Source organism: Zingiber officinale, chromosome 2A (genome assembly GCF_018446385.1).
Source record: "Zingiber officinale cultivar Zhangliang chromosome 2A, Zo_v1.1, whole genome shotgun sequence".
Lineage (NCBI taxonomy): Eukaryota > Viridiplantae > Streptophyta > Magnoliopsida > Zingiberales > Zingiberaceae > Zingiber > Zingiber officinale.
Genome location: NC_055988.1, coordinates 17,374,874 through 17,446,962, shown reverse-complemented (window position 1 = coordinate 17,446,962; position 72,089 = coordinate 17,374,874). Strand labels below are relative to the sequence as shown.

Sequence of the window (72,089 nt, the reverse complement as noted above, 5' to 3'; positions counted from 1 at the left end):
CAGCAGATGGAACTCTGCTTTGTCATTTGCCATGAAGTCGGCTTGCTCCTGCTTCATCCATTGATATTCTTCTTTGTCTTTCGGGATTACAAAATCATATTTTATAATGATTAATAATTCAAAATTTATTTTAAAAAATACCTCCATCTTTTTCTTCCAGCTCGCGAATTCCCCCTCTAACTTTGGTGGATTAATGCACGGTCTGGCCATCTCATGTGCTTCGTTCGACGGTTCCTTTTGAAGCAAATTTGTCTCTGATACCATTTGTTGGTCCCTTTAGCGGCTGGTTAGAGAGGGGTGAATAACCCTACAAAGAAATATGAACCTTCCTCGTGCTTTAAAGCTTAATAATAATCAACACTTGAATAAAATAAATAAGAGACTTAAATAATGAAAGGAAGAGGCACAAACGATTTATTTGGTTACAACCGGGGAGGTTGTTAATCCAAGGAAGTTGAACGTTCACTAAACTCTCCTTCAGGCGAAGAAGACTCTTTACAACAATTAAAACACTAGATTATATAATAGAACTGAATAGGAATCAATCACAAGTGTTGTCCTGATTTCTTGGGACCAGGATTGTATTTATAGCCCTGGTCAGGGTGCCTGAAAGGGTTCCAGGTGCGTTTAGCGGATAAAACTTTATCCCTATTGTAACACCACATGCCACGTTGTGTTTGGCTAAATTTTTGAATCCGAGCGCTCGGAGTTCGGGCGCCTGGACTAAGTCGGGGCTCCTGGACCAAGTCCGAGCGCCCCGGACAAGTCCGAGTGCCCCGGACAAGTCCGAGTGCCCCGGACAAGTCCGAGCGCCCAGATAGGTCTGGGCACCCCGGACAAGTCTAGGCGCCCCGGACTTGGTTGGGGAACCCAGACCGAAAAATTAACTTTTTGTTAATTTTCGATCTCAGTTTTCTGCTCCGTTTCCACTCACATTGGTCCGGATCTTTTACTTTGGCTCCACTCGCTTAGGTGATCTTGGCCATTCGGAATAGGGCTCACCCGAACCCAACCTTCGAACAATCTTCCACTCCGACTTCTCGTCCCTCAGAAATGTCGCGTATCTCCTTCTCGTCCGCCCACATATTCTTCCACAACACCTCATCCCTCGGACGCACCGAGCCCGTTGGCTCTCTCTCTTGTGCTGTCTTTCTCGTTGGCTATGTCTTTCACCCGAGTTCCTGTGCTCCTAAGTCCTTGCACACTTAGACATAGGGGTTAAATACCAACAGGACCTAACTTGACTTGGTTGATCACATCAAAACTACCTTGAGGTACTTACAATTCTGGCCTATGTTAATCTATTGGTGTGAGCTGCCAATCGATTACTGCATTTGCCAACAGATTAGCAATAGTGCCTAATCAATTAGTGAGTCTAAAATTTTAGATTTAATTTCAGACTAAATTCAAAAAATCATAAATAATTCTGTGTTATTTGAAAAATCACGAAACTTCATGTAGACATTACTTATGTCACAATATACTATCATGGAAACATATTTTTCTATGATAATATATCTCATTTTTAAAGAATAATATAAAATTAAAAACCATTCAAAATTTTAATGTTTCACTCTAACTTTGTATCAAACTAATAAATGTAATTCCTATCAGCAAATAGATTTCATCAAGGTTTTCCAAATAATTTTTAAGATAATTTTCAAAACAAATTTCTATCCACGATTTTTGGGCTAACTGTACATGAGTTACACATTTGCTTTCCCCATGATTGGATTTTACAAAATTCATATTTTCATGAAACTAAAACTTAAATAGATGCACTAAATTAATCAACATCTTAAGTTTTGTTCATCCTCCTAACATCTCATTTGTGTCTAATTTGTCTCAACACACATGCAAGTCATCTTATGATCTTGTGAGATGTAAAGTTAGGTTTTTCATAACCAAAGGATCATGTATCTCTATCTAGGTATTTTAATTTTGATCATCCTACCTAGGATATCAATTAATGTCATTGTCTTTAATTACAAAGAATTAAAACAATGCATGCTAATGAATATGTCATATATCAAATGCATAAATTTTCAAAAGAAAATTCATCATATTTAAATGATGTATGACATGACATATGTCAAAATACTAACACTATAATATTATGTCCAAATTAATGAATAATATGATGTCATGCCATGTGATAAAACACACAAAATATGACAATTTTGGCACAAAAAATACCTAGATTTGCTATCTAAGTTTCAATAACTAATCACTATGCCAAAAATATGATTTGACATAGATGACTCTATTTCCCTCAAATGTGTCAAAATCCCAACTCGACGCATATTTAAATTTTATCCTATTTGTGCCAATTTGATTAATCTCATTACCTTAAATATTATTGGCACATATTAAACTCTTAAAGAGTAAAAATTGAATTTCCATTTTCAAGATATCATAATGCTTTGAAAATGTCCTAAAGTGCCAACTTTACTATGACTGGGTTAACTACCATTCCATTTATAATTGACACACTCTAATTCCATTTAGTGTAAAGAGATCACACTCTTAAGAACCAATACCTATTGGTGCTTCTTGGGTGTACTACGTACTCACTAGGGATAACTTCCCTAGATACCTTTCTAATGACTTTTCTAAGCTTTTTAGAAACCTTAGTCATACTAGTCTTCCCAAGGTCAACTCTAAGGATAATCTCCCTTGTAACTTTGACTTGAATCTTAGACCTAGAATTAGTTCCATAGCTATAAGGAACTCTATGATATGATGACACATTCTCCTTGGTTTTAGGTTTGTAACTCAAACCTTTCTTTCCCTTAAATGATTCTTGTCTATATTGACCTAGAACTTTTTTCTTGGACCCTTTTTCTTCATTTTTTATTTTTCCAAAGGTCTTTTCTAATTTATCTAGTCTTGATCTCAAGATTTTTTTTTATCATTAAATCCTCAAACTTAGATTTTTTTATGATTGCCTTGAGCATTTTTTTTAGACATATATCTAACTTCGTTGAATTTTTGCCTAAATTATTTTCTACCTTCCTATCCTTAGGTAAAGTTATTCTAGCATAATATGATTTATAATTGTCCTTAGAAGTATCATGCTTCCTATTTTCATGATAGTAAGCACTAAAATGATAAAATCTATTTCTAGCATGCTTGTTGTCATGATATAAAGAGATATCAATAACTAATGGTATCTTGGATTTTCTCTTAGAAGCTCCTCATTGGTTTGAGCTTTCTTCCTTGTTCTTACTTGAAGACCTCCTCCTTTGTGATTGCATAGGAAGCACACAATGTGCTCCTTGCCCTTTTGTATCAAGGTTCTAATCTCTTTAGATTTCTCCTTTGCTATTGGTGCCATTTGAATATTCTTCTTGATCAATTCAGAACACTTGCTCTTATAATGTTCATTTCCCCTACACTCAAAGCATATGATATGATTTTCATCTTTATTTATTGGAATTGATATATATACCTTCACGATTTATGCTTCATTGACATGTAGAGGTGGAACATTCCTTGTCTTCATTAGCTCTAGAAGTTAAGACTTCTTCTCGTTCCAGTATCAATGAGTACTCTGATCCCCCTCAATCCTTGAGGTGGATGCTTCTTCAATTTCCTCCTCGGATATTGAATGTCTCTCAACCTTTGAATCCTCATATACTTGAAATAAAGAGTTTCCCTTATTGTCTTTTTTGTTACTTTGCATTAAGGGTGTATATTCCTTCATAGAGCTTGGCCAATTTACTCAATAACTCCTTGGCATCTTTGTATTCACCTATTTTATACAAAATATTATTAGGAAAAATATTAGCCAGTAATATAGTTATATTATCATGAGCCTCGGATTTTTAAACTTGCTCCTCGATCTATTTCTTTCTCTTGAGGAGTTTTACTTTACTATTCATTGGAATTTCAAATCCCTTCATTACAGCAAATCATTACTCTATCAACAAATATGACTTTCCGCAGTGCATCATCAATAGTGCATATTTTTAGCACGCTGTTAATATTAGTTTTTGTAGCGCGCCAAATAAAGCATGTTGTAGATACTATTATATTTTTTATAAATAACAACATATAAAAATAATATGTTGTTAAATATAATTTTAACAGTGCTCAATGCACGTTATTAATATTAATAATAGAGCATTTGCAGCGTCAGGATACGCTGTTAAAAATACTTTTTACAGTGCATTCGCAGCTTACTACGGATGCACTGTTAAATATCTGATTTCATTCTCTGTCTAAAAAATTCCCCTGTTTTTCACTTAAAAAATTATTTTTTCCTCTTACTGTAAGCCGCCACTCGTCCTCTGCCTCGACTCAGGGTTTTCGATCCTCAACCCTAGAGATTTCTTGACCAACGCAACCACCCATCGCCACCTCCTTGTTGCCGCCCCTTCCCCTTTCCCTCCCTTTTAGAACTCTTGATACCCCCTCCAGCTATTCGAACCTTCCCTCCCTCTTCTTTCAGTGCTGGCCCCACCCCTATCAGCCTCTCTGAATTGCCGCACTCCCTTTCCCTCCCTCTTCTATCAGCGCCGCCCCTGGCTCTCTCTACCTCTTCGAACCACCACACAACCTTTCCCTCCCTCTTTTGTCGCCCCTCCCTCTTTAAGCTATAATAGCGAATCAACTCTTCCCCAACCCCTCCCTCTTTGAGCAACTCTGTGCCACCCACTCTCTTCGAACTTTGTCAGTGGAAGAGGCATAGCACTCCCATCCCTCTTCGAACTCCTTCAATGGAAGAGGCACAACACTCCGTCCCTTTTCAAGCTCCTTCAGCGATAGAGGCACAACCCCAAATCAATGGCAAAGGTGCTCCAAATCTGATTTTCTAGTAAGATTTGTAATACACAACTGATGAAATATTTGGCACATTCATTTTGTCAGATCAAGATTTAGTCTTAATAAAATGTTTAGCTCATTCATTTTACTTCGATGGTCTGCAATGGAAGTTGATGAAAATTTCTGATCCATCAACATTTATTTTAAACTATAGTTAATGATAGATAACAACCAATCTTCATTTTGCTTCCATGGTTCATTTAACAGATAGTAGATATTGTAGATGAGACTATAGAGGTCAGTTCACAAATATTGTTAGAAGTTATGTTTTTCTATTTCCTTATATGCAAATGATATTGTAGATGAAACTTTTTCTTATAATGATTGCTTAGGTTGATTAACTTGATTTATGTATCTATTATGCAGTTGATGCAAACTTTCTGAATTTTTTGGCATGTTGCACATGGTAGTCAATATAACTGATGAAGTTTTTTAAAGGCTGCATTTACACCTATGCATGTCTGCATGCACCATAAGTGTTAAGCAATAGTCAACTATATATCACTTGCTTACAATCTTTAAAACTAGATTTGCTAATACCTAAGTTCCAAAAAATCAATGGTTTATCTCTTCATTATGCTTGACCACTTTCTCACTGAAGGCATTTGATAATTATTCTAAAGAAGTAACACTATATTGTATCAAAGAAAGGAAAATAAATTTCAACTGCTTTATTTTCATTAATTTGATCAATTTCTATGATACAATCAATCAAAGTTTATAAAATGGTTTGCAAATGCAACCACTGTAGCTAAAATAATCATAAAATTGTTTCTCATTAATTGAATGTTGTTGATCTTGAATAAAAGAATGTTAAAAGCAAGGAGTGAGGGAGAAAAAACCTATCGGTTAAAACTAATTAAAAATATAAGACAAATTAATTAATCGAATCAAGAGAAAAGGACAACATTCATTTTGCTAGCATGAACTATACATCTGTTAAAAGAAAGATCTATTTACTAATATTAGAATTCTCCACAAAGTTGAACTTGATTATAAAAGAGGTAAACATTATTAGTAGCCAAAAGTTTGATTAAACATACAACAAATAAAATAAAGATCAAAGAAACATAAGACAAATCACGGATTTGATATGATCATGATATACCTTTTAACTACTACAATTATGAATTATAACCACTTTATTTTTGTTATTTTCCAAGATGGCTTTGTTTAACTAATAATGGTGATTAAGAGGACTCTATTTTTCTCCTTTTCATTTTCAGTGTTTATATTGGATAAAATTTGGTGATTTTATCAAATTGGATATTTAATTATTATATAATACATATGAACATATAATTAAATAAGAAGATATCAGCTTATGAAGCCCTTGATATATACCAATTTGACACCTCCTTTCAAACATGGGGTGCAATTCTTGATACACAATGTCATTTATATATATACATCATTCACCTTTGGTACATTGGTTTTAGCATTGTAACTTCTATTTTATGTATTTTAGCAATGGATTGTAATTTATATTTTAGGGTTTTGATCATTTACGAAATGGATAAGAAGTGGATGCATTTACCTTCAAGACTTGTACCAAAGTACGAAGAAGGGGTTTAAAAATTTCTTGCACAAGCTAGAAACAATGCTAAAACTTATAAAGTAATCTTATGTCCTTGCAAGCATTGTCAAAATAAGAAGTATATAAAATTTGATCAAGTGTATGAGCACTTAATTATGAAGGGGATTGATCCTTCTTACACTATTTGAGTCTTCCATGGTGAAAGTTATACCTCACAATTTCAAAGTGAAGGTTGTTCAAGAAGAGATCTTAAAGACAAGGATGACAATAGAGAGGCATATCACTTATATAGAGATGGTTTATGGCAAAAGAAAAGGTTGGACATACTATGACTGAGACAAGAGACTATGAGTTTGTTAATTTATTAGAAGATGCAAAAACTTCTCTCTTCCCTAGTTTTACAACTTATACAAAGTTGTCAGCAGTCGTCACATTGTACAATTATAAGTCTACTAATGGTCACACCGACACTAGCTTCAATGAGCTTCTGACAATCTTAGGTGACATTCTTCCAGAAAAAAAACACACTTCTAAAAATTGTTTACTTAATGAGGAAGCTGTTGAAATCATTTGATTTAGGATATGAGAAGATCCATGCTTGCCCGAACGATTGTCATCTATTTAGAAAAGAGCTTAAAGATTTAGACTCATGCCCAAAGTGTGGTACCTCAAGATGGAAGGTGGATAAAATCAGTACTAAAGTTCGTAAAAGGGTCGTAGAAAAGGTGCTACAGTATTTTGATTGAAAAGGATGTTTAAGTTAGAAGAAAAGACTGAAGACTTGATTTGACACTCTAACTATAAAAATCAAGATCATATGATGCGTTATCCAGTTAATTCAGTAGCTTGGGATACAATAAATCATAAGTGACCAACTTTTGCATTGGATCCTAGAAATCTACGGCTTGGTCTTGCAACAGATGGATTCAATCCTTTTAGTGATGTTAGTTCCAAATATAATTGTTGGATGATTATTTTGGTTAATTACAACCTTCCTCCATTAATGTGCATGGCGAAAGAAAATCTTATGCTGACATTACTGATTCCAAGCGCAAAGCAACCAAGAAATGATATAGATGTATACTTGGAACCCCTTGTGGAGGAATTGAAGGAGTTATGGTACACAGGTGTGGAGGCATATGATGCATTTAGTAACTTAATATTCAATCTAAAGGCTATTTTGATGTGGGAAATTAATGATTTTCTAGCTTACGAAAACCTAGCTAGATGTGTCACAAAAGGTAAATTTGGTTGTCCGATATGTGGTGAAGACATATGTTCTATGTGTTGGACCCCGTGGTTGTTTTGATGTGATCAACCAAGTTAGTTAGGTCCTGCTTTGTGTTTGATCCCTGTGTCTGAGTGTGTAGGAGCTTAAGCGCCCAGGAAGTCGAGCAGAAGATGCAGCTAGCGAGAAGGACGGCACGGGAAGGGAGTCGACGGGCTCGGTGCGTCTGAAGGACGAGAGAGCTACGGAAGAGTACACCGGTGAGCGAGAAGAACGTGTGCGACATTCAAGGGATGTAAAGCCAGGACGGAAGACTGCTCGAGGAGAAGGCCGGAAATTGAGTTTGGGTGATCCCTATTTCGGTTGGCCGGAATCACCCAAAAGAACGGAACTTCGGAAGTCGAAGCAAAGAAGCAAACTGGAAAAGCTGCCAGCTTGGAGGCGCCTCCATCAGGCATTGGAGGCACCTCCAGCTTGAAGGCGCCTTCAGTCCTTGTTGAAGGCGCCTTCAACCAGGTCAAACTGACCGTTTACATTCGGATAGAGTTCTATCCGATCACTCACTTGGAGGCGCCTTGGACCTCTGTTGGAGGCGTCTTGGACCTTCGGGATAGACTTTCCAGGGGCTATAAAAGGACTCCTGGACCTAGGAATTATTTATCAATTGTTCTTTCAACTCTGTAGTCATTCCTAGCAACTTGTCTGAGCTTTCCATTGTGTAAAAGACTTCTCTGCCTTCAAAGAAGGAGATCTTTTCAGAGCGCTTTTCTTCTGCCTTGGATTAACAACCGTCTTGGTTGACCAAGTAAATTGCTGAGTTCTTTTTCTTTATTTCTGTTAAGTTTAATTTTTAATTATTGCTATCTTTTTGAGTTGAAAGACGAGGAGGGTATACTTTATTTTTTCAGGCAATTCACCCCCCTCTTGCCGGCCTCCGCTGCACCTACACTATGTGGCTTAAATATAGTAGAGAGTTTGCATACTTGGGTCATAGGAGATTCCTTGCTCCTGATCATCCATATCGTTAAAAAAAGAAGTGGTTTAATGGGAAAAAAAGAGAGAAAAGGAAAACCTAGACCTTTGAATGAGTTAGAAATTCTCAATGTAGTTAAAGATGTTGAAAATGACTGGGGTAAAAAACAAAGGGTGAGACTATCAAGACTACAAAGAAAAAGAGGAAGGAGCAAGATAGTTCAAAAAAGGTACAACCAGATGAAATATGGAAGAAAAAGTCAATCTTTTTCGAATTGCTATACTGGAGTGTAAGTTATTTAGCTTTATATTATTTATCTTTTAATGAATTTGTTATATTAATGAACTAATACTTTAAAATATATTGATGGTTACTTGTAGGGGCTCTTATTATGCCATAACTTAGATGTGATGCATGTTGAAAAAAATATGTGAGAATCTCAGAGGTACATTGTTAATTGTGAAGAGAGAAACCAAAGATGGTCTCAATGCCCGCAAAGATTTGATGCATTTAAAAATTAGAGAAGAATTGCATCCTCAACAAAAATGAGAAAACATGTATCACCTAACTATTGCACCTTACACATTATCTAAAAAAGAAATAAATGTATTTTTCTTGAGGTTGAAGAAGATAAAGTTACCATATGGCTATAGTTCAAATATTGGCAATGTATATCTTTAGAAGAGTGTAAGTTTATTGGACTGAAATCTCATGATTATCATGTTCGAATGCAACAATTGCTATTAGTTGCATTGAGATGTCTTTTGCTTAAAGGTCCATGGAATGCTTTATTTATGCTATGTGCATTTTACAATAAATTATGTCAAGAGTGTTAGATATGAACCGTTTAGAACAAAACAAAGAGAATATTGCTGAAACTCTTTGCATGTGTTAGAAAGGTATTTTCCACCTTCTTTTTTTTTTACCATTTCAGTTCATTTGACAATTCATTTAGCAAGAGAGGCTTGCTTGTGTGGACCATCCCACTGTTGGAATGTATACTAAAAGCCTAGCTTTTTGTATAAACATTTACTTAGAAATAAGAATCATATTGGTCAGATATCTACATTTATAAGTTAAGTGTAGTTGTTTGATTAATTAATATTGTAGATAACATGGTGTGTGGTGTCACACACAGAAGATCATGTTATCAATTCCTTATAAATTATAAATAGTAGCTCACGACTGAGATGGAAAGGAACAAACCATTGGAATAGTCGTAGTGTAATTAGGTATTAGTTTATCTTGACTGATAAATTACACTAGTACACTCTGAGTGTATTGAGCAGGACCATTTAAGGTAAGTTCTTTTTATACTGACTTAATAAAAGAACAAGACCTTAGTTATTATGGAAGTGTGTGCTCTTAATCCTAATATAATAACAAGCACATATATTTAGTATTTATTTCTTTGACTTATCAAAGGGTAAGATTTAGCTCGATAAATCAATAGGCCCGATAAGTTGAGAAATGATATTACTTATAGTGTGTGTTGTTGATTATAGAAGGAAATTGTGTCTTAGTAATCTAGGTTGATAATGTCCCCAAGGGGAGCTCATAAGATTTGTCATGTTAAACCCTGCAGGCGGACTTAGTCCGACATGACGATAAGGTTGAGTGATACTACTCTTGGACTGAGATATTAATTAAAATGAGTTGTCAGTAACTCAATTAATTAGTGGATATCCGACATCTTAAACACAGGGAGATAAACACACTCATAATAAGAATGAGCCCAAAATGTAATTTGGGATTGGTGCGGTAGTTCAATAATAATTCTTTAATGGTATGAATTATTATTGATGAAATTAAGTTGGGTGTTCGAGGTAAACACAGGAAGCTTAATTTCATCGGAAGACCAAAATCAATTCCTCCTCTCGGTCCCTATCGTAGCCTCTTGTATATAGAGAATTCTACCGACCTATACCCACTTTCTTACCCAACCTAAAGGGGTTGGCCAAGCAAGCTTGGAGTCCAAGCTTGGGCCGACCAAGCAAAGGGTTTAGCCAAGTTGGAAGTGGTCGGCCCTAGCTTGGAGCCCAAGCTTGGTGGCCGACCATATAAAAATTAAAAGGATTTTTATTTTTAAAATTTTTTTATGTGGATTCCATGGTTTTAAAAGAGAGTTTAAAATTTAAATCTTTCCTTTTTATAGCTTTCTACAAAAGATTAAGAAAAGATATGATATCTTTCTTTATTTGTAGATTGAAAGGAAGATTTTAATTTTGAGAAAACTTTCCTTTTTTGTAACCATGTTCATGATTTAAAAAGAGAGTTTAAAAGTAAATATTTCCTTTTATAAGTTTATACAAAAGATTAAGAAAAGATTTGATATCCTTCTTTATTTGTAGATTGTAATGAGATTTTAATTTTAAAAATAACTTTCCTTTTTGGAAATCATCCACATGTTTTAATAGAGAAATTTTAATTTATATATTTCCTTTTATAACCAACCATGAAGGTATAAATTTTTAGAGAAATTTTTATTTTAAAATTTCCGGAAACAAATTAGGAAGTTTTAATTCTTGTTAAAACTTTCCTTGTTTGGGATTATGAGGTGGCCAACCATATTGTTTTAAGAAAAGGAAATAAGTTTTAATTAATAAAATTTTCCTTTTCATGGCAAAGTAATAAGGAAGTTTTTTATTTAAATTTTCCTTATTTACCAAGACCAAGGATTATAAAAGAGGGGGTAGGGATACCTTCATGGCTAACAACTCTATTCTATTTTTCCTCCCTCTCTTTCTTGATGGTGTGGCCGGCCCTTCTAGTTCTCCCTTCTCCTTTTTCTTTCTTCTCCTTAGCTGAAACTCTTCATCCTTTGGAGCTTGGAAGGCGGCCGAATATTTCTTGGAGAAGAAGGAGAGAAATGATGCTTTGTTTCTTGCATCCCTTGGAGCTTGGTGGTGGTAGCCGAACCTCTACATTCTTGGAGGAGTCTTGGTGGCCGAAACTTGGTGAGGAAGAAGAAGATCTTAGGTGGTTCTCATCTCGGTAGATCGTTGCCCGCACAACGTCCGAGATAAGAAGAGGAATACGGTAGAAGATCAAGAGGTTTGTTGACCTCCGCAAGTGTACGGAAATGTCGCAAGTAATATAAAAGATTATTGTATCCACAGGGACTATTGATTAAGCGATAGTTAACTTCACAAGGCAAATTATCTAGACAATCTAAAGTTGTTAACAAACTCTAAAGAGAAATAGAAAAGAAAAGAGAAGGAATGAGCATAGTGAATGGAGGAATGATAGATTCTAGGATTTCGGTTTCCTTGTAATGCTAGGAAATGTAAATGATCCACCAAATCTTATTCCTCAATTGTCTATAATTTGTAGAAGGTCGTCGGTTCTCTCTTGTAATAGACAACCGGCTTAGGACTGAAATCTATACTTAATGTGATCAATTAGGAATGAATCCTATGTTGTCCTTACACAGGCTTGCACCTGTCACGTGCTTCCCTCGGATAATCAACATAGAAATCATCACTCTTCAACCCATTAAGATATAAAATATGAATGCTCATGAGTTCTATCCTACCCCCTTGAATGACCTTATTTTACTTTCAAGATATTCCCTCAAACGTCTTTACACGGGCTTGTACCTGTCACATACGTCCCTCAGAAAATCGAGTGAGGAATTACCTCTATAATATCCACAAGATATTCAAACATTTAATCGAGCATGGTTATTAAGTCCAATCACAATAATCCACACAAGATCAAATAGATACAAATATGACAAAATCATAGAAATAGGAAATTGGCAAATCCACAAGAGTTTTACATCACAATCACATCACAAATACTCCCTACATCCTAGATCTAGAGATCTACTCCATAGCAAAGGAATTACAATCAAGAGACAAGAAATAAAGCAATCTACAACTCAAAATATAAGGAGAAGAGAAGAGAAAGCTTATCCATGTAGCGTCGGTCTTCTTGGATGCAATCCTTGCTCCGGAGGTAGACGGATCGGGGAAGGATGGAAGATCTAGGGTTCCCCCAAGGTGGAGAACCCTTCCTTAAGCAATGGGAAGAGCCCCAAGCCAAAGACTACCCAAAGATGTGAGAAAAGGGGAAGAAAACCCCTTTTATAGGCTTGGCACGGGCGCCACACGACCCCGTGGCACGACCGTGTGAGGCTCACATGGCCTGCACCACTTCCTTCTCTGCCAACCTCACATGGTCGTGTGAGGTTGGCATGGCCGTGGCCTGCTCTGCCACTGCCCCCTTGCATGGCCGTGTAGATCTACATGGCCTGCACTGCCTCCATTTCTGGTACCCTTACACGACCGTGTCTGGGACATGGCCATATTCTTCTCCTTCTCTGTCAAAGTTACACGGCCGTGTGGATTCACATGGCCTTGCCATTCTTCTCCTCTGGAAACATTACACGGTCATGTGGCTCACACGGCCATGGGTCATGTGCCTCACACGGCCGTGTGGAGCTCACACCCCCTTGCATGGCCCTTGCACACACCGTGTCTTGGCTCTTAATGGATGTATTTCATTGCAACGTCTTTGAGACCACCAAGATGGGGTTTTCTCCAGTTGAAGTCTTCATCAAAGTTGTAGATCTTGAAATTATCTACAAATCAGTATAAAGAACAGCTCAAAACTCCAACTGAGCACAAAGTTATGGCCGTTTTACTTTTGGTCTACAGTGTAGAAAATCTCACACGGCCTTCACACGGCCGTGTGAGGTTCACACGGCCGTGTGAGGTTCACACGGCCTTCACATGGTCGTGTGAGGTTCACAAGGCCCCAACATGACCCCTACACGGCCTTGACATGCCCATGTGGTCTCCACACGGCTAGAACCTGGAAGAACTTAGTTTTTGCATGCCCGTGACACTCTGGAAGCTCTAGACTTCATTTAACCTCCGTTTTTGCTCCAAATCACGTCCTATCAATCAAAACAAGCAAAGAACATATCTTCGAACAAAATATAATGGAAGTATGACATTACAATGAAATAGGGTGCAATAAACATAGATTATGTTAATGAAATATAAGTAGATGTGCGTCAAAGCATGCATAAAAGTGTATATAATCTACGCACATCAAAGTCGTTGCATACAAAGAAAGGTATAACTAGTAATTATTTTCCGCATCATACTAGTTTTTCTTTGTATGAATTCCAAACACAAGAGGCATATGATTCTAGATTTTCGGATTAGATATTCGAAGTTGTGTTTCTTTTATTTTATTTTGTTCTTGTGATTCGATTGTTCTTTTTGGTTAAACCTAATGTTATCTTAGTAAATTAAATATTGAATTTCGTTAAGAGGCTTTGTCGAGGCAGTGGTGGATGTTCCCATACCCAAGAAGGTCATGTGCCTCGCCATATTTGACCTGAGAGCCAATTTTCAAAATTGATATTTAATTGAATTTATAACATAGGTGGATTTGGATTAATAATGTTAAGTTCCGTTTGCGATCCAAGTCCAAACCATTAAGAATAGATAAGTTAAATTTGAAATCAATAATGTTAAGTTCCGTTTGCGATTCTGAATTTAGTTTCTAAAGAATACAATAGGTTGTTAGGAAAGGTTCGACACTTGTACAAATTTTTGTACAGTGGAGCCGGTACAATATTCCTAGGACCAACCATCACCCACTTCCGTTGAATGTATCCATTTGAAAGGTAATAAATATCATACTATTGGTCCCCGTGATTGTTTTGATGTGATCAAACAAGTTAGGTTAGGTTCTATTTGGTTTTGATCCCTATGTCTAAGTGTGCAGGAGCTTAGGAGTGCAGGAAGTCAAGCGAAAGACGCAGCTAGCGAGAAGGACGACACGGGAAGGGAGCTGACGGGCTCAGTGCGTCCGGAGGACAAAAGAGCTGCGGAAGAGTACACCGGTGGACGAGAAGAACGTGCGCGACGTTCAAGGGACGAGAAGCCGGGGCGGAAGCTTGCTCGAGGAGAAGGCCAGAAATTAGTTTCGGGTGAGCCCTATTTCGGTTGGCCGCAATCACCCAAGCAATCAGAACTTCAGAAGCTAAAACGAAGATGAAGAAATGCTGTAAAATCAGCTGGAGGCACCCTCAACGGTCGTTGGAGGCGCCTCCGCCTTCACCAGAGTGAGGGCGCCCTCAACTGCATTGAGGGTGCCCTCAACTGCATTGAGGGTGCCCTCAACAGCATTGAGGGCACCCTCGATGCCCTTGAGGGAGCCCTCAACTAGGTCAAACTGCCCATTAACGAGCGGATAAAACTTTATCCGCTTATCTACTTGGAGGCGCCCTCAACCCCTTTGGAGGCGGGCTCAAGACTCGAGATAAGATTTCCAAGAGCTATATAAAGACCCATGGAGTTAGGAATTATTTATGCAACTCATTATTAAATTCCTAGCAACTCTTAGAGCTTTCTTAGTGTGTAAAAGGCTTCTTCGCCTACAGTGAAGGAGACATTTCTAGTGGAGTTTTTCAACTACCTTGGATTAACAACCACCTAGTTTGTAACCAAGTTAAATTTCTTGTCTCTTCTTTTCTGTTATTTTATTTTATTATTGTTGTTGTTTTAGAGTTAAAAGAATGAGGAGGGTATTTTCTTTTTGCAGGCAATTCACCCCTCCCCTCTTATCGGCCCTGTTGCTCCAACAAGTGGTATCAGAGCCAGACCGTATTAGAAGGATTGACCACCGACTGAAGCATCAAGATCAAGATGATGGCCGGTGCAAGTATTCATCCCCCGAAATTCGACGGAGACTTCGCGACATGGAAATGTCGAATGGAGATATTCTTCAAAACAAAATTTGATATTCTTTTAATTATGAAATATGGTTTTGCAGTCCCTAAAGACAAGGAAGAATACAACTGGACGAAAAAGGAGCAGGTTGATTTCCTGGCCAACGAAAAAGCAGAATTCCATCTGCTCAGCGTCCTGCTGCCCTAGGAGGTGTTGGTTGCTACTCGGAAAACCTAATGGTTCTACTGTACAAAAATTTTGTACAAAGGTCTGAACCTTTTCCTAGCTACCATGTGTTCTTTTAAATTAAACTCGGATCGCCTACGGAACTTAACACGTTTGATCCTAAGTTTAATTTATTTGTTCTTTTAGGTTTAGACTTGGATCTCCTGCGGAACTTAACACGTTCGATCCAAATCACCTAGGTTATTAATTCCATTAAATATTAATTTTCAAAATTTGCTTCCAGGACTGCATGGCGAGGCACATGTCCTTCTTGGATATGGGAACAACCACCACCGCCTAGACAAAGCCTTTTAAGGAAAGCTAATATTTAATTTCCTTAAATAACTTTAGGTCAACCAAAAGGAACAATCAAATCACAAGGAAAAGAAAAATAAAAGAACACAACATCGAAAACTAATTCGAAATACTAGAAATCGCATGCCTCTTGTATTTGGTATTTTTACATGGAGATAAAACTAACATGATGCGGAAAACAATATTAGTTATACCTTACTTAGTAGATAATGACCTCTTGATCTTCTACCGTATTCCTCTTCTAATCTCGGACATTGTGTGGGCAACGATCTTCCGAGACGAGGACCACTAAGGCACCTTCTTCTTCCTTCCTTCAAGTTTCGGCCAAGCATATCTTCTAAAGGATGAAGAACTGTTTTCACCAACCAAGCTCCAAGGGACGCAAGTTTTCTCTCCTTCTTCCTCAAGCTAGATCCGGCCACCTCCTCCAAGCTTCAAGAGATAAAGGATTTCGGCCACACAAGAGGAAGAGAGAAAAGGAGAAGGGTCGGCCACACCAAGGAAGAAAAGAGGGAGAAAATAGAATAGAGTCGTTCGTTATGAAGGCACTTCTACCCCCTCTTTTATAATCCTTGGTCTTGGCAAATAAGGAAATTTAAATAAAAAACTTCCTTAATTCTTTTGCCATGAAAAGGAAAATTTATTTAATTAAAAATAATTTTCTCTTCTCTAATTTATTTGGCCGGTCACTCTTCTCCCCAAAACAAGGAAAGTTTTAACTAATTAAAACTTCCTAATTTGTCTCCAGAAATTTATAAAAAATTTCTCCAATAATTTTTATCCCTTCATGATTGGTTAATAAAAAGTAAATTTTATAAATTAAAATCTTTCTTTTAACATGTGGATAAAAAGAAAGTTATCTGTAAAAATTAAAATCTCTTTTAATCTACAAAAAAGGAAAGATATCAAATCTTTTCTTAATCTTTTGTAGAAACTTATAAAAGAGAATATTTAATTTTTTAAACTCTCTTTTAAATCATGAACATGGTTAAAAAGGAAAGTGATCCTGTCCGAACCAGAAGTCAACAGACGCTGGGCACGTGGCGCTCTCCGGCTCGCTGATGTAGATCTCCCACGGGTGGCGCGATGCTCCGGCTAACCTGCACAGAAGTCGAGCCGGGAAGGGGGTTCCCGGCGGCGACCCTCCGACGCTCAAGTCAGGTAAATTACGATGAACAAGGTGGCTCCCCAAAGTCTCAGAATACGTAGCAAATCTTACCTCCGGCGAAACCTGAGGTTCTTTATATAGAGCTGTGAAGGGTTTGGGCACGCGTACCGATGTGTATACGTGTCCTCTGTCCTTTCCTAGGTATGCGGCTGTCAGAAAGCTTACCTGACCCATATCGCTACAGTCGAAGCATGCCCTCGATGGGACAGTTCAATCTCCTGTCACAAGATTTGGAGCATGGCACACACGTGAAACCTACCGGTTGTCAGAGAAAGAAATCCTCTGGCCTTTTCCTTTGCTCCAAACTTGTCGTCCGAGCGGACAGATCCCTCAACATCTGACCGGACATCCGCGGTGGTTTACTTGTGCTTTGTGGAGACTAATAAACAGGGGTGCTTTATGACTGTGGTCGATCAAAAGGTCAGCTCGGTCCATGACCTTTTTAACTGAGCGTCGGAACCCCGATTTGACAGGGTGCCTCCCCACCATAAGTGCGAGCCGGCCGGACTCATCCGGGTATTCGATTCCATCGGCCTGCCGGCAGTCCGGTCGGACCGGCCGTCTACAGCCGTCCGTCCGGCCGGACCACATTCTACCCGGATGGACGGCTGCTCCGATGACTTCCACGGGGCGTTGACTTTGCAAGGGGGGGGGCCCGCTCTTACTACCGGATCACTTGCCTCCCCTTCAAGTCTAGTCGAAGGAGGCGAATAGTCCGACTGACTGGACTGTGAGTCTAACCAAACTGCTCGTTATAAGCCGATCAGAACTTTTGTACCTCGAATCTGAGCGGAACTTAGCTCCGGTCTAACTATCGGCGGAGAATACGGATAATTGTAGTGTCGACGATATTCCGCTCGGATTAGTTATAGACGCCGAGGCGTCTCTAGATGTTTAACGTTGGTGCTCGACGGCGCGGTTATTTATAGCCGGTCGGCGCGGCTCTCGATGTTTGACGACGGTGCTCGTCGATCTTCCGCTCGGGGATTTATAGACGCCGGCTCGTCTCTCGATTTTTAACGTCGGTGCTCGACGGCGCGGTTATTTATAGCCGGTTGGCGCGGCTCTCGATGTTTAACGACGGTGCTCGTTGATCTTCCGCTCGGGGATTTATAGACGCCGGCTCGTCTCTCGATTTTTAACGCTTGCTCTATAGCCGGTCGGCCCGGCTCTCGATGTTTAACGACGGTGCTCGCCGATCTTCCGCTCGGATTTATAGGGCGCCGCTCTCGATTTTAACGACGGCGGTTATTTATAGCCGGTCCGCGCTCGATGTTTAACGACGGTGCTCGTCGATCTTCCGCTCGGGGATTTATAGACGCCGGCTCGTCTCTCGATTTTTAACGTCGGTGCTCGACGACGCGGTTATTTATAGCCGGTCGGCGCGACTCTACGGTTTAACGTCTGGGCTAGACGGCCTTTAAGGCTAACTCCTTACCAGGTCGAGCGACCTTGGCCTTCCTTGCAGCAGAAAATACTCAATGTGCTTTCATCTTTCTACTTCCTGCATCGCAAGTACATAGGCGACCAAAAAGTATATAAATTTATGTTTAGCGCACCCTTCACCCAACTGGGAGAACGTACTCCTGGCCGAACGGCTCAGGGTCTGCTTCGTCGGGCATTTTGGCTCGGATAATTTACCTCCGACCGGACGGTACGGGGCCTTCGTTCATCGAGCGCTTGGCTCGACCCATTTACCACCGGCCGAGCGGCGCGGGGCCTTCGTTCCTTGATGACGATGCCTTATATTTGTTCTTTTGATTTTTCATTTCTGCATTTCAAGTATTCAGTCGAAAAAAAAAATACACAGGATGATTTACAGTGGTACACCTTTCATCCCGCCCGGTAAGGCTGGAGGTGGTTTGCGCTCCACGGCCTATCTAGCTGCTGACCGTCCTCATCCTCCAAATAATACGCGCCCGAGCGGAGTTTTTCGATGATTTTGAAGGGACCTGCCCACGGAGCCTCAAGCTTGCCGGCGTCGCCGACCGGTTTGACTTTCTTCCAGACAAGGTCGTCGACCTGGAATGATCGGGGAATGACGCGCCGGTTGTAGTTTTGCTTCATCCGTTGACGGTATGCCATCAGCCGAACGGATGCCTTGGCACGCTCTTCGTCAACCAAATCCAGCTCCATATTCCTCCGCTCGGCGTTGCCTTCATCATAACACTGGACCCGGACGGACTCGACGCCGACTTCAACCGGAATGACCGCTTCACCGCCGTATACCAGATGAAAAGGTGTAACGCTCGTTCCTTCCTTAGGAGTTGTTCGGATGGCCCATAAAACGCCCGGCACTTCATCCGGCCAACTTCCTCCCACGTGGTCGAGCCGAGCGCGCAGAATACGGAGAATTTCCCGGTTGGCTACTTCGGCTTGACCGTTGCTTTGGGGGTAAGCCACGGACGTGAAGTGTTGCTCGATGCCGTAGCTTTTGCACCAATCTTCCAGCACTTTCCCTGTGAATTGCCGCCCGTTATCGGAAACCAATCGGCGAGGTATACCGAACCTACATATGATGTGTTGCCAGATGAATTTCTTGACCATCTGCTCGGTGATCCTGGCTAGTGGCTCGGCCTGTTGGTTGCTACTCGGAAAACCTAGAGGTTCCACTGTACAAAAATTTTGTACAAAGGTCTGAACCTTTTCCTAGCTACCATGTGTTCTTTTAAATTAAATTTTGGATCGCCTGCGGAACTTAACACGTTTGATCCAAAACTTAATCTATTCGTTCTTTTAGGTTTTGACTTGGGTCTCCTGCGGAACTTAACACGTTCGACCCAAATCACCTTAAGTTATTAATTCCATTAAATATTAATTTCCATAATTGGTTCCCAGTACTGACGTGGCGAGGCACATGGCCTTCTTGGATATGGGAGCAACCACCACCGACTAGACAAAACCTTTTATAGAAAGGTAATATTTAATTTCCTAAAATAACTTTAGGTTAACCGAAAAGAACAATCAAATCACAAGGATAAGAAAAACAAAAGAACACAACATCGAAAAACATATTCGAAATTCTAGAATCGTAAGCCTCTTGTATTTGGTATTATTTCCATAAATAACTAGCATGATGCGGAAAGGAAAAATTACTAGTTATACCTTCTAAAAGACCTCTTGATCTTCTACCGTATTCCTCTTCTAACCTCGGACGTTGTGTGGGCAACGATCTTCCAAGATGAGAACCACCAAGCACCTTCTTCTTCCTTACAAGTTTCGGCCACCACAATTCTCCAAGAGAAGTAGAGGTCCGGCCACCACCACCAAGCTCCAAGGGATGCAAGAAACAAAACCACCTTTCTCTCCTTCTTCTCCTAGCTAGAACCGGCCACCATCAAGAGCTCCAAGAGAGGTTGCCGCCGGCCATAAGAAGAAGAGAAGAGGAAGAAGCTAGGGCCGGCCACCAAGGAGGAAAAGAGAGGAGAAGAATAATAGAGTTAATCACCCATGAAGGCACCTCTACCCTCTCTTTTATAATCTTTGGCCTTATCAAATAAGGAAATTTAAATAAAAATTTCCTTAATTCTTTTGCCATTGATAAGGAAAATTTATTTAATTAAAAACAATTTTCCTATCTCAATTTACATGGCCGGCCACTATCAAGCTATAAACAAGGAGAGTTTTAATTAATTAAAACTTCCTAATTTGTTTCCAAAAATTTATAAAAAAAATTTCTCCAATAATTTTCCCTTCATGGTGGTTAATAAAAAGAAATTTTATAAAATAAAATTCTTCTTTTAAACATGTGGATAATTTCCAAAAGGAAAGTTATCTCTAAAAATTAAAATCTCTTTTCAATCTACAAATAAGGAAAGATATCAAATCTTTTCTTAATCTTTTGTAGAAACTAATAAAAGAGAATATTTAATTTTTAAACTTCTCTTTTAAATTATTATCATGGTTAAAAAGGAAAGTTTTTCTTAAAAATAAAATCTCCTTTCAATCTACAAATAAGGAAAGATTTCAAATCTTTTCTTAATCTTTTGTAGAAAGCTTTAAAAGGAAAGATTTAATTTTAAACTCTCTTTTAAAACTATGATAGCCACATAAGAAATAATTTTAATAAAAATCCTTTTAATATGATGTGGCCGGCCACCCAAGCTTGGGCTCCAAGCTATTGGCCGGCCACCTTAGACCGGCCCTAGCTTGGTCTCCAAGCTAGCTTGGCCGTCCCCTATTGGTTGGGTAAGAAGGTGGTATGTGGTGGGTATAAATCTCTATATACAAGAGGCTACAATAGGGACCGAGAGGAGGAATTGGTTTTGGTCTCCCGATAAAATTAAGCATCCCGTGCTCGCCCCGAACACACAACTTAATTTTATCAATAATAATTCATTCCACTAGAGAACTATTATTGAACTACCGCACCAATCCCAAATTACATTTTGGGCTCCTTCTTATCATGAGTGTGTTAGTCTCCCTGTGTTTAAGATATTGAATGTCCACTAATTAAGTGAGTTACTGACAACTCATTTAATTAATATCTTAGTCCAAGAGTAGTACCACTCAACCTTATCATCATGTCGGACTAGGTCCACCTGCAGGGTTTAACATGACAATCCTTATGAGCTCCTCTTGAGGACATTATCAACCTAGTATCTCTAGGACACAGTTTCCTTCTATAATCAACAACACACACTATAAGTGATACCATTTCCCAACTTATCGGGCTTATTGATTCATCGAACTAAATCTCACCCATTGATAAATTAAAGAAATAAATATCAAATATATGTGCTTGTTATTATATTAGGATTAAGAGCACACACTTCCATAATAACCGAGGTCTTTGTTTCTTTATAAAATCAGTATAAAAGAAACGACCTCAAATGGTCCTACTCAATACACTCTAAGTGTACTAGTGTAATTATACAATCAAGATAAACTGATACCTAATTACACTACGACCTTCTAATGGTTTGTTCCTTTCCATTTTGGTCGTGAGCTACTGTTTATAATTTATAAGGAATTGATAACATGATCCTCTGTGTGTGACACCACACACCATGTTATCTACAATATAAATTAATTGAACAACTACATTCATCATAAATGTAGACATTTGACCAATGTGATTCTTATTACTAGATAAATCTTTATACCAAAAGCTAGGCTTTTAGTATACACCCTAACAATCTCCCACTTATACTAAAAGACTAAGCTGCCATATCTGCTGCCATACATATGATTCCCAACCCTTCAACATGTCCATCAAAAGCTCTCGCCTTAAGGACCTTAGTGAAAAGATCTATAGGTCATCATCTGATGCATTCTAGGCGGCAACAACTTCTCCTCGTTTATACGATTTCTCGTATTAGGTGGTACTTGCGCTCTATTGTGTTTACTTGCCTTATAGACTCATGGTTTCTTCGAGTTTGTTACTGCACCATTATTATTACAATAAATTGTAATAATCTTTAGACAAACTAGAAATCATATCTAAGTCTATCTTGAGGTAATTAAGTCATTCAGCTTTTATGGCTTCCTAAGAGGCTTGCCATATACTAAGCTTCTATGGTGAAGTCCAGAAAAACACCTATGCTTATCACTCTTCCATAGTTATGACTTTACCTCCTAAAGTAAACACAAAACCCCGAGGTTGACTTATTATTGTCCCTATCCGATTGGAAGCCAAAATCCGCGTAACCCACAGGGACCAAATTAACTGCCTTGTAAGCTAGCATATAATCTCTAGCGCCTCTAAGGTACTTTAATATATGCTTTACTGCAGTCCAATGTCCTTGTCTAGGGTTACTTTGATATCTGCTAACTATGCCCTTGGCAAAACAGATTTCTGATCTCGTGCATAGCATACATTAGGCTTTCAACAGCCGTAGCATAAAGAACTGCCTATATTTCCTTTATCTCCTTTGATGTCTACAGAGACATATCTTTAGATAAAGTTACTCCATCCTGAAAAGGTAAGAAACATTTCTTGGAGTTTTGTATGCTTAAAACGAACAAGGATTTTTCTGATGTATGAAGCTTGGGATAAATATTCTTTTCTTGCGATCCCTTATTACTTTGATCTCAAGAATATATACATTCTCCCAAGTCCTTTATATCAAATTGTTTGGACAACCATACCCTTACTTCTGACAACATTTTGATATTGTTTCCAACTACCAAAAATGTTATCTAAGTATAGTACAAAAAATACCACCACGTTTCCATCACATCTTTTGTATACACAAGACTTATCCGGTTACTAAATCCAAAGATCTGGATTACTTTGATAAACCGGATATTCCAAGACCTTGAAGCTTTGCCTCAGTCCATAGACTGATTGAGCTTACACACAAGATGCTCTTAGCCCTTTGCAATGAACCCTTCTGGTTGCTTTATATGGATGTTTTCTTCAAGACTTCCATTAAGGAATGCTGTCTTGACATCTACTTGCCAAATAGATAAAAGAATCCGGATAGACTTAAGCATGACTACCAGTGAAAAAGTTTCCTTTTTCATCAAGCCTTGCTTTGAAAGTTACTACCTTCCTGTCTATCCCTATTATAGACCTTTTTACACCCAATGGCTTTTACACCATTTGGTGATTCTACAAGCTTCCATATTTTATTAGAATACATATATTCTAATTCTTTTATTCATTACTCTTTGCCAAGATGCTGCATCTTTATCTTGGAGTGCTTCATCATATGACCGGAGATCAGGTTCATGTCCTCCAGGGATCGAGTCCAAAAACTCTCCCAAAACATGAACCTATTTAGGTTGCATAACAACCCTCCCACTACAACAAGACACTTTCTGTAATTGTGTATCAATTTGTGATACGTGTTGCAGTTTTCTTGTGGTATCTCATCTTGTACAGTTGGTACTAGGTTAGACATGTCCTTTATTATTTCCTTAAGAACAAATTTACTTATGAGCACGTGGTTCATTATATAGTCTTTTTCTAAAAAATCAGTCATTGATGCTAACAATGACCTTCTGATTTTTAAGACTATAAACCTACTTTTGTTTATCTAGGATAACTTACAAACAAGTGAACTCCTATCCAACTTATCATTGTCTCTTTTTAACATATGTTCTGGATTACCTGAATCCGAATATGCTTCAAAATAGGTTTTCACCTATTCAGCAATTCTATATGAGTAGAGAGTTCTAACTTGGAAGGTACTATGTTCACTTTCGTTATCAGAGTTTATCCTTAAAACAAATTTGGTAATTTTCTAAATAACTCATCATCTATCTAATTATTTCATAAGAGTCCTTTACCTTCTTTCTACTACACCATTCTGTTGGGGTGTACCAGGTGCAGTTAGTTGGGATTGAATCCTACTTTTGATAAGTGACTCCTAAATTCTCCCAAGAGGTACTTGCCACTACGATCTTACCATAGTGACATTTACTTTAACATTTCTCCGCATCAGCCTTGTACTCTTTGAACTAATCAAAGTACTTAGTCTTGCGGTACATTAAGTAAATTTATTTGTATCTTGAATAGTTGTCTATAAAATAGATGAAATATTCAATACTACCTCTTGTCTGGATAGTCATAGGATCACACAAATCAGAATAAACCGATTTCAACATATCTTTGACTCCATACCCCTTGGACTTAAAAGCTTCTTGGTTATTTTCCTTCCAAGTAAGACTCGCAGGTTGGAAAGATTTCCACTACTAATGAACCCAAAAGTTCATCAGCTACCAAGGAATCCTACTTAAGTTAATATAACCTAGCCTTAGATGTCAAAGATATAATTGGTTCATTTTCAAAGGTTGCTTTCTCTTAAGTTAGAAGATGTGTTATTAATTTTCATTTGTTGCATCATGGGAGTTATTGGATTATAAATTGTCAACCAACATACCAGAATAGATAACTTGCCTATTTTTCTTGATAACAACTTTGTTATCAAAATAGACATAATATCTATTCTATAATAGTTTAGAAACTGAAATCAGGTTCTTTCTAAACTTAGTATGTAAAGACAATTCCTAATAATCCAAATTTTATTCCTATTAAAGAATAAACCTCTCCCACTGCAACAGCTGCTACTTTTGCGGTAGTGCCCATGTGGACGGTGTTTTTTATTTTCATTTAGTTGTCGGGTTTCCTGGAACCCTGCAATGAATTGTAGACATGATCAGTGGCTCCCATATCTACACACCAGGTACCGGTAGATAACTCCACTAAACATGTATTAACTAATGAATAAAATACACCTATATTGTTCTTAGTTCTAAGAGGACAGTCTACCTTAATGTCCAAATTCTATTTCCAATCAATTATAATTGGGACCACTAAGTCTATCCTAAAGTATATCAGCTAGGGATTGACCTTTTTTCCTAAGAATCACAAAAATATTTGGTTAAGACCAACTCCTTAAAAATCCCCATGAATTTTGTATGTCACGTTAGTGTGGACGTATACAAATTCAAAGAGGAAATTTTATCATTTAATTTTATTATCTCGTCAACCTTACTTTATGACGAATAAAATTAATAGTTGGTCTATCTTTAATCAAATATTTGGTCAAGACTCTAAATTTAAAATAATATTGATTCCTCTAACAATACTATTTAAATTTACCAACACCTCAAAACACCGTGAATTTTACATGCCACGTTAGTGTGGACGTATACAAAATCAACATTTGTAAGAGGAGGGTTTTACCCATTAACTATCTTGTCAACGTAACTTTATGACAAATAAAATTATCTCAAACACCGTTAATTTTGTATGCCACGTTAGTGTGGACGTATACAAAATCAATCATTTGTAAGAGGGGTTTTAACCCTTTAATTTTATTATCTTGTCAACCTTGTTTTATGACAAATTAATAGTTGGTTTCATTTGGTCATACAAATAATAGCAGTGACTCCGATGGGGAGGATACTATTAGATGTGTCTAAGTGTATACCATTACTTGACACTAAGTCCATTAATAAGATTATGCCCCTTCCGTTGGGGAAGATCACACGCTCTTAATTAACTTCCTATAGTCATCCAAAAATGGAAGTCTGTTCTAGTGATCCGCAAACAAGCTCATCCGTTATGGAGGAAGGCACTCAGAGCCAACGCGCAAGCTTGTTTGCATCACTTACAAACCAGTAATGGAGACCATGGGATTTACTTAAAAATTCCTCTCCCACTTAGTTATTTATTAATGAGGAATTTTAACTATGCTAGCCTACTAAACTTGTAAACTAACATGCACACACAGCACAATATAAAAGCAATAAATAGAAAATCTAATTTTCAACTATTATGGCTTTTATCTCTAGTTGTCCTCCGTGTGTTGTCATCCCAAGCTGCTGCCATATTTGGCCACCGCCACCGGGTCTAGCTGTCGCATCCATCTTGCTCCTTGTTCCGCTGCGCCTCTGGTCCTTAGAAGGTTCCACGCTTTGCAAGATTCGATCCGCGACATAAATAGAATTTTACAATTTTGATCCTATATTCCATAAAAGGAATGTACATGTATCTAGATCAAAATAAAATCCTAATAAAACTAAATACAGCTCCGTATTTTATAATACAATCATGCACACACATATAAATGCCCTTGACATGTCCAAGGGTCCAATCACACACATAAAACTATAAGCCATAATAGTTGGATCCTACATCCACAAAGTTAGCACATCCTACTATTATCCTGCCTAAATTATGTATGACATGTGCATAATTAAACTAATACCAAATACATAGAGGCAAAACCCTAGCTCTGATACCAATTGTTGGTTGCTACTCGGAAAACCTAGAGGTTCCACTGTACAAAAATTTTGTACAAAGGTCTGAACCTTTTCCTAGCTACCATGTGTTCTTTTAAATTAAATTTTGGATCGCCTGCGGAACTTAACACGTTTGATCCAAAACTTAATCTATTCGTTCTTTTAGGTTTTGACTTGGGTCTCCTGCGGAACTTAACACGTTTGACCCAAATCACCTTAAGTTATTAATTCCATTAAATATTAATTTCCATAATTGGTTCCCAGTACTGACGTGGCGAGGCACATGACCTTCTTGGATATGGGAGCAACCACCACCGACTAGACAAAACCTTTTATAGAAAGGTAATATTTAATTTCCTAAAATAACTTTAGGTTAACCGAAAAGAACAATCAAATCACAAGGATAAGAAAAACAAAAGAACACAACATCGAAAAACATATTCGAAATTCTAGAATCGTAAGCCTCTTGTATTTGGTATTATTTCCATAAATAACTAGCATGATGCGGAAAGGAAAAATTACTAGTTATACCTTCTAAAAGACCTCTTGATCTTCTACCGTATTCCTCTTCTAACCTCGGACGTTGTGTGGGCAACGATCTTCCGAGATGAGAACCACCAAGCACCTTCTTCTTCCTTACAAGTTTCGGCCACCACAATTCTCCAAGAGAAGTAGAGGTCCGGCCACCACCACCAAGCTCCAAGGGATGCAAGAAACAAAACCACCTTTCTCTCCTTCTTCTCCTAGCTAGAACCGGCACCATCAAGAGCTCCAAGAGAGGTTGCCGCCGGCCATAAGAAGAAGAGAAGAGGAAGAAGCTAGGGCCGGCCACCAAGGAGGAAAAGAGAGGAGAAGAATAATAGAGTTGATCACCCATGAAGGCACCTCTACCCTCTCTTTTATAATCTTTGGCCTTATCAAATAAGGAAATTTAAATAAAAATTTCCTTAATTCTTTTGCCATTGATAAGGAAAATTTATTTAATTAAAAACAATTTTCCTATTCTCAATTTACATGGCCGGCCACCATCAAGCTATAAACAAGGAGAGTTTTAATTAATTAAAACTTCCTAATTTGTCTCCAGAAATTTATAAAAAATTTCTCCAATAATTTTCCCTTCATGGTGGTTAATAAAAAGAAATTTTATAAAATAAAATTCTTCTTTTAAACATGTGGATAATTTCCAAAAGGAAAGTTATCTCTAAAAATTAAAATCTCTTTTCAATCTACAAATAAGGAAAGATATCAAATCTTTTCTTAATCTTTTGTAGAAACTAATAAAAGAGAATATTTAATTTTTAAACTTCTCTTTTAAATTATTATCATGGTTAAAAAGGAAAGTTTTTCTTAAAAATAAAATCTCCTTTCAATCTACAAATAAGGAAAGATTTCAAATCTTTTCTTAATCTTTTGTAGAAAGCTTTAAAAGGAAAGATTTAATTTTTAAACTCTCTTTAAAACTATGATATCCACATAAGAAATAATTTTAATAAAAATCCTTTTTAATATGATGTGGCCGGCCACCTAAGCTTGGGCTCCAAGCTATTGGCCACCACCTTAAGGCCAACCTTTAGGCTTGGCCGGCCCTAAGCTTGAGCTTCAAGCTTAGCTTGGCCGGCCCCTATTGGTTGGGTAAGAAGGTGGGTATGTGGTGGGTATAAATCTCTATATACAAGAGGCTACAATAGGGACCGAGAGGAGGAATTGGTTTTGGTCTCCCGATGAAATTAAGCATCCCGTGTTCGCCCCGAACACACAACTTAATTTCATCAATAATAATTCATTCCACTAAAGAACTATTATTGAACTACCGCACCAATCCCAAATTACATTTTGGGCTCCTTCTTATTATGAGTGTGTTAGTCTCCCTGTGTTTAAGATATCGAATGCCCACTAATTAAGTGAGTTACTGACAACTCATTTAATTAATATCTTAGTCCAAGAGTAGTACCACTCAACCTTATCATCATGTCGGACTAGGTCCACCTGCAGGGTTTAACATGACAATCCTTATGAGCTCCTCTTGAGGACATTATCAACCTAGTATCTCTAGGACACAGTTTCCTTCTATAATCAACAACACACACTATAAGTGATACCATTTCCCAACTTATCGGGCTTATTGATTCATCGAACTAAATCTCACCCATTGATAAATTAAAGAAATAAATATCAAATATATGTGCTTGTTATTATATTAGGATTAAGAGCACACACTTCCATAATAACCGAGGTCTTTGTTTCTTTATAAAATCAGTACAAAAGAAACGACCTCAAATGGTCCTACTCAATACACTCTAAGTGTACTAGTGTAATTATACAGTCAAGATAAACTGATACCTAATTACACTACGACCTTCTAATGGTTTGTTCCTTTCCATTTTGGTCGTGAGCTACTGTTTATAATTTATAAGGTACTGATAACATGATCCTCTGTGTGTGACACCACACACCATGTTATCTACAATATAAATTAATTGAACAACTACATTCATCATAAATGTAGACATTTGACCAATGTGATTCTTATTACTAGATAAATCTTTATACCAAAAGCTAGGCTTTTAGTATACACCCTAACACGGCCTCCACCCACTTGGAGAAATAATCGACCGCCACCAGCAAAAATTTCCTCTGCCCGGTCGCCATCGGAAATGGACCCACAATATCCATTCCCCATTGATCGAACGGACATGAAACGGTTGATGCTTTCATCTCCTCTGCCGGTCGGTGCGAGAAGTTGTGATACTTCTGGCATGAAAGACATGTAGATACTGTCCTAGCGGCGTCTATTTGTAAGGTTGGCCAAAAGTATCCAGCTAGCAAAATCTTCTTGGCTAGTGATCGTCCGCCTGGATGTCCTCCGCACGATCCTTGATGTACCTCCTGGAGGATGTAAGCCGAATCTTCCGAGCTCACACACTTCAACAACGGGCGAGAGAAAGCCTTCTTGTAGAGCTGATCGCCGATAAATGTGAACCGACCGGCCCTCCTCCTGAGCAGCTGGGCTTCATCCCGATCGGCCGGTGTGGCTCCCGAGCGGAAGAACTCTATGATGGGTGTCCTCCAGTCGCTTGGAAATGTGAGGCCTTCCATCCGGTCGACGTGCGCCACCAGCAGTACTTTTTCAATTGGTTGTTGAATGGCGACCGGCGTTATAGAACTTGCTAGTTTGGCCAACTCATCGGCTGCCTGGTTCTCCGTTCGGGGAATCTTTTGAATAAGGACCTCTCGGAAAGTGGCTTTGAGTTTTTCAAAGGCTTCAGCGTAGAGCTTAAGCCGAACGCTGTTGATTTCAAAGGTACCAGAAAGTTGCTGAGCGGCCAACTGTGAATCCGAATAGAGTGTCACCCGACCGGCTCCCACATGCCGTGCTGCCTGCAATCTGGCTATGAGAGCCTCATACTCTGCTTCATTGTTGGTGGCTTTGTAATCCAGTCGGACGGATAGGTGCATCTTTTCTTCTTGAGGTGAGAGCAGCAATATTCCAATCCCACTTCCGAGCCGAGTGGAAGACCCATCCACATATATTCTCCACAGAGCTTCCGGCTCTGGCCTCTGCACTTCGGTCACAAAATCAGCCAAGGATTGCGCTTTGATCGCCGAGCGGGGTTGATATTGGATGTCAAATTCACTTAGTTCTGTCGTCCACTTGATGAGCCGTCCGGACGCTTCTGGATTCAACAGCACTCTTCCTAGTGGACTGTTCGTCCGAACGATGATGGTGTGAGCCAAGAAATATGGTCGAAGGCGCCGAGCGGCTAGAACTAAAGCCAAGGCCAACTTCTCGAGCCCGGTGTAACGAGATTCAGCATCCTTCAAGATGTGACTTAGAAAATACACCGGCTGCTCTTCGCCGCTCGCCCTCACAAGTGCCGAGCCTAGTGCTCCCTGAACACTTTGTTCATCAAGCGTTGATAGGTGGCCCTGGCATTCTTCAATCCGAACGGCATCACCTTGTAGCAATATGTGCCGTCGGCAGTCACGAAGCTAACCTTTTCCTGATCTTCACGGGCGAGCGGCACCTGATGATAGCCTTGGTATGCATCGAGCATGCAAATCAATTCGCAACCGGCCGTAGAGTCCACCAGTTGATCTATCCGGGGCAAGGGATAAAAATCTTTGGGGCATGCTTTGTTCAAGTCCCAAAAGTCAATGCAAACCCTCCACTTGCCGCCCGACTTGGAGACTAATACTACGTTAGCCAGCCAGCTTGGGAACTGCACCTCGCGTATGTGGCCGGCCTCCAGAAGTTTCTCCACTTCCGCCCGGATGATGGCATTCTGCTCACCACTGAAATCCCTTTTTCTCTGCTTCACTGGCCGAGCGTCCGGTCGGACATGCAACTCATGCTGCGCTAAGCTCGGCGAAATTCCGGGCAACTCATGTGTCGACCAGACAAAGACATCATGATTTCGTTGGAGGCATTGGATCAGCTCCTCCTTCTGCTCCTCCTCCAGATCAGAGGCGATAAAAGTCGTGGCCTCCGATCGGGTCGGATGGATCTGAACCTCCTCCTTTTCATCATAAATTAAAGCAGGAGGTTTCTCGGTTATGGCGTGTACCTCGATTCGGCGGAACACGCCTCTGCTCGGACCATCTCTATATAGCACCGCCGAGCTGCTAGCTGATCTCCACGCATTTCTCCTACTTTGTCCTCCACGGGAACTTTATCTTTTGGTGGAAGGTTGAGACAACCGCCCGGAATTCGTTGAGAAAACGTTGTAGGACGAGGGAGAGTCGACCACCACGAAGTTTATTGTCCTGGTCCTCGAGCGGCTCCTCCCGGTGAGGTAGCCAGGATCTGTCCGACCGGCTAAACTGTTCAGTAAACCCGAGAGCTGGTCGTCATGGGCGAATGACTCGATCAATTTGCAGCTGATCGAACGCCTTCTTGAATATGATGTTAACCGAGCTCCCTGTGTCAACAAATATGCGGTGAATAGTATAATTTGCTATTACCGCTTTAATGAGCAGAGCGTCGTCATGGGGCACTTCTACTCCTTCTAAGTCTCCGGGCCCGAAAGTGATTTCCGGTCCACTTGCCCACTCTTGGCTACAGCCGACTGCGTGGATCTGCAGCTGCCGGACGCCCGCCTTTCTGGCTCGGTTGGAGTCTCCCCCAGTCGGCCCGCCAACAATAACGTTGATCTCGCCCCTGGAAGTATTGCTCCTATTTTCCTCTTCCCGAGTGGACGGTCGTGACCGTTCTCTGGACGCCCGGCGATTCTCCTGTCTCGGAGATCGGCGCCGATCGGGTGTCTGTTGATGTCTCCTTTCGGTGCGGGTCCGGTCAGCTTCATGGGTCCTTTGTGTTAGGACCAAAAGTAGCTAGAGGGGGGGGGGGGGGTGAATAGCTCGTCGCGTTCGCTCGGTGCTCGGCGTTGCTTGGCGTTGCTTGTTTCTTCAAGAATATGCAGCGGAAAATATAGAAACAAATGCAACAACGCTAACACGGTTGGTTTACTTGGTATCCACCTCACAAGAGGTAACTAATCCAAGGATCCACACCAACGCACACACCCTCCACTATGAATAACACTCCTTTATGGTAACTACCAAAGGCGGAGAAGCCCTACAACACTCTCAATACAAGAAGAAGAAAGGGAAATACAAGTTAAGCAAAAGCTTACAAGATGTGCCGTAAAAACCCTAACCCTAACTTCTTCCTCTTGCAATAGATCCGCCTCTTGACTTGGAAAGCCTCCAAGAACCTTCAAGAACTGGCGATCACGTGCTTGTAGAGAGCTGTGGAGGAGCTGGAATGAATCTGAGAAGAGCTCGTAAAGAGATACCGAAGACCACGCCGCTGCGGCTTTAAACCCGACGCGGTCGGATCCCGATCGATTCGAATGTTCCGAATCGATGAGGCTTTGATCGATCCACGGATCGATCCAGCGCCTATCGCGCAGCGCTGGATCGATCCACGGATCGATCCGCTATCGCGCGCAAAGATCGCGCTCGATCGTCGATCGCCTGGACGATTGCCATCACGATCGATCCGGAGCTTGTCACTGGAAGAATCTAGGTCGATCCACCGATCGATCAGCACCTGGATCGATCCACGGATCGATTCCGGAACTCCAAACCAAGTTCCAAAACCTCCCTAACCAACATCCGGTCAACCTTGACTGTTGGTACATCATGCCTCGCATCCGGTCACCCTTGACCGGCAGACTCCCCACAAGTGTCCGGTCAATCCCTTTGACCCACTTGGACTTTTACTCGTCGTGCCAAGTATCCGGTCACTCCATTGACCTACTTGGACTTCCACCAGATGTCTGGTCAACCTTGACCCATCTGGACTTCCTTCCTTGCCAAGTATCCAGTCAATCCTTTGACCTACTTGGACTTCCCAGCACCAGATGTCCGATCATCCTTGATCCATCTGGATTTTCCCTTGCCTGGCTTCACTCACCAGGACTTTCACCTAGCTTCACTCACTAGGGTTTTCCATCTGCCTAGCTTCACTCACTAGGACTTTCACCTGGCTTCACTCACCAGGATTTCCATCTGCCTAGCTTCACTCACTAGGACTTTCACCTGGCTTCACTCACCAGGGCTTTCACCTAGCTTCACTCACTAGGGTTTTCCATCTGCCTAGCTTCACTCACTAGGACTTTCTTCTGCCTGGCTTCACTCACCAGGACTTTTCTTCTGCCTGGCTTCACTCACCAGGACTTTCATTTTGCCTAACATCCCAGTTAGGACTTCCCAGTCAAGTATCCAGTCAACCTTGACCTACTTGACTCTTCTTCAATCAATATCTTATTGTCAAACATCTAAACCCAAACCAAGACTCAGCTTGGTTACCCAGGTCAACCTTGACCTGAGGGATATTGCACCAACACTTTGTCTCCTGTTGATGGGAGGAGACCGTCGTTTGGCTTTCCTGGGAACAGGATTGGCCACAAAGGGAAGACTTCGACAATCCCTCGTGTTGTGCGTATCCGTTTGGTGGAAGGAGCAGAACATAGGGGTCCACCTCTTCTTTGGCTTGGGCCGAGCGGCCGCCACCTCTTGTACGTGTGATCTGGCGTGGGGGGATCGGATTGCTTCGGCCCTCGGTCCTCTAGGCGGCTGCTGAGCGGCGTGATGTTTCCGTTCGGCATGAATAGGTGCCCGCTCGGTTGGAGTTTCCTTTTTCCGGGCGGCTTGCGCTTCTTCCACGTTTATGTATTCGTTGGCCCGATGTAGCATGTGATCATAATCTCGGGGCGGCTTTCGGATGATCGACCGGAAGAAGTCCCCATCCACAAGGCCTTGTGTGAAGGCATTCATCATCGTCTCCGATGTGGCCGTTGGAATATCCATCGCCACTTGGTTGAGTCGCTGGATGTAAGCTCGAAGCGATTCTCTTGGCTCTTGCTTGATGGCAAACAAGCTGACACTTGTCTTCTGATAACGCCGACTGCTGGCGAAGTGGTGGAGGAAGGCCGTTCGAAAATCCTTGAAGCTAGTGATGGATCCGTCTGGCAACCTCCGAAACCACCGTTGAGCCGATCCCGAGAGAGTGGTAAGAAAGACTCGGCACTTTACTCCATCTGTATACTGATGGAGCGTAGCTGTGTTATCGAACTTACCCAGATGATCATCCGGGTCTGTTGTTCCATTGTACTCGCCGATCGTCGGAGGCACTAGTGCTTGGGCAGAGGGTCTCGCAGAATAGCCTCCGAAAATTGGCGATTGATCCGCTCGGGAGATGAGTCCGTTCGGGGAGCTTTCCCCTTTCTGTCATCCCGTCTGGGCACTTCGTCTGAAGAAGATCCTCTATCTCTTCGGGCTGGTACGGCTTCAGGGGTGCGAAATAAGGCCCGATGGAATGCGACTGTGGCTTGAGGTGCTTCCGCTCGGCCACCAGACGCAGATGTTGCTTGTTGCTCCGGCCGTTCGGCTGATGCTTTTTGTTTTTGCTCCATGAGTTTGGTGGCCCTCATCTCGACTAGAGCATCGAGTTCTTCTGTTGAAAGCGCCACCATGTGTTGTCGTCCAGCCTCGTCCATTGTTTTTGTTCGAATGCAGGAGCGTTCCCACAGACGACGCCAAATTGATCCTGTCCGAACCAGAAGTCAACAGACGCTGGGCACGTGGCGCTCTTCGGCTCGTTGATGTAGATCTCCCACGGGTGGCGCGATGCTCCGGCTAACCTGCACAGAAGTCGAGCCGGGAAGGGGGTTCCCGGCGGCGACCCTCCGATGCTCAAGTCAGGTAAATTATGATGAACAAGGTGGCTCCCCAAAGTCTCAGAATACGTAGCAAATCTTACCTCCGGCGAAACCTGAGGTTCTTTATATAGAGCTGTGAAGGGTTTGGGCACGCGTACCGATGTGCATACATGTCCTCTGTCCTTTCCTAGGTATGCGGCTGTCAGAAAGCTTACCTGACCCATATCGCTACAGTCGAAGCATGCCCTCGATGGGACAGTTGAATCCCCTGTCACAAGATTTGGAGCATGGCACACACGTGAAACCTACCGGTTGTCAGAGAAAGAAATCCTCTGGCCTTTTCCTTTGCTCCAAACTTGTCGTCCGAGCGGACAGATCCCTCAACATCTGACCGGACATCCGCGGTGGTTTACTTGTGCTTTGTGGAGACTAATAAACAGGGGTGCTTTATGACTGTGGTCGATCAAAAGGTCAGCTCGGTCCATGACCTTTTTAGCTGAGCGTCGGAACCCCGATTTGACAGGGTGCCTCCCCACCATAAGTGCGAGCCGGCCGGACCCATCCGGGTATTCGATTCCATCGGCCTGCCGGCAGTCCGGTCGGACCGGCCGTCTACAGCCGTTCGTCCGGCCGGACCACATTCTACCCGGATGGACGGCTGCTCCGATGACTTCCACAGGGCGTTGACTTTGCAAGAGGGGGGGCCCGCTCTTACTACCGGATCAGAAAGTTTTCTTAAAATTTAAAATCCACCTTTTAATCAACAAATAAGGAAAGATTTCAAATTTTAAACTCTCTTTTAAACATGTAGATAATTTACAAATAAAGAAAGTTTTTACCAAAAATTAAAACAATCCTTTTAATCTACAAATAAGGAAAGAGATTAATCTCTTCTCTTAATCTTTTGTAGAAAGCTATAAAAGGAAATTTTAAATTTTTAAACTCTCTTTTTAAAACCTTGATATCCACATAAGAAATAATTTTAATAAAAATCCTTTTTAATATTCTAGTGGCCGGCCACCTAAGCTTGGGACCCAAGCTTTGGCCGGCCACCAACTTGGCTCATCCACTTGGTCTTGGCCGGCCCTAGGTTGGGTTCTAAGCTAGCTTGGGCAGCCCCATTGGATGGGTAAGAAGGTGGGTATGTGGTGGGTATAAATCTCTATATACAAGAGGCTACGATAGGGACCGAAAGGAGGAATTGGTTTTGGTCTCCCGATGAAATTAAGCATCCCGTGTTCGCCCCGAACACACAATTTAATTTCATCAATAATAATTCATTCCACTAAAGAACTATTATTGAACTACCGCACCAATCCCAAATTACATTTTGGGCTCCTTCTTATTATGAGTGTGTTAGTCTCCCTGTGTTTAATGTTAGAATCTTAGATGGCTAGAGGGGGGGTGAATAGCCTCTTAAAAACTTAAACACAAATTTCTACAAAGAAACTTGTTAGCACAGCAGAATTAGGAAAATAAAACAAAGAGGAAACAAGCACACTAACACACGGATTTACGAGGTTCGGGGATAACTTGCCCCTACTCCTCGGCGTGTCCGTAAGGTGGACAACCCCTTGATCTTCGGTAGATCGCACCTCGGATAAATTCCGGCTAAAGATCCTCCTTCTCGGTGGAGTAACCTCTCCACAAAGTCTCAAGAAATATGTATGTTAAAGCACAAGACTTACAGAGCTCGGTGGCAAAGAAGAATGAACTAACGCTTACAACCACGCGAGGATCAGTGGAAACAGAGAACTCACAGATCGCAGTATCTCACCCGAGAGCTCAAGAACTTAGCACACCTCAACGATCAACAGAACGTTTTTTCACTTTCTTGCTTTCTTGTTTTCTTTCCTCTCGCTTTTTACTGCTTCTTAAGCCCCTGTTCTTTGCTGTCACGGATCGTGGAAAAACTGCACAGAATCATCGCTGCAGCCAATCCCTCTTCCTCCTTACCTGGTTCTCTGAACTCACACCAATGAAATCACAGTCTTCACTGGTGTCTTCTGAGCTCGAACCAATCACCAGGAGTCAAGCGGATCGCAGCCAGATCACACCAGTAGCCGTTGATGCTTCAAATGCACCATGCGCCGCGAATCACAGCAGAAAGGCCATTTGTCGTATTCCTCTTATGGACTTAATTTGAAATTAGGCTTAGAATGATACCTGTGATCCTGCAAACTCAAAAGCTAACAGCACAGAGGGTTATATCACATAAATCAGGCAGATCAAATGCAGTGGAGGAATCGCAGAAACAAATCTGATTGTGTGTGTGGATCGGTCACCAGACCGATCCATGGACCGATCAGGACATATCCTGATCGGTCCGCAGCTTGTCTGATCGGTCGTGGAGACCGATCAGACTGCAGGTGGATCGGTCTCCACGACCGATCCACCGCCTTCTTCTCTTTGCAATACCATCTCCTGATCGGTCTCCAAGACCGATCGATTACTCGTGTGTTCGAGTATTTTACGATCGGTCTGGGCATCGATCAGACACTCGATGTGCTCGAGTGTTTCGAACGGTCTACGATCGATCAGATTACACTCAGTGTGCTCGAGTGTTTCCGATCGGTCTGATCGATCGATTACACTCGTGCTCTTGAGTATTTTCGATCGGTCACCGGACGATCCATGGAACTTAGTTTCACTGGATCGGTCCGCCGACCGATCCAGCGTCTTATGGAGCTTTGGATCGGTCTGCCGACCGATCCAATGTACCATGGAATGTCCACTTAGGTCCCTCTCTGACCTAATCCGGAGAACAAACTACCGAGCCCTCTCCGACTTCGTCCGGTCCAGAGAATGAGCTACCGAGCCCTCTCTGACCTAGTCCGGAGAACGAGCTACCGAACCCTCTCCGACTTCGTCAGGTCCAGAGAACGAGCTACCGAGCCCTCTTTGACCTAGTCCGGAGAACGAGCTACCGAGCCCTCTCCGACTTCGTCAGGTCCAGAGAACGAGCTACCGAGCCCTCTCTGACCTAGTCCGAAGAACGAGCTACCGAGCCCTCTCCAACTTCGTCAGGTCCAGAGAACGAGCTACCGAGCCCTCTCTGACCTAGTCCGGAGAACAAGCTCTCTCCGACATCTCGTGCCAAGTTTCCAACTTGGACTTTTCCCTTCCACTTGATCAACCTTGATCATTAATCAAACCGAGTTTAATTAACATCTGATACAAACTTAAATCCGTGTCAACATCAAAACAACAGCCAGGTCAGACTGTATCAACATTTAAGATGTCGAATGTCCACTAATTAAGTGAGTTACTGACAACTTATTTAATTAATATCTTAGTCCAAGAGTAGTACCACTCAACCTTATCGTCATGTCGGACTAAGTCCACCTGCAGGGTTTAACATGACAATCCTTATGAGCTCCTCTTGGGGACATTATCAACCTAGATCACTAAGACACAGTTTCCTTCTATAATCAACAACACACACTATAAGTGATATCATTTCCCAACTTATCGGGCTTATTGATTTATCGAACTAAATCTCACCCATTAATAAATTAAAGAAATAAATATCAAATATATGTGTTTGTTATTATATTAGGATTAAGAGTACACACTTCCATAATAACTGAGGTCTTTGTTCCTTCATAAAGTCAGTATAAAAGGAACGACCTCTAACGGTCCTACTCAATACACTCTACGTGTACTAGTGTAATTATATAGTTAAGATAAACTAATACCTAATTACACTACGACCTTCCAATGGTTTGTTCCTTTCCATCTTGGTCGTGAGCTACTGTTTATAATTTATAAGGAACTGATAACATGATATTCTGTGTGTGACACCACACACCATGTTATCTACAATATAAATTAATTGAACAACTATATTTATCATAAATGTAGACATTTGACCAATGTGATTCTTATTTCTAGATAAATGTTTATACCAAAAGCTAGGCTTTTAGTATACATCCTAACAGGAGGTAAGTCGGATCGGAAGCTACGACTCCGCCAAAGACTTTTGGAAAAAATTCCTGGAGCTCCACGAAGGCAACTCAGAAGCGAAGTTAGCAAAGCGTGACATCCTCCAGACTCAGTTGATAAATCTCTGGATGAACAACAATGAAAAGGTAGTGCAACTCCAAGCGAGAACTAAGGAGTTGATAACTCAGCTAAACAATCTTGGAGAAACGGTAACAAACTAAGACTCTATACGGTATGCGCTCAATGCCTTCCCAAGAACTCCAGAATGGGTGTCCTTAGTAGATGCATATTATATCTCTAAGGACTTTGAGGTAAGTACACTAGAAAATTTATTTTCTACATTTAAACTTCACGAATCTTGAATTGCAGAACCTAAACAAATAGAGAAGTCAAATCACAATGTTGCCCTACAAGCCGAGATGGATGATCCCGACTTTGAAGCGTCAATCGACGAAACTGAAGCGACGCTATTAGTAAGAAAGTTAAATAAGTTTATTAAGACTAATAAATTTAGGCCGCAGACGAGAAAGCATCAACGCAACAAAAGGATGGTCTGATGCTACAACTGCAACGAGGAAGGGCACATCAAGGATGCCTGCCCAAAATTAAAGAAAAGGGACAAGGAGAAGTCTCAAAGACCGACGTCCTCTAAACACAAGAGTCTAAAGGCTACATGGGATGAATCATCATCCTCTAAATCTGAAGTCGAAGCTTTCTCCGGATTAGCACTGATGGCCAACCATCAAATTGAAGAAGAAACCAGCTCAGAAATGAGCATAAATGAAGGGGGAGGATCAGAAGAAGAAAGCTACGATGAAGGGGGAGCATCAGAAATAGAGGTAAGTCAGGTACGTGCGCTAACCCCAACAGTCTTTTCGCTTTATCAAAGTACTTACTAAAGACTTAGTCAAATCAGAAAAAGAAATTACTGATTTAAAAATACTGTTAGATAATTTGAACTCAGAAAATGAAAAGTTAAAATTGGAAATTGGAAATTGGAAATTAAAAAATTGAAAAATGATCATGCATGCTTAAATAAATTTCAAAAATCAAAATTTAGAATTTATGGTAAATTAAATTGGTATATTAAACAATATCAAGGACAACTAAGAAGGATACTAAAAAATTATGTACCCCCTAAGTTTTTAACTAACCCAGTAGGAAGGAACCTCCATTAGGTTCCAAAATCTTTTCTAGATTAAATTTTTGTAAGTTTGCGCTTTCAACAAGAAAAATTAAACAGTTAATTTTTTATGAAGTTTTTTCTAAGAAAGTGATTGTTGCTCCAATAACCAAGAAGGCCTAGTGCCTCGCCACTGCCTGGAAGCCAAAATATTGAAATAAAAATGTTTAATTAACTTACTGATAAAGCATGGAAATAGAAATTAGATAATGCTTTAACAAGTTTTTTTAAAACATTTTTTGAAAATTTCTCAAAAATATGTTGTTTAAATTGCCTAAAGGTTAAAGTTCTTTGTTAACTTAGAATTTATTTTAAAAAATTCCTACTCCATTTTTGCTGTGATTAAAGGGGGAGAGATAGGAACAAGTTTAGGAGGAGTTAATATTTTTTAAAATTGATAATTAAAAAAAATCGGATAGGAACAAGTTTTTTTTTTTACCTAGAAAATTACAAATTCTATTATTGCAATCTTTATGCTTAAAATGTTAGTTTAGTAATTTCTTTAAATTACTTCTTGTCTTTTTTTCCCTAACTTGAACTTGAGTTTATGCACATCAAAAAGGAGAAGATTGTTGGTCCCCGTGGTTATTTTGATGTGATCAACCAAGTTAGGTTAGGTCCTGTTTGGTTTTGATCCCTGTGTCTAAGTGTGCAAGAGCTTAGGAGTGCAGGAAGTTGAGCGAAAGATGTAGCTAGCGAGAAGGACGACACGGGGAAGGGAGCCGACGGACTCGGTGCGTCCGAAGGACGAAAGAGCTGCGGAAGAGTATACTAGTGAACAAGAAGAACGTGCACACGTTCAAGGGGTGAGAAGCTGGGGCAGAAGCATGCTCGAGGAGAAGGTCAGAAATTGGGTTTGAGTGAGTCCTATTTCAGTTGGCTGCAATCACCCAAGCAATCAGAACTTCGGAAGCTAAAATGAAGATGAAGAAATGCTGTAAAATCAGTTGGAGGCGCCCTCGACGGTCGTTGGAGGTGCCTCCACCCTCACCAGAGTGAGGGTGCCCTCAACTACATTGAGGGCGCTCTCAATAGCATTGAGGGTGGCCTCAATGCCCTTGAGGGCGCCCTTAGTTGGGTCAAACTGCCCGTTAACGAGCGGATAAAACTTTATCCGCTTATCCACTTGGAGGCACCCTCAAGACTCGAGATAGGATTTCCAAGAGCTATATAAAGGCCCTTGGAGGTAGAAATTATGTATTTAACTCAGTATTAAATTCCTAGTAACTCTTAGAGCTTTCTTAGTGTGTAAAAGACTTCTCCGCTTACAGTGAAGGAGACATTTCTAGTGGAGCTTTTCAACTACCTTAGATTAATAGCCACCTAAGTTGTAACCAAGTTAAATTTCTTGTCTCTTCTTTTCTGTTATTTTATTTTATTATTGTTGTTGTTTTAGAGTTGAAAGAATGAGGAGGGTATTTTCTTTTTGTAGGCAATTCACCCCTCCCCTCTTGCCGGCTCCTCTGCTCCAACACATACAACAAATTAGATTTTGCTATCAACAACTCTCTTGATTGTGAATTTTATTTTATTATTTAGATTTATGAAAATACTTAAAGGTTATGTGAAGAACTGAGCAAGGCCAGAGGTTTGCATAGCTGAGTGTTATCTCGCAGAAGAAAGAATGTGATTTTGTAGTGCATATTTTAAAAAAGCTGATAGTATTGGTGTTCATTTAAATCGGAATAAGGATTTGGAGAATGTATTAGTGGAAGGTCGCCCAATTTTTAAAGGAAAAGAAATGATTATAGAAGACCATTTGTTGCAAGTCGCATATATATATGTGTTACTCAACACTACAGAAGTTGAACCTTACTTTCGGTGAGTATAGTTAATTGCAAACCCTATTAGATAGGTATAGTCTCTATTACATAATTTGAATTTTCTAAAAATCACCCTTCTATTATTTTAAATAGGATGTATATTGAGGAGCTTAAACAAGAAGATCATCGTTTCATAACTAATGAAACATTGTTACAAAAATAACATATGGAAACATTTGCTCAATGGCTATTAGAACATGATCTTAAGAAATCATCAGGGCAAATCCAATGGCTAACACATAGTCTAAGAAAGCATGATATATCTTATATGGGTTATATTATAAATATTATAAATGGACATAGATTCCACACAATTAATGTTGAAAGAACGACACAATATAGTGGTGTTTCAATTGAAGCCAATACTATTTGTCAATCTACTGATAATGATTATTCACATACAAGTGGAAGAATTTCATACTATGGGGTTATACAAGATATTAGTTTACTACACTACTATTCTTACAAAGTGCATGTTTTTAGATGTGACTGAGCTAATACTGGAACAAGGATTAAAATGGAAGTTGGTTTTACATTGATCAACTTACACCAAGGACTAAGAACTTTTGAAAGTGATCATTTCATTTTAGCATCACAAGCAAAGCAAGTATTCTATTCTAGGGACAATGATAAATTAAATTGGTATGTATTGCTAAAGGTGCTACCACGGGGTATTCATGACATGACTTTGATTGAAGACGAAGCATATACGTCATCAACACCTTTTGATGTTTCTAAACTTAATATTAACATTACTGAGAAAGAACTATATACAAGGAATGAGTGTGATGAAATTGATGTGACAGATCTATGACTTAACTTTTAAGATGTAGATTTTATAGTACTCTTAATGCAATAACAAATGTTCTTAAGTTCCATATATATTTTTATTGTTTCTATATTTATTTGGCAGGTTTATTTTCAACAATATAACATGTAATATTGTTTATGACAGGTTATTATATATCATTCAAAAGATGTGAAAAATTGGGAAAAAATACAACAAAGCAGTTGTAGATGAAATTCAAGTGATATTGTATTCTTCTTAAAATCTTGGTTTATTTTAATAAAGTATACTTATACATTTTGATCTCTTTTTGCTATTTTGTAAGAAAATATAGTTAAGAGGCTATCAGGAGTGGACTTTAACTCTTCACCTAATATTTCACAAGATTTTCATAGTAAAGAGTCAATTGATGATGCCAAAAATGATAAGAAAAAAGGACGGGTCCATCAAAGTTGAATTTATCTAGTGATCATCAAAAGCCAAAAGAGTTGGAACGTAATGAGTTTGGACAACCAATTGGAGTTCATTCTGTGAAATATGCTTCTTTTCTTGGTTGCATGGTAAAGGAATTTGTACCATATACATTAGATTGGTGGAATGACATAGATGAAGAAGTAAAGAATAGGATGTGGAGTTGTCTTTAGGCAATGTCAAGAGTTATTGAATTTTTTTAAGTCAGATTCTATAATATATAGTAGATATAATTTTATGCTTCTTAATATATAGGTGAATTATAATGTTGAGGAGTATGAAAAGAAAACTATCTTTTAAAAGTTAGCTAAGTTATGGCATGATAGAAAGTCCAAATTGCAAATACTTGTATGAGAAGCTGATATTGGTAAAGTAGTTTCACAAAATCTTAATATTTTGAAGCTTGAATTTATGGACCAAGAGTAGTGATAATTGTTTATAAAGAGGACACTATCACCTGAATTTCAAGTAAATATTAATTACTAATATTAGTCACTTAATGAATTTTGTTGTATTAGAAATATTTGGTGGTTTCAAATTGAATATGTTAAATATATTTTTCTTACCAGGAAAAGAGTAAAAAATTTAGAAGAATCAAGGTAAATTAAGACCACATCCACACGATGAGTCGGAGAGGTTGCGCTCGTTTGGCTAACATGATGGTAAGTATTAGTTTTTTAAATGTTATGTAAAGTTATGTGAATATACTTAACATTGTTATTTATTCTTAACTATTTTTATAAAACACAATATATTTAGGAAAAAGCAAGTCCTGATACACCAATTACAAGATCACAAATTTGGATTGAAGGTCACATAAAGAAAAATGGACAACTTATTAGTCAAGTTGTTGCCGAGAAAATAATAATAAAGTTATCTCTTGTTATTATATCTAAAAGTTTTCACACAATTGCCACTATTAACTTAAACTTCTTTTTTTACAAAGCTTGTATATTGTTATTTGCAGAAAGAAATAGAAGAATGTCTACTCGAATCTCTAAACACAACTAACATTACTGATGATGCAACTAGCCTTGTATTTGACATGGAATCTCGAGGAAGAGTGCGAGAAATGTGATTTGGAGTTACACCATCAAAAGTTGGAATGCCTGGGCAACAAAATGGAGTCATTAAACATCTTGAAAATATGATGTATAATCTTCAACAAGAAATGTAAGAAATTCAGAGCATATTTTTACAAAAATCAAAGGCAACAAAATAAACAAGAACAAGTTAGTAATTAAACAATATGCATTTACTCTTAATTATTATGATTATTTTTTATATTCATGTTAGTGTAATTATATTATGATGATATTACTTACACAATTTGTTTTTAAATTAGGTTTCTAGTGGTAGCGTTGGTAGCGGTATTAGCAATTATGTTCGTGGCGATATTGATGTCAATGTTTGTAATGTTAGCTAACAACAAGCTGCAACTCAGGTAACTAACTTACTGTACTTAGCCATAAATACATGTGTAATCTATTGATACTCAAATTATGTGATAGTAGAGTAAATGCATGTTGTTGTAACAAGTTATGTGATAGTAGAGTAAATACATGTTGTTGTAAATGCATGTGATAGTAGACATGTTTATTATTTTTGTTTTCTTCTTGTTCTTGTAACAAGTTTGACGGGTGGTAGAATTAGGACCAATTTGACATTGACATTAACTTTGATAATTTCAAAGTTAACTAAGGTTGTGTTCATGGGCCAAAATAATTAATGCATGAGGGATTGGTAGAAGAGAACTGAAAAATAAAGTGAGAACAAGCAATAACTGAAAATTCAATTGCTTGAAAGTATATATGCATCTTGTGACTCGGACTATGTCTATATGTTTGTGTCATTTGTAAATTGTATTGTTTAAAGCTCTATATTATTTCTATTTAATTATTACTTGGAATCAACTCTATATAACTTACAAAATTTTCTTGCTTATACAGTCACAACTAAAGAATTTGAGTTGTGGAGATATCATTGATAGTACTAATGTAAGTTGCTTTATTAAAGTGTTGGTGGAGTGAAGGTTGAATTGTATCCACAGATCCAAAAGTAAAAGTTCATCACGTTCCTCTTGGTGGAGTTTGTTGGAAAGTTTGGATTGATAGTGTTTGTGAACAAGGTGAACCTAATTCAGCCAAATGATGAAATTATTGTTCTCGATGATGCAATAGGAAGCACAGTTGCTTGGTTATCTAAGTTTATAGTTTTTGTGTGATTGAGTTACGATTTTATACTTTTTAGGAAAGTACTTATGTTATTAAGTGAATTTATGTTACTGGTTTGGAATGTTTACTGCTAAGTGAATTGTTATTTTGTTAAATTGTGGTATTGATGATTATTTGTGATATTATAATGTTTTAGTTTTATAATTGAGTGTATGTAATATTATAATTCTTTGTGGTATTTATTTGTGATGTAGTTATGGGTGCATATTTATTGTATTATAATTGTACAAGATTTGTATATATGGTTGTATAAGAATTGTATTATAATTATTGCTATAAAATGCAATCGCAGTGTGCGACCATACATTACGGATGCACTTTACTGTAGCCCACGACTGTATGATGTGGGAAAGTGCATTTTTTTCGCAACATGCGACCGCATGCTGTAGAAAATTACATCTGTAGCGTGTGGCTGCATGTTGCAGTTAAGTGTATCCGTAGCGCACGACTGCACACTGTGGATGTAATTTTCCATAACACACGATCGCATGCTGTAGAAGTGTTATGACTTTTAACAGCTTTGAGTTATGCGGCGTGTAATGTGTGTTGCGGATAGCATAATTGCGCTCTAGGGAAAGTCATATTTGTTGTAGTGTATGTCTATCATCAAGAAGTTCTCCATCGTTGATTTCTAAAGATCGAAGCTTCCCATTCTGAATAATAGAGGTACTCGGATGTCAAATATGAATCTATCTTGGGGATCTATTTGCACACTTGAGCACCTTTGAAGATTAGTCTAATGACTTAATAATATTGAAGGTCTTCAAGAATATAACTTCTTCTTCCTCTAATTTGTTACTCTTTCCAGCGATTAGTCCAATGAAGAGTGACCTCACTCTGATACAAATTGTTAGGACACAAATGAGGTAGGGGGGGGTGAATAGTTACGTTCACTTCTTCAAACTTGATGTTGCAACGAAAAACTTAAAACAAAGACTCCACAATGCTAACACTTGTATTTCACTTGGTATCCGCTTTCTTGAGGTGACTAATCTAAAGATCCACTCCTCACACTCACAACTCCACTATAAATGTCTCATTCTCGGAAACCTTTTAGAGGCATAAAAGCCTCGTACACTTGTTCTCACAAGAACACAACAAGCACAATAAGATACATAAGTGAAAATGAAAGTAAACACTTTACAATGAGATCTTGCTTAGCTTACTATCTTGTTGCTTGGAAATGACTCTTACTTGGTTGGAAATGTAGCAACATTTTGCTTCTAACTTCTCAAGAAATATCCTCTTCAAAACTTCATGGAACCCCCTTTTCTAGGATTTCTTTAGGGCTGAAAAATGCCTCTTAACTGATTGACCTTAACCCTAATCGATTGCCATGTTGGATCAGACCATTTAAACTTATAGAACAACTCTTTTTGGCCCGACCAATTGATTGGTGAGCCATACCAATCGATTGGTTAACCTCTCTCTAACCGATTGCCCTAGTCGATTCTAAGACTTTCTGTTCTTACACAAAATACCTCCAATTGATTAACCTGATCGATTGTATTAACCCTTAATCAATTGCCCCAATTGATTCCAGACCTTTTTGTTCACGGAGAGAACACTACCTAATCGAATGCTTTAATCAATTGACATTGCTGGGATCGATTGCCTCAATTGATTCCAACCTCTTTTGTTTTTGTTAATCAACCCACCAATCGATTGACATTGCTTGAATCGATTATGTTAATTGATCTAAGCAGTAAATTTGAAAATTTGGATTTAGAGTTTGCCAATTGATTGACACATCACCCTAATCGATTGATAACCCTAAATTTAACCTTTCCAAGGCTGCATTTGTGTCTTGCCAGGTATCTGGTTGACTTCAACCTACCATGACTTCCTTTGGCCAATATTTAGTCATCCGTGATTTATTGGGACTTCTTGTTACTTAGTATCCGGTCAACCTTGACCTGCTAGGGCTTCCTAACCAAGTGTCCGGTATTCCTTGATCCACTTAGACTTTTTCCTTGTCAATCTTTCCGTTGGACTTTTGATCACCAAATACCCAGATCTCTACGACTTACTTAAACTTTTCCCTTGCCTAGCTATGCTAGGACTTTTATTGCTTAGTTCTCAACTAGGTCTTCCATTACCTAATCTGCTAGGACTTCCATTGTCTTGTTCCTAACTAGATCTTCCACTGCTTAGCCCCACTAAAACTTCTCTTTGCCTAGTTCCTAATTAGGTCTTCCACTATCTAGCTCCGCTAAAACTTCCATTGCCTAGTTCTTGATTAGGTCTTCTATTACCTAGCCCCGATTAGACTTCTATTTGCTTAGTTTCCAACTAGGTCTTCCACTGTCTAGTGCTGCTAGGATTTCTCGTTACCTTGACCAACTTCTAGTTAGGATTTTTCAAGTCAAGTATCTGATCCTCCCTTGACTTACTTGATTTCTCCCTCATATAGTGTCAAAAATCGAAACTCAAACACAGATCAACCCGAGTTTAATCAAACTAGTCAACTTTGACTTGAAGATGATTATTGGTGGCAAAAAAGGCGAATACGCTCGCCTCAAGTGCCCCCGCCAATCCGTCCCAAGGTCAACACGGAGGAGGTAAATCACGGACAAATTTTTAAGACTTGAAGACGATTATTGCACTAACACTATACGGTCAAATGATCACATAATGTAAATGCATTTTGAATAAATTATTTTAAATTAGGTGCTCATTTAATTTTAATTAAAAATAGGATATCATGTAACGAACATGGTCATCATTTGATTTTTATCATTTTTCATTCCACGTTCAAATAGTAGTGATTAAGTTAAAAAAAAATTTATATAAAAATATTCTATCTATTTTATTTTTATCATTTACATTGATTTATTTTATCACATTAATTGTTACAATAATATAAAATAGAGAGTTATTTTGATTTTTTTTTCTTTAATAAAAAATATTTTAATAATTTTCCTTATTTATTTGTCTGTTTCTTTTATAATATTAATTAATATATACTGTCAGGCGAACCCTAGGCTGAAATCTGTCGACGAGAGAAAAAGAGGAACCGAACCCGTCTGTTACCTACAAATCCTCGCTCGAATCCACAGTCGATCCTGATCGAGACCTGTTCTTGCTTCCGCTTCACACCTTCCCATCGTAGATTTGATTTTGATTTTGATTTTGCGTTTGGATCATCTTCCTCGTGGTTGGACTCTAAATGACCTCCGCGCCCCCGTTGGATGCTTCTTCCGCTCAATCTCAGCGGCAGCACCAGATACTGCCTCCGAAGAAGCCGCAGACAAAGAGCGCAACGCTGATCTTCGACGAGATCTCCAAGCTTTTCTCGCTTCCCATCGCCGAGGCCGCTCCTATCTTAGGTAATGCCACAAGAAAACCTCCTGTGAGTCCCCGCTTTTGTTTCTTAATTGTTCGCTGTGTAGCTTTGAGCATTCGAATTGGGGATCGCGCTTGTCGTCCTCCCACTTTGGTTTTTGTTCATTGTGATCCGAAAGGAGTTTACTTTTTTATCTGGCAGTTAACTCCTATCGTTTTAATTTGGGTCTTTGACCACTTAGGTGGTGTCCTTAAACCATGTCTACGTACAGAGATTTGAATCGGCCAGTGATGTTCATCCAATGATCATGCATGAAAAGCTTGATCATGAAGAGATAGAGAGTTACAGTATGATATTAGATTAGATAGTTGCGTTGTGGAGGTACATGAGAGCCTAACATTCAGATTGGACAATTAGAAATTTGTGACAAAGAGTTCTTCTCTATCCATACTAATCCAATTATATACGACTTGTTTGTTTTTGACATGAAAGTTCCTGCGTGAGATGCAAGAATCAACAGCTAAGAAGCATTTACACTAGGAAAAAAACAAAATTAATAACCCAAACTCTATCATGGAATAAGACAAATAGTGGTAAAATTGTAGGTACTACAAGATCCAGAGATACTTGTGTTAACATGATTTTTTATATCTTTTTTTATGTGTTTGTGATTGATAGTCTCTCTCCTCGTTTTCTCCAAATATTGAATAACCAATCTATTTATTATGTTATGGTAACTTGCATCTATAAAAGAAAACAAATTGGAAGAATTAGACCTTTCTCTGCAGAACAAATCATAAAACGGAGACACAGCTTCTTATATACACAAAAAAATCATAACTAATAATCATTTGTACAAACTTATGTATACAAATACAAAAATGCAGGTATTTGTACATTTTTTTTATTCTACGTTCTAGTATTTCAATAGATTTAGCTCGATTGAAAGCTATTGAACTTGGTTTTTTCTTTTGTCCAAATGGAATACCCGAGTGGCTAGGGGGTGAGAGGAGTTTTTTTTCCGAGGGCATGCGTCTGGCGGAGTCCTTGCTAAATTTTTATGAACAATGTCAATGTCAGCTTATGTGTGCTTGGACACATACTTCAAAAGATGAATCCCATGCCTCATGGGAAGAAAACCTTTCTTAGATTCCTGTATGTTAAAATGTTTTAGTACTTTATCTATGTATGTAGGCTGTGAAAGACCAAACAACTTTCTCGATCTATCTCTATAGATCTTAATCTCAAATATAGGTTGCTTCTCCTATGTCTTTCATGGAGAATGTTTTGGACAACAAGATTTAAGTGGCTATAGAAGAGGCACATCGTTTCCTATAAGTAATATGTCATCAACGTATAATACTAGAAAAATGATCGCACTCCCACTAACCTTCATGTACACACAGGTTTATCTGGATTTTGTGAGAAATAAAACTCTTTGATAACCTCGTCAAAATGGATGTTCCAACTCTTAGATGCTTGCTTCAGTCCATAAATGGACTGTTTGGTTTTGCCAACAGATGTGAAACTTTTGAGTTGTATCATACACACATCCTCGAATATATTTCCGTTAAGGAAAATTATTTTTACATCTATTTGCTATATCTCATAATCATGATGAACTGCTATGACCAACAACATCTGAGTGGATTAAACATGACGACTAGTGAGAAACTGTCGTCATAGTCAATACCATATTTTTGACGATAGTCTTTTGCTACTAATCTTGCTTTATAGGTAATCAAATTACCATGTATGTCGGTTTTTTTCTTGAAATCTCATTTGCACCCTATAGGCGTTATACCTTCGGGTGGGTCTACCAAGTTTCAAACTTAGTTTTCATATATGAAATTCATTTCTGATTTCATGGCTTCTAACAATAAGTCCCTTTCGGAACTATTTAGAATTTTTTCATAATTAGTAGGCTCCTTATCCTCAATGAGTAATACGTCTCTCGATTCACTTATGAGAAATTAATATCTCAGGAATTAGACGTGTCCTACTAGATCTACGAAGAGGTGGTGTATCAACAAGTTCAGATCCCTATGAGTAATCAACTGTGGTTCTTGATTAGACATCTCTTTTGTGTTTATTGGAATCTCTTGAACTACCCTTAGTTCAACCTCACTTCTATTGTTTTCCAATAAGAGAAACTCTTTTTCCAGGAATACATCATGCCTTGAAATAAACATCTTTTTCTTTTGTTCCAAGGGATGATAGAATTGGTAACCTCTAGTTTCTTTAGGGTCACCAATAAATAGACATTTATCAGACTTAGCATCTAACTTATCTGATATAGTCCTCTTCACATAAACAGGACAACCCCATACCTTCAAATAAGACATATGAGGTTTCTTACCATTCAATATCTTATATGGAGTAGTAAGACTGTCTTAGTCGAGACTCATTTTAGCAAGTAAATAGCTACCTTGAGTATGTAAGCCCAACATGATTTGGGAAGACTTGCATGATTTATCATCGACCTAACTAGGGCTGTAAATGAACCAAGCGTTCGTGAACAAGCTTGGTGTTCGGCTTGGTAAGAGCTTGTTTATGTTCGTTCAATATACATAAGATTAACTAAACAAACAAGCTTGAACAACTCGTTAAGCTAAACAAACAAGCTTAAACACATATGTGTTCAGCTCGTTAACGTTCGTGAACAATGTTCGTGAACAACGTTCATGAACAATGTTCATGAACCATATTCATTAATAAAACTCTTTTCAATATGCTAAATAAATAATAAAATAAAATAAAATAAACAAATAAATTTAAATTATCAAGCTCAATAACCAATCAAACAACTAAAAGTTTCAAACAATTAAACAAACTTGAATTGAGAGCTTGATAACATCTAAATGAACTAAGCTCAAGCCAAGCTTGAACCAAGCTCAAGACAAGCTTGAACCAAGCTCAAGACAAGTTTGAATTGAGAGCTTGATAACATCTAAATGAACCAAGCTCAAGCCAAGCTTCAAACAAGCTCAAGCTCATAAAAAATAAACCAAGCCAAGCTTGAACACTCATTTCAAAAGCTTGGTTCATTTTAAGCTCGGCTCGGCTCGGCTTGGTTACCTTATCAAACAAGCTTGAACACCCCAAAGCTCAGCTCGGCTCAGCTTGTTTACATCCCTAGACCTAACCATTTCCAACAATGTTCGGTTTCGCCTCTCAGACATACCATTATGTTGTGTGTATGATGGAGTCCATTGAGACAATATGCTATTGTCCCTGAGATAATTCTGAAACTCTCAAGTATTCGTGTTGTGCCCAAAGGATGTCCACATATCTCCACAATGACATGATATTGTCCACTTTGGGCCTAGACCCTCATGACTTTGCTCTTGGGCTCTCCCCAAAAGGCCTCATGCCATTGGAGATATCATACATCCTTTTAAACCGATGATCTTTCCAATGTGAGACTTTGATTGAACCCAATAATCCTCCCCTCAAACGAAGGACTGTAATTACTCTCATGGTCCGGGCCTCCCCACGAGCATCCGGTCACCCTGACCTGCTCTGGGCCTCCCCGTAAGCATTCGCATTTAGCCACTCTGACCTGTTCTGGGCCTTCTTGCGAGCATCCGCATCCAGTCACCCTGACATGCTTTGGGCTTCCCCGCAAGCATCCGCATCCGGTCACTCTTGACCTGCTTCGCGCCTCCCTGCAAGCATCCGGTCACCCTAACCTGCTTCGGGTCTCCCCACGAGCATCTGACCACTCATGACCTGCTTCGGGCCTCCCCATGAGCATTCGGTCACTCATGACCTGCTTCGGGCCTCCGTGTGAGCATCCAGTCACCTTGACCTATTTGTCTCTCTGCAAGTATCCGGTCACCCTGACCTGCTTCAGGGTCTTCTCACAAGCATCCGGTCAACCTGACCTATCCCGGACCCACCCTCAATTTCGTTCAAGGCCACCCCACATGGTATCTGGTCTGGATCATGACTCTGATACCAATTGTTGTGGCCAAAGGATGTTCACATATCTCCACAATGCATGATATTGTCTACTTTGGGCCTAGGCTCTCATGGGTTTGCTCTTAGGCTCTCTCCAAAAGGTCTCATGCCAATGAAGATATCCTATATCCTTTTAAACCGATGATTTTTACCAAATCTATCTCCACAATGCATGATATTGTCCACTTTGGGCCTAGGCTCTCATGGCTTTGCTCTTGGGCTCTCCCCAAAAAGTCTCATGCCAATGAAGATATCCTACATCCTTTTAAACCGATGATCTTTACCAAATCTTTCCAATGTGAGACTTTGATTGAACCCAACAATTCGCCACCTCGATTCGATCGAACTATTGTAATACTTTTGCCTAGTTGTTTCTCTACTTCATGTTTGTATTATTTGAACTTTTCAAAGGCTTTAGATTTGTGTCTCAAGAGATATATATATCCAAATCGTGAGTGATCATCGATGAAGGTAATGAAGTAGCTATAACCTCCCCATGCATGAGTTGGTATAGGTCCACGTACATTGGTATGTATGAGGGCCAATACATAATTCTTTCGTTCACCTTTTCCCTTAAAAGGTTCATCTTGCCTTGTAAGCATAAAGCGTATGTATCAAATGAATCTAATTTAAATGATTCCATAATTCAACACTTGTGTAATTTGGACATGTGTTTCTTCTTATATGCCCAAGGCGACAATGCCACATGTAGGAAGTTAACTGATCGTCTCGTTTAGCACGTTTACTGCTTGTTTCGATATTGAATATGTCATTGGATATATCTAGCGCGTAGATACTATTGCATAACGTTCCGATCGCGTAAAGAACACCATTTAAAGTTATGTAACAACAATTATTACTAAAAGTTAAATGGAAATTTTTTCTATCTAAACAAGAAATAGAAACAATGTTCTTTATTAACGAAGGAATATAATAACAATTATCCAATTCCAAAACTAGTCCACTAGGGAGTTTCAACAAATAAGTTCCTATGGTTATGGCTGTAACTTTTGCTTCATTGCCAACTTGCAAATTTGAATCTCTCTTGACTAGTCATCTACTATTCTTTAGCCCACTTCTATCATTACATATATATGTGAGGCACACCCGATATCTAATACCTAAGTGTTTGAAGAAATAGTATGAAATTCAATAATAAAGATACCCGAAGGAAATGGGACATTAGATGTCTTTCTCTTCTTTATGGACTTAAGATAAATCTAGCAGTTTTTTCTCCATGTCCCACTTTACCACAATGGTAACATGAGCCCTTTGGAGCGGATTCTTCTTTTTTGTCCCTAAGAATAATTCTCAGATTTTGAAGCCAATCCAAGAAGTTCGGCTTGGTTAGCTAGTTTATTTCCAAAATTGAGCGCAAATTCAAAGAAAACATTATGATTATATTAAATTAGAAATACAAAATTGAGCATATAAGAGAGATGAATTAATTATGTAATGCAAACAATTTACATACATAAAAGATGCCCACTTGCTTATCAAGTTCAAGAGCCCTTAATTTGAATTCGGGAGATGGTAGGTTTTCTCCAAGTGATGTCCACTATAGATAAGAACAACCTTTGGAGAGAGTCTAACAAGTTATTCTTATTTCTAGTAGTAGGTATCTCATATACCAATTATATATCACATATATATAACTATCACATTATGTTATCAATAAATATCGGGTTGTTAACTCATTAACATATATATATCATATGCATATTATCCAATATCACCCCTATTCACATTAACCTAGAGAGTCCAACGTATCAATGATTCAAGTTAAAGTTAACACATTAATCTAACCTATCTAATTTCAAGTTAGGTTTGGAGAGAGTCCAACAATCGAAACATAAAATTAAACTCTGGTTCTTACCATATTAATAAAAGGTGTTAGTTTTAAACTTTTTATAAAGGCTTTATACAAAAATCTGTAAACTATTTACAAAAATCTGTAAGTTTTAATTTAGTTATCACCAATTACATGCAAAGAGGTATACAAAATTTGTAAGTTACAAAAGTATGTAAGCTATTTACATGGTATAACATAACATAATCATGTCATCATATGATATCAATCATGACATAGTTGTCATAAATTAATTAGGAAATTAAATATAATAAAGAATTTGATTTCCATAAATCAAAATTCCTTAATTAGATTAGGAAACAATTTCCAATTCTAATTTAATATTTTATTAGGAAACAATTTCCAAACTAGGAAGTGCCTAATTAAATTAGGAAAAAAAATTTCAAAATTAGATTTCCTAACAAATTAAGAAATAAAATTTTAAGATTGGATTTCCTAATAAATTTAGAAATAAATTTTCAAGATTGGAATTTCCTAACAAATTAGGAATCAATCTCCAAAATTGGATTTCCTAACAAATTAGGAAATAATTTCCAAAATTAGAAATTTTACATTGGATTAGGAAACAATTTCTATATATGGAATTTCCTAAATTTCCATAAATAGCATTTATGACAACCTGAGCATCTATGTCGAAACTTTGATACCATTATTGGGTGTCTTATTGCACGTTTTTAAAATTTATTTCATAAACAAACAACGGAAGCATAATCATTTCCTAAATTATTACAACACGGACATCACATACATATAGGATATAACACATGTGTAGACATAATTGTAGAATTAAATTTCATAATGAAATTATACATGCGAGTTTGTAATCAAACTTTGTAGAGAGCGTTTAGCTAGCCTCTATCGGTATCCATGCCAAGATACCTTCTAGACCGCTTTGTTAAGCCACAAGTTTTCGTCTCCTCTTCGGTACTAGCCAAAGGAAGAACAACGACACGATCCAAGAGAGACCCACAGCCTTATTTGTGCCCGACATCATAAGCAACCCGACGGCACAAAAGGGGGACAAAGAGGACAAGGGAAGCAGCTCTTTCTCCTTGCTGTTCCGGCGGGATAGCGACTTCAACAAAGTTGTTGTCCGGCTGGATTTGGGGCTGCTGCCGGCGGCTGGAATGGCCAGCGGCAAGGTGGATGCAACTGGCAGCAAGAGGACAGCAAGATCATGTTGCTGTCCGTCTAGAATTGCTTGCTGTCCAGCACTGTTTGGAAGACAGCAAGGTGCTGTCCAGCAATTAAGACGGCAGTGGGATGGCCAGCTGGAAGGGGAGGCACAGCGGGGCTGGCTGCTGGCGGCTTGGACTTCCGGTGCCACAAGAGTTGGCAGTGTTTCTTGTGGTCAGCGGCGACAAGGAGAGGAGGAGAGAGGAGAGAAAAACCTAATCCCATTAGGTTGTTCTTCTCTTATCAACAATTGATTAATTAAAGTTGGTTTTAAACTAAACCAACTTTGATTCATAACTAAACGAAAAGGGATTTAACCATGTCTACTAGAGGTGTTGAACCAATAAATATCTTTCATATTTGCCCCTTGTTTGGTCTTACCAAATTTTGTCTATCTCAATTTGAGAATCTAATTCTCAAACTTGTTTTAAGTCTTTCAAATATACTCGTAGTGCGTGTGACCCAATAGATTCTTGATTTATGTTGGCCATCCAAAATCATCCATTAATTATGGATTGATCATGAGTGACACCTATTAGTATATTATGATCCCAATTAACCGGAAAATCACAGTTCATTCCTGAACAATTCAATAATTTTGAACCCTTCAGTGACTATAATAATTAGTGCGCATATTCCTTTCACTCATCTTATACCCACTTTGTTCAGGATATGGTCTATGTATCAGTCCCCACTAGACTAACTACGTCACACCTAGCCCAAGTAGTAGTTTCTTGTTATTAATTCAAATAATTCAAACACGTATCCAAGAAAACCATCCTCTTGATGTGTATTGCTTTGGCAAAAACTTTACAAGTAAGAATCCTGACAAAGAGCTCATATGGTATACGCCTCATTATTAAAGGAGTGGTGAATCCTCCGTGGGCTATTCAATTACCTTTGGATATTTTGACTTATACCCAATCATCCCAAGGTCACATCTCCAAGGAGATGCCTACTTAAGATGCCAAACTATAAGTCTCCATAACCAAGATGATTTGAATACCTCAAGTCGAAGGAAACTTGCACTTGAGCTGCAATGAGATCTTTATAGACATATATAAAACCACATGAAGTCATAGCAGGTCACATCCTTAACCAGCATCCATATGTTAACTCTCAACATCACAATATTTTCAGCAGGACCAATTGTTTGGATAAACCAAGGATGTTATGCTAGTCTCACAGAATTGATGATGTCCAATCTCATCAATTCATCAATTAGGGAATATTTCAATCAAGGTTTAAAATTTCGACCCGTGCTGAGGTTTCGGTGTTGGATCGGAACGATACAGTTTCGGCATCGTATCGTGTCGTGTTAATATAGTTTCGGTGTTTTTTAAATATAAAATATATTAATTAAAAAATAAAATATTTAACATAAATATTTAAAAATAAACAATATAGAAAATGATCTTTAAAAAAGGAAAAGATATAAAAATAGATAATAAATAAATAAAAATTTTATGAGGGTTTAATAAAACCTATTTAGATTATCTCCATTATAATTAGGAATTGATTAAAATAATTAACCTAAGTTTAATTAAAAAAATTCGAAATCCAACACCACTCACAAGCTCGCGCTACTTTGGCGATGCTGTAAGGTTACGCGACCCCTCAACCATGGCCACGGGGTTCGCGTGACTCCTCTGAGGCGACCGCGGTGGTCGTGCGACCCCTCTACAGCAGTCACAGGGTCGCACGTCTTCGTGGCGGTAGGGAAAGGGTTATGCGACCCCTCTGCTGTTGTTGCGAGGTCGACCAACCCCTTCGCTGCGACCACGAGGTTGCGCAACACGTCGCAACTGTCGTGGGTATGGTGTCGGGCATGGGGTCACACGACACGTCGCAACTGTCGTGGGTCAGGTGTTGGGGTCGTGCCGGTGCCGGTCACCGAGCGGAATGAGATGTTTCGCCCGTTTCGACAGTCTTGGCACGACACTTTAAATCATGATTTCAATACGTACATAATTACACATATGGAGATACTCATTGTGGTCTAATCACAATTTCTCTTGTGCTATGCATTATATTGTGGACTTCATTAATTGAGTTTAAGATCAATATCATATACATAGTAAATGTACACTCAAATAGTGAATTTATTTATCCAATAAATAATACAATATCTAAAGCGATTGCATTAAGACGCCTCTCAAATATAACATAGAAGTCCTCCAAACTAATATTTCATAGAGAGCCAACAAGGGATTCCATTGATAATTAACTGTATTGATTCTTTGGAACAAATCGATGAATTTAGTAAATCCTTATAAGAGGCATCCAATGGAATTTGCTTTTACTATTGCTTTTGTTTGTTTGGACTTTGTTTAATTTGTTAGATTTTTTTTTTGTATATTGAAAAAGTAAATTGCATGCTTCTATCTAGGTTTGTTTTCTATTCCCTATCAGTTCATATATATATATATATATATCTCGTGGATTAACCTTGTCCAATAAGAAATAATTCTTTCATGGATGTATCTGCATATGGATCGGTATATCCAACATATATATATATTTTTTATTTTTTATTATTTTTTTTTGAAAAAGATACATGCATATAAAGTCAGTTTGAGAGGTAAAAACTCTCAAACAACATATCAGGCATACAAAATGTCAAGGAGTTAAAGCCTCTACAGCGAGATAAACTCGATAATGCACACTCAACACTCAAAACTTGCCTATAATCAAACATCATGGCACATGTCACCCATTGAGATGTCCACACCATCTATCTTGCATGCAACAATATAGTCAATCTACTCCAGAAGTGTCATTACACGGACATAAGTCCATATTAACCTTTGCATGCACACCAAAAGCTACAACAATGCATCTTAATTACACAAACCAAACACTGTGAAGCTTACACGGACAACCATAACACGATGAAATCCAGAGCCAATCAACAATGCAAACGACAAGTGTCTTCCTTAGGCAATAACACGGACAATTCGAGTAGCTTTGAATCAACAACACCGAGAGCTCATTCACAGACACAAACAGAACATGTTGACAGTTACAAAACATGAACAACAATCACAAACTCAAATCAGCCATTTTCACCTCATGATATAGCTATCACCAACCAAAACCATGCAAAGTGCAAAGTCAAATAAGAAGCATTATGTTGGCTTAAGATCTACAAAACGATGAACATGAATATGAATTTTGCGGAAAATCCAATCAACATCTGGAGCAACCCCTTGATATTGACTTTTATTGCTAGCTTCCCATATGAAATAGAACATGCTTAAGATGCCTAGGTATCGAGCCTTTGTTTTCCGGCTACCATCTTTGTAGTTCCGCCCAAGGACTTATTATAATTCATCAAAGGAGTGGAAAATCAAATTAATGTCCAACCATTGCTTCACTTTGCTTCACAAACCACAAGCCATAGAGCATTCAAAGAACAAGTGGTGATTTGATTCTTCTTGATGCCGGCACAATATACATTCTTTGTTTGATTCATATTCCATTCTATCATTGGTTTTTAGTTTACCATTTGCTAGCATCCATAAAGATGAATCGATGCTTTCGCATGATCTCCGGCCTTTATACTATAGAATTCCAAGTCACCTCCGGATCCCTTGGTATGAAGAATTGATAACCTTTTGCAACTCCTTTTCCTTCACCAACAAACCAATCCATCAGTGTCATGTTTGCACCAATTCCATTTGAGGCTCTTAAGATCTTGTTCCGGATTTCTATAAGTCTCTTGATCAAGGGCGAGTCTGAAGCCTTGATTTTTCATGCCTAAAAATCAGCCCATTTGATATAGTATTGATGCACCCACTTGACCTATAAGGAATCCATTTTGGCATTGACATCATATAGTTTGTTACTTAACAAAGCCTCATTCAATGCAAGAAGGTCCCTAAATCCATTACCCCCATCTTGTTTTGATAAACAAATTTTGGACCAAGATATAGGTGGGTGCTTTGAAGACCAAATAAACATATGACAAATTGCTTTGATCTTGTCAAGTACTCCATTAGGAATTGGAAGCATTGAGAGCCAAAAACATGTCATACCTTGAAGAACCATACCTACTAATTCCAAACGTCTGGCGTATGATAAGTATGCTTAGGCCAAGTATTTATCCTTCTTGTGATAGCATCTAGGAGAGACCCATAATTACAATCCTTAGCTTTTACGCCGCCAATGCGATACCCAAGTATCGGAAAGGAAATGCACCTTCTTGGAACCCCATGAGATCAACAAGTTCTCTTTAAACTTGCATCCACTCCGACCATATAAACTTGTGTCTTTTGAGGGTTTGCCCATAGTCCCGAAATCCCTCCAAAGTGGTATAAACATTCCACTATGTGTTGTGTAGATGATATATCCGCTCGACAAAACAACATTAAATTATCCACATAAACAAGATGTGTAATGCCCACCTCCTTGCACATTGGGTGATAATGAAAAGATGGCAATGTTGCGGTGATCTTGAGCTTCCTCGATAACACTTCAATACATAGGCCGAACAACAAGGGAGAGAGGGGATCCCCTTGCCTAAGTCCTCTTTTACCACTAAAGAAACCATATATGCTACCATTTAAAGAAATTGAATAAGATACCGCAGTGACACATCCCTTTATCCAATTGCAATATCATTGGGAAAAACCAAAACCAATGAGTGTCGACATAAGGAAATCCCAATGCACCACATCAAAGCTTTTTTTAAGTCCACTTTGATCATGCATCTAGGAGAAGCCCTTTTGCGTTCATACTTTCAGAGTAATTCTTGGATCAAATATATGTTATCACCTATAGAACGCCCCTTGATGAATGCTACTTGAGCTGGATCCAATAAGAAATCCAAGACCTCCAATAACCGCCCTGCAAGTATCTTCGAAATGACTTTGTAGAATACATTGGCAAGAAATTGCCCTATAATTTGAAATCCCCACAGTATGGTCAACTTTTGGCACGAGTGAGATCAAAGAGTGATTCCATTGCTTTAGTAGACAACCATTTTAAAAAAATTCCTAGACAGCTGCAATAAGATCATTATCAACAATATCCCAAGATGAAGTAAAGAATTTCGAACCGTAGCCGTCCGGGCTCGGGGCTTTTCTACCCAATATCATATAACGCAACCTTTATTTCTTCAAGTTCAACCGACTTGCATAAATTTTCAGATTGCCCCATGGTTAGCTTCCTTCCCATGAGCAAATTGTTGTCCTGAATTTTGCACGCCTCCTTTTAACTGAGTAAGACATGAAAGTAGTCAACAAATTCCTCTACAACTTCATCTATACTTGTGGTTTGTTCCCCATTCTGTTTCTTGAGTGTAATGATTGCATTTCTCTTGTTATTCCTTTTCATCACATTATGAAATTTTTTTGTATATTTGTCCACACTCTTTAAGTAGACATTCTTTGCCCTTTATATGATAAAATTGCCTTTCCGCGTCGACTAGTAGGTTGGCTTACTTCCTTGTGTGATTGTACTCCATAAAAGTTGGACCACCATCTAGAATGCCTCTTTGCAGCTCCTCCAACTCTTACTTTGCCCTTCTTACCTTCTTCAAAATGTGCTCAAATTTTTTCTTGTTTAGCTTTCTCAAGCATCCTTTCAAACGGAACATATTTGTCTTGAGAACATATTGGGCGTTTCCCATTGCCGGGGTTGCCCATGAGTCCTTCACAACCTTCTCAAAATCTTCATACAATGACCATATATTAATGAATTTAAAGGCTCTATTTGGTGGCCGATCCTTGGCTAATGTGTGCATAATGGTACATGAGTAATTCGAGAGACATCCCGGTGCTATAAACTCCGCATACACATCAAAATCTGCTATCAACCAAAAGGAGTTAACCAAAGCTCTATCTAGCTTGCAAGAAACGTTACCATGTAAAGCGACATCTAATGGACTGGAGATCCACCAAATCACAAGCTTGTGCAAAAATCTGTAAGTCTCACATTTCATGATTTGTAACTGGAGATACCCCTTGCTTTTCATGAATAGATAAATAAGAGTTGAAGTCTCCCATAATCATCCATGCATCGGAAATGGTACCTCCTAGATCAGTGAGTGCTTCCCATAAAGGTTTTTGTGAGATTATTGAATGCAACCCATAGACAAAAGTCACTAAGAAACCTTTATTGGAGATGCGACATCGAACATAACAATGTATGTACTGATCAGTAGTCATAATAACATTCATATCCACCCTCTGCAAGTCCCAAAGAAGCAGTATACGACCATGGTTAAAAAAACTAAAGTTGTGTGCATGTCCCATACCTGAAAATCTTCTCCCTAAAATTGGCTCTAAAGAGTTCTCATTAAGCTTTGTCTCCAATAGTGCAATAACGTGAATATCTTTGTGTTGAAGGAGGTGCTGCACTCCTCCATGCTTTAGGGACTTGTTAAAACCCCTAATGTTACAAGTGGCTACCTTTATTGACCACCTCGGCCGACTGCTCTCTCCCTAAGTTGTCGCTCACTCTTTGGTATCATTGTGTCACCACCTGCAGTCCCACTTGCACTCGGAGATGGGGTTGATGGTAAGGATGATGTTGACGCCTCAGATGTGTTTTTGATTGTCTCGCTTGCTGCTATGGTGCTTTGTTCAACCGAAGAGGACGAAGAAGACGAACTTCCCAAGTTGGAACGTGCAGAATGGGCAGCATGCGGTGGTTGCTCCTCTGTAGTCTGTGTTGCCTCCTCTCTAACCCGTGTGGGTATAGGTTGTATCTCAACAACCCCTTGGATGCCAACGTGGTCAACAACTTGGACTCCAACATGGTCAACAGTTACTTGGACTCCAACATCTTAGACTTCAACGTTGTGGTCAACAACTCCTTGGACGTGTTGGTCAAGAACACCTTGGACTCTAACTTGGTCAATAGCTCTTTGAACTACAACGTTGTGGTTGATGGGTGGTTCAATAACCACATAAATTGGGCTGAAGTTCCACTATTGCCAATTCATTATGCACTATCAGAATTCCAGCATTTGGTCGTTGATGTGTTTGTCTCCACTGTTGCCGAGTACGGTCCCTAGCCCTCATCCTTCGTCGACCCCTTACTGATTGTGATCTTTGTCTTCCAAGGCCTTGGCCATTCCTATCATTTTGTATATTCTGTGCCAGCCGGTTGTGTTGCTGTTCAGATTGACCAACACCTCCTCGGCAAGTTTTCGATTGGTGGCCAACCTTCTTACAGATTTGTCAAAAATCTGGCACCATTTCATAGATAACACGTATATCTACTTGTACTCCAATGGGCAAAGTAATAGGCACCTCATGAACTCTTTCCCCAAAGGCTGGAATCTCCACCAAGAGTCGCGCATACTCCAAGCGTTCTCTTGTTTGTGTTAGATTGTCGGTGTACAGCGGCTTTCCTACTTCTGATCTAATCATGCTTAATACTTTTTGAGTCCAACAATTTGGTGGTAGGCCATGAATTTGGATCCAAGCAGGGACAAGTCTTCCATCTTCATTGTAAAGAAAACATCTTGGCATGATCTTCAAAAAGATTAGAATTCCGAAGACAAAGTAGGGTCCTTGTAAGATTTTTTCCGTTCTTCCTCTGTGTCAAAACGGTATACCCTCCCAACCACTTTTATGCAAGAAAAATTTGTGAGGAATCCTCCAACGAGCACTTATAATTCTGACCCCATCTATGGCTGGATGTCGTCCCATGAAGCAATCAACTAGATTGAAACTCATCGCGTCCTCCATGCCATCAATGTCATCATAGTCAAAAGATATTCTTTCTCCTTTAGCTTCATATTGATCTAGTGACAAAGCAAGCTTTGTCTTCCTGTTGTCTTTGAAAAGAGTTGCCTAAGACTTTTTTTGTGGTGGACGATTCCCCTGCCCACCAGTAGCTGTTGTTTCATTAGCTTCAGCCCGACAGTTGTCCACAGTCAGAGTTGGCTAATTTCTCACCAGAACCTCCTCCTCCACCACCGGTGGCTCATTTGCTTCAACTTGTGCCTGATCTTGAGGGGGAGGTTCAGTTGACCCATGTGGCAAGTTAGCCACATCAGCTGCATTGTCCACCTCATCTTGGTGTTCCAAGTCAACGTGCTTGTGTCTAACCACGTTGGAGGCTTGGTCCGCTACCTTAGCATGATTTGGCGTGTCCCCATTGCAACCATCATTGAATCCATTTTTTTGTCAGGTGTGTTGCAGCCTCTGCATTGGCAAATCTAGATTCTTCAAATGACAAAGCACGTGGGCCCTTGGTGAGACTCAAAGGAGAATATTTAAGGCCTTTTTTCTTCTTTCCTATCTTGATGTTTCCACGTGGAGATTCAAAGTAAGAAAAGCAAAACCAAAGTCAATCCAAATCGAATGAAAGAGTAATGTGTAACCAATAATTTGGAAGCCCCGTCCAAGCAAAATACGTGGTCTCCGCCAAAACCAAATTAGAAATGCCACCAAAGACTCCCAATTAAGTACCATGCTAATTAAAGCCAATATCTTTGGAATTAATGTCCATTAATGCTGAATAATTGCTCCAAGAAATTCCTTCTATGGAACCTGCCGGCTTGAATTTTCACAGAATTTGAAAACGCTAGCAAACCTCCGACAATGTGTGAAGCAATGGGAATTTTACTGATCAGAGACCTTGTTCCAGGCACCAGTATAGAGGAGAAGTAGGGGGGAGGAGGAAAACTGAGGAAACAAGGAGAGGGGGTGGACTGTAACACCAGTGGGAAGATAACTCCTATGCCGGAGAAGAACACTCCGATATAGGCAGTAGGATATCCTCTTTGCACCCTCCAAATCCACCCAAAACCACTAGAGAGAGACCATCCACCACGATGGACGACCGCCACTAAGAAGAAGAGGAGACCACATTTATATATATTTATTGGATGAACCTTGTTTCAGTAAGAAATAATTCCATCATTGATGTATCTGCAATATGATATGGATAGATAAATCCAACATATATGCTTTACCCCCAACCTTTCATTTTTACCGTATGACTTTAAAGAGTGGAAGAGTTGATATTCATTCATTTTTTCTCATCCTATCTCTTCCCTTTCCAAATCAAACAAGAGGAATGTTGCATTTTAATTTAGTGTATCTTTCCTTTATCCTTATCCTTTTTTTTATTAGCGCCTATTATTTCACTATAACTATATATAATAGCAATTAAATTATAAGTTTCTATTTAATAACTATTAAATTACATGTATGTGTGTGTACTTACTATTGATAACATTTATTTCCTAAAAATAGAGAGGAAAAAGAATTATTAATGCTGTGAAAAAGTTCACTAGTTTCACATATACAGTATTTTATTGCTGAGAAGTCTTTTCTTGTGCGCTCATAAGGAGGTTCAGTGTTTGGTAAAAACATGTTGCAGGATTGTGTAGTCTGATTGGTTTGTTACATATTTGTTGGGTTATGCATACTCTTGGGAGCATGATATTTGATTTTATATAGGTTTCCCAATCTGATATTTATTTCATATTCACCCTAGGTTCCTAGGGTTCTGTAAGTGAAGTTAGATATTGCTGGAACCATACAAATGAAATTTAAAAGATGGGCTGGAGTTAAAAACCAGGTTGGTTCCTATTCCTCCCAAATCCCGCTATAAGGAAAGTGCCTGCTACCTTGGTGTTTTTGTTGCCTACCTTGGTGCTTAAACACACCTTGACAACAACAGGTTAAAGCACTTATAAATTAAAGAGGCTGCAAAAGAATTTGATATGAATCAAGTGGATGAGATTAATTAATTGATGTTTAAGCACATAAATGAGAAATTTTCACATCAACTCTTTGAATAATACACTCAGAGTTATAGTGCTATAAAATATTGGGAAACAATAGATGCAGGAAATCTATGTTGGTTACTAAATCAGGATATAATCGATAGCAAAGTTAGTATTAAGAGATAGCAACTGCAGTACCAACAGTAGTAGGTACTTCCTAGTTTCTACTTTTGGGATTTTGATAATTAAGATTTTCTTTTAAAAAAAGTTTCCTTGAGAATTAGGCATTAAGAATGATCATAATTTATATCTGATGGTTGCATTATGTGTTGTATAGGAGTTTGTACAAGTGTCTTGAAGAAGGTATGCCGTGACTATGGCATCGTACGGTGGCCTTATCGCAAGGTAGATTGATGAAATCAGTTTTCAATCTCCAATCCTGTATTGTTTTCTTTTTCTGTTGCATATCTTTCTGTTCCTTGTGTAAATTTTATATTTTTTTGGTATGTCCATGCATGCTTCAAGAATGCTGGATCTAGATTTTAAATATGTGCTTTTTGCCATGCTATCTAACTCAAGGATAAAAAAGAAGTATTTCTTTTTCTCCTTTGACCAACATTCCAACTTTCTATTTGGCTTTGAACCCTATTTCAAGGGGAGATTTTATTTTTTAGGTAGGAGTAAGACTGTTTCAGAGGGCAGTTAATATTTCCTTAAATTCATCACATATCATATATATTTTTTGGTCCAACCACTTTTACTGCTAGTTGATTCTACAATACCTTTTAAAATTCTTCTTTTTTCTTAATCTTTTGAAAGGGGACCTTGGTATTAAGAATTATTTGTATGCATAGAGATGATTGCAAGGGGTTACTTGATTATGTCAACTTCAATCGAACAATGGAGATATTTGCTGCTACGAAGTGAGAAAAAACAAGATCTTTTTATTAGGATAGAGTTAGGCATATTGTCATTATGATTAACCATATAAAAAGTTTTCAGTGATTTCTTGCAAGGGTACTTGATTATGTCAACTTCAATCGAACAATGGAGATATTTGCTGCTACGAAGTGAGAAAAAACAAGATCTTTTCATTAGGATAGAGTTAGGCATACTGTCATTATGATTAATCATATAAAAAGTTTTCCGTGATTTCTGACATCACAAGTAATCGTCTTTCTTGGCCATACTTATTTTTTGTTCAATAAGCCTGAACAATAGAAATAGGGAAGTGCAACTTGTGCATTATAACTTTTCTGTGCTTCTTTATCTTCAACTGAACAAATATTTGGACATCTAATGTTCTTTATAGTTCCTTGCTGGGAAGACCGTGGATGATATTAGAAGGGATGTTGCTAAGGAGAGGCCTGAGATACTTGATGTATCAAAGACAACCAACCAAAGAAATCTTGTTTCCAAAGTGATTTCTTCTCCCAGTGGTTCCTTATCAACCTCGTGAGTGTAGTTCCTTTCTGTTTCATTGAGATTAATCCTTGTTCAGCCATAATTTTGTCATCTAATGCAAGCATGCTTTATCAGGCATTTTTTCCTTTTTAGCCTTGTTAACCAAATATTTATCTGAACTTTTTAAAAGGTAAGTGTATTGCCATGAATGTAAAACAAGTTGTTAAATATTGTGCTTGAATTGGAAGGCATGATTTTTTTTTTTAAGTTTGTATGTGTTGTATTTAGAGAAAACATAAAAATGATAAGCTTAATTTTCTCACAACTTTTTCATTCCCTTAATTTTCTCAGAACCTCATTTCTTTATGGATGAGTACTTGGAGAAAATAGGCAAATTTTTGTGTGTCAAATTTCACAAATTATCTGCCTCGATAGCTATCCATTTTTAACCATGAGATTGTTTCAGTGCAAATCTGAACAGAAATTGCTGAATGTATAGGAAATTGGCTGGGCTCAAATTGTTCAACTGACCTGATAATGATGCTGAGGCTAGAACTGACTGATCTATGAATGATACAAACTAGTTGTGGAATGGGTTAAGCTTACTGACTTCGGGAATTTATAGACAAAGGCAGCTGGTTTAAAATTTCGACCTGTGCCAAGATTTCGGCCTTGAACCGGAACAATACGGTTTCAGTACCGTATCGTGCCGGGCTATCCTTTTTTTTTATCGTGTTGTGCCAATATAATTTTGGTATTTTTTAAATATAAAATATATTAATTAAAAAATAAAATATTTAACATAAATATTTTAAAAAATAAACAATATAAAAAATAGTCTTAAAAAAAGGAAAAGATATGAAAATAGATAAATAAATAAAAAATTTATTTTAATTTTTAAATTAAAATAAATAAATATAAAATTGATTAGATAATTTTATTAGGGTTTAATAAAGCCTCTTTAGATTATCTATGCATTGATTAAAATAATTAACCTAAGTTTAATTAAAAAAAAGTGAAATCCGACAACACTCGCGAGCTCGTGTGACTTCGGCGCTGCCACGGGGTTGCGCGACCCCTCAACCATGGCCACGAGAATTGCATGACTCCTCCGGTGCAACCGTGGTGGTCGTGCGACCCCTTTGCAGCGGCCGTAGGGTCGCACAACGCCTCTGCGGCGACAACGGAAGGGTTATGCGACCCCTCCGTTGCTGTTGTGGGGTCGAGCGACCTCTCCGCTACGGCCACGAAGTCACGCAACACGTCGCAACCATTGCGGGTCTAGTTCCGGGGTCGTGCCGGTGCCGATTGTCGAGTGGAACGAGATGTTTCACCCGTTTTGATTAACTCGGCATGACACTTTAAACCATGAGTTAGTATCTTCGAAATACACTGTAGCAGGGTATCTGATACAATTGATGTTAATTAGGCAAATGCCCTCATCTTGTAGTCTTGTGGACTAATAGTTTAATGATCTTTTTTTTAATAAATCAGAGTGCCTTCAGAAATTTATATGCACTTGTGCTGATTACATAGCTACCTTTGTCCTTAGATGCAGTTTTAAACTAATTTGATATTCTTTTCTTCATTAAAAGAACCATTTCTTCTTCCTGTATTCTATGGTTACCTCCAACTATTGGGTTTATGTTAGTAACCGACAATTTTTAAATTATACTTTTCTAGGTACTGTTATTTTTTTTCCTTCCAAACTTGAATAAATGAAGTAGCTTTCTGATTCATTCTCCCCTAAATGCACAAGGGAGCATTTTCAAACAAAGTGATTCATCCTGCTTTGTAAGTGGTTTGCTAACCTAAATGCTTTGATGCAAATAATACTTTATAGACAATCAAGCATGTGCTTTTCTTATTCAGGAGTTTCGCAAATTTAACTAGTCATAGAACAACATAATTTGAATATAAATGAACATAATCAATTCAATTAAGCCAACTAGAAATAATGTCTATCACATGATGAACTTAACTGATATGGGCTAGTGGTAGATCATAGATCTTATATGCAATGGTGGTTCCAATCCTGAATTCGGTTCAGCTGATCCACTTAATGATTATTGTAACATGCACCATCTGGGGCATATAATTGCCATGCGTGCAGCCTATGGATATATGGTATTCATGATCCAGTGCTTCATAGGCTTATGCAACATACGAAATGCCTTTTAGTTTAATGTTCAAGTAAAAAAGCTAACATGTTGCTTTTATTTTTTTTCGTTTAGTCACAAAATCCAGTTCAGCTTGTATCCTAGGTGCAATGGACTTTGATTTACAGATGAAACATACATTTCTTACTAGGTATATTTCTATGTATGAGATATTTTATGTTTTGAGAATATACATGAGAGATGCTGGTGAAGCGCAAGGTTGGCGAGGGCGCTATCGCTCAAATGTGCAAACTCTCACGCTCTGTGTTCACCATCTCTCATTTGGAAAATGTGTTGATCTCTGTTTATGGCTTACTTGTATGAAATAATCTCTTGTATAAGAAGTATGAACCATGTGCTTGGTATCCGAACCATCTATTAATGCAACTGGACTGGTTTGACTTCTAGTTCCTAAGTTTAATTGGTTGAACGGGTTCAGTTAACTTGTTTTGCCTAATCGAATTGTCTCTTCTGAGTACAGGACAGGATACCCTGCCCAGGATCCTCCCAAAATGCAGCAAGTTTCACTTACTGTGAATGCTTCACCACAAGGAAATAGGTTTATACAAAATGGATTGCCTATGAACCAATCAAAACATATCCCCACCTTCATGGATGAATTCAAATATGGGTTTCCGACCAATGGTTTATCATCACATTCAGTCAAATGGTGGGGAGTTAGCGGGCATGAAGATGCTGATGGTTCTCTACCGGGAGAAACAGCAGTTGAAAAGGATGAGAATCAGGAAATGCAAGAATTATCAAATGATGATGAAGACCCTGATTCTGGTGCAGAGGATAATGATGCTGAAAGTAAGCCTTCTGCTTTGTTGTGCTCTCTGAGACGAAAAGCTGTTGATTATGGACGGGAATCCCTTGGGATTGGAATACCAAACAGACTTACTAAGAAGCAGAAGTTAACACTAACACAAGTATTTGGGTCATCTCTAACAGAAAGTTGGAGCATCAACTTTTCTTGAGCCCTTTGGTGTCATAAAATCTCCATGATAATGACACCACTTTGTATAACTAGTGTCTAGGCAAATGCAATTAGTTTAGTTTGTTTAAATGGTTAATATTCTTGAATATTTGTAAGTCAGATATTTGGTCATCTGGTTCTGAAAAATCCAAGCACCAAGTTTTCTTGATCTTTTTCAAGTTCCACAATAACTGGGTGTTTCCTTCTCCCTATCATATAAATATATTCATTTCAAGTCTCATTTTCGTCACCATGCATATCCATTAAATATCAAATGTATCTAATTAGCGTAATGCTTAAAATCTAGTACCGTACTTTTCAGTCCTCATATGATGTCCTATTAATTAGAAGGTAATAAAGATTAATTTTTGATCTGTATATATTTTTGGGGAAAATTTTTTTCTACTTCCTAATTATTTGATAGTTGGTTGTAAGTTAATTTTATAAATTTACTTTTCTTCATATATAACATGGCGACATAGGATAATAATAATAATAATAATATAGCACTTTGCCAACTCAATAAATTACTCATTAGAATTTCTATATGACATTGATTTAGTTTGAGTCCATTTAATTTACTTGGTTGGTAAATTTTATTAAATATAGTTGTATCAAATCAATCATAGATTGTTTTTGCATAAGTATAGATTTTTAAAATTTTGATATAATATAGGTATCAAGCTCGTTGAATCGATTATTTTTGAAAGTGATCGATTTGACCTCATAAAATTTTTCATCGATCATTAGTATAAATCAGAATTTGCTTGCGGTTATTCATCTAGAGTGATCAATGTTTTTAGGTTTATCATCCCATTAGAGAAACATGTCCTACAATATGTTGTAGTTAAGATTCAAATTTTAAATGTCTTGTTAATCGCAAGAGTATCTTAGTGCACACCATTGACCCGAGGACTTTAGGATCTTCTCTTTAGCTCTTAGTCATTTTAGTCCTTTAACATCTTTGAATTCTATTTGGACCTCTTCAGGTTTTTGACGAATACTACAACTCACTTCTAGTGTTCGATCACACATGATCTTATCAATCTAGTTAAAGAATTTACATCCCCTTGGCTATGCAATTGTCAAAAAGAACTATGCGATTTTGATAGTGGTACAATTATGAAGTTTCGATCGACATTGTGAAAACCCCTAGATTATAATGCAAGCATCATCAAAAAAAGCAATGTAGATATGCAAAAATCTAACATAACGTACAAAACACTACAACCTTAATGGATTTCTCTCTTTCTTCTTCTTCTTCTTCTTCACCTCTCTCATTGATTGATCAATCATTCAAGCCTCTGGGCCAGCAACCCTAATGACCTTGACTCCAACTACTCATCTCCACGAGTTGGTGCCCAATTGTGTCTCTGTCTCTACAGTATGAAATTTAGGCATTTTTTATTCTTTATTAATAGTAATAGCTACTTGAATCTCTTCTTTCTCCTTCATTACGTCGTCTAGATCTGTTGACCAACAAAATTTCTTGTTCAAAGTTCTGCAAGTATAGAAAGATCTAAAGATGCGTATTCTCATTGTGACTTCAGTATAGCTATCTAATTCAATAAAAAAAATTGCCTACTCGCTTTAACTTCTTGTCCAGCAAACAGAAATATCATCCTTGTATTTCTAATTTTAAACTTCCAAGCCGGCCAGCTGTTTCTATGGTGGCGTAAGAAGATCACGAGCCCAGGAGTCCCCTTGATTTTAATATTCAACTAGAAGAAAGAAGCTTCCAAGAAGGTAGGGAGGGCATGGACAAAAGAGGAGTTAAATTATAAATAAAGAGGGTTATTTGGTTGACTGAGATACTATATTCTACTCTGAAAACCCTAATTTAAACAACACTAGGACAGACAGCAAACTATAAGTCGATGAGTCTGAGTAGTCCTTGAATATATAACATATAATGAAGAAGGCCAGTCGTGTAGCATGTGTAACACGCTATATATTCTGACTTTTTTGTACTGGGAACGATGGATGACCCAATGATGTTGCCATGGCATTGCCATCGTCGTCGGCCACCTACTAGTTTTTACTTAATTAATTGTTTTAGTTAACAGAAACCAGTCTCAAGTCTGTGGTTTCAGACGAACAGGAAGAAGACGATCAATTCTTCAGTGATCTTAATTTCTATATGTCTTATTCATTTATGTTTGAACAGGTAATGGAAGAAGAAATGGTGAGGAAGCTGAGGGAATATATCATAACTTAATTACAGAAGGACAGTATAATTAAAGAAATGAAAGGAATCCTAATCCGGATTCAGAAGAGTAGACCTTCCGAATT

The 72,089-nt window shown here is 38.7% G+C and overlaps 1 protein-coding gene across 1 annotated transcript; it reads left to right on the top strand.

Annotated features, from left to right (window-relative positions):
• The first annotated feature begins 48,260 nt into the window (after positions 1-48,260).
• Positions 48,261-70,038, top strand: LOC122040859 (protein NLP1-like). Its single transcript, XM_042600315.1, has 4 exons — positions 48,261-48,598; positions 65,593-65,660; positions 66,568-66,710; positions 69,300-70,038. Exons 1-4 carry the CDS (start codon positions 48,439-48,441, stop codon positions 69,796-69,798), a joined length of 870 nt encoding a protein of 289 aa, XP_042456249.1. The 5' UTR covers positions 48,261-48,438; the 3' UTR covers positions 69,799-70,038.
• Positions 70,039-72,089: the final 2,051 nt, after the last annotated feature.

Coding starts and splice junctions, on each gene's coding strand:
- LOC122040859 (XM_042600315.1), top strand. CDS start 48,439: ATGACCTCCGCGCCCCCGTTGGATGCTTCTTCCGCTCAATCTCAGCGG. Junction 65,661..66,567: donor TACGGTGGCCTTATCGCAAG/GTAGATTGATGA, acceptor TGTTCTTTATAG/TTCCTTGCTGGGAAGACCGT. Junction 66,711..69,299: donor AGTGGTTCCTTATCAACCTC/GTGAGTGTAGTT, acceptor TTCTGAGTACAG/GACAGGATACCCTGCCCAGG.